Consider the following 71,903-nt stretch of genomic DNA (forward strand, 5'->3'; position numbering starts at 1 on the left):
CCCATCCGGCCAGGCGTGGTGGCTCACACCTGTAATCCCAGTACTTTGGGAGGCCGAGATGGGGGGATCATGAGGTCACGAGATCAAGACCACCCTCGCCAACGTGGTGAAACCTTGTCTCTATTAAAATTAAAAAAAAAAAAATTATCCACGCATGGTGGCAGGTGCCTGTAGTCCCAGCTACTCAGGAGGCCGAGGCAGGAGAATCTCTTGAACCCAGGAGTTGGAGGTTGCATTCCACGTGAGACTCCGTCTCAAAAAAGACAGAAATAAATTGGCGGGTGTGGTGTGGGCACTTGTAATCCCAGCGACTCGGGAGGCTGAGGCAGGAGAATCGCTTGAACCCGGGAGGCGGAGGTTGCAGTGAGCTGAGATCGCGCCATCGCACTCCAGCCTGGCCACAGAGCAAGACTCCGTGTTTTTTTTTTTTTTAAAAAAGCCTCGTTCATGAGCCAGACTTGAATCCAACACTACTCTCCTTGAATCCTCGAAGCCATGCTGGGAGCCACTGAATTTCCTACACGTGGGTGAGTTGAACCGCCACAGGCAACACGTCCCAGGCTGCCCAGGACGGACATGCAGGCATTGCTCCTGCTGGGAAACGCCGCATAGAGTTCAACAATTCATTAACCACCTGTGGTTCTTCTGCAGGGAAAGCGGACAGCAACATGTCAACCAAACCCAGAAAAAGAAGCTGTTTTTTTTTGCCTTTTTTTTTTTTTTTTTTTTTTTTTTTTGAGAAGGAGGCTTGCTCTGTCGCCAGGCTGGAGTGCAGCGGTGCAATCTCGGCTCACCGCAACCTCCGCCTCCCGGGTTCAATCGATTCTCCTGCCTCAGCCTCCGGAGTACCTGGGATGACAGGCATGCGCCACCACGCCAGGCTAATTTTTGCATTTTTAGTAGAGACGGGGTTTCATCACGTTGGTCAGGCTGGTCTCGTACTCCTGACCTCAGGTGATCCACCTGCCTCGGCTTCCCAAAGTGCTGGGATTTCAGGTCTGAGCCACTGCTCCCGGCCCAGAAAAGGAAGTTTGAAGTGACAAGCTTGTAAACTTGATGTCAACTCATGGCTAACTGCTTCCTTCTTCTTTTTTAGTGGATATATTTAACACAGAGAACGAGATGTTTTGATACCATGATAGTTACAGACACTCACCCCTTCTGCAGTCAAAAATCCAAGTATAGGCCCGGGGTGGTGGCTGATGCCTGCAATCCGAGCACTCTGGGAAGCAGAGGCGGGTGGACCGCCTGAGGTCAGGAGTTCGAGATCAGCCTGGCTAACATAGTGAAACCCCATCTCTACTAAAAATACAAAAATTACCTGGGTGTGGTGGCAGGCACCTGTCATCTCAGCTACTCTGGACACAGGCAGGAGAATCACTTGTACCTGGGGGGCAGAGGTTACAGCGAGCCAAGCGTGGTGGCTCATGCCTGTAACTCCAGCACTTTGGGAGGCTGAGGTGGGCGGATCACCTGAGATCGGGAGTTCGAGACCAGCCTGGCCAACATGGTAAAACCCCATCTCTAATAAAAACACAGAAACTAGCTGGCCATGGTTGTGAGTGCCCAGAGTCCCAGCTACTCGGGAGGCTGAGGCAGGAGAATCCATCGCTTGAACCCTGGGAGGCGGAGGTTGCGGTGAGCTGAGATCACAGCCCTGCCCTCCAGCCTGGGCGACAGAATGAGACTCTCAGACGCAGCCGCTTTCCCAGGAAGCCCGAGGGTGAGGGGCCCACCGAGCCTGTGGCCTGATGTGTTTTTGCTGGGGAGGTTGGCCAGGGAAGTCCCACATGGAGGGGAACTCGCAGGCAGTGCTCGGGTCCCGGAAAGCAGGTCTGCCTGGCTTGGGCGGTATAAGGACCACCTCGAGGCAGGAACTAGCCTCAGAGGTCCCCCCAGGACCCCCACCAGGGACGGCGTAGCTGGGAGTCCGTGACCCGTGGATATCTCAGACTGCGTGCTGACCCTTTGCTCCTGCACAGCAGACCGGCAGGATCTCTGCAGGGGAAACCAGGCACCCCCCTGACGCTGCCTCCTGGGTCCTGGCTCCTCAAACACCTCCGGCTCTGCTACGGCTCACAGGCCCCACCCCGACCCCCAGGGCAGCCAGCACTCCCTGAGCTTCAGATGCCACCCACAGGGGAACAGGGGGTGGGGATGACGGGCCGTGACTGTGCCCAATTCGTTTTTATTGTTTGAGATGGAGTCCCGCTCTGTCGCCCAGGCTGGAGTGCAGTGGCATGATCTCGGCTCACCGCAACCTCCGCCTCCCGGGTTGAATCGATTCTCCTGCCTCAGCCTCCCTAGTAGCTGGGATTACAGGCACCAGCACGCCCAGCTAATTTGGTATTTTTAGTAGAGACGGGGTTTTACCATGTTGGTCAGGCTGGTCTCGAACTCCCGACCTCAGGTGATCCACCTTAAGCTTTAGATTTTGTGCTCCGAGAGTCTGAACGCCGAAGCCACCATCTCTCGGGGTTTATTACAGGTGATGTGTTGTCGTCTCGGCTGGAGACACGGGCTATGTCTCGGTCACCAGCTCCAAGAAAGCAGCTGTCCCCAGAGATAGCCAATCCTCCCTGCCTTCGTGGGCAAATGTCCAGGTCGCTTTTCTCAACGCAAAGGAAGTCTTTTGAAAGACGTCCTCCACCGTCACCTCCTTATCTGTCCCCTGCCTGACCCAAAAGGCGTGGGTCAAGTTTTGAAATAAACATCTGTCTGATCAGGAGCGCAGCCTCTTAGGCAATGTGTCCTTTCTTCGTTGTTTTGACCCAGGATGGGGTCAGGCTGTTTCTAATCTGGGCCGGGATCTCCTGGCTGGCAGCTGTTGGCACAGCCACCGCTAACCCTAAATGTCACTGCACTGGACCATTTCAGTGTGTGAATTATCTGACATGTGACTCACCTCTCAACACATCTGCTTAACCCATTTTTTACAATGTTTATGTGTCTATGAAAATCTTTTCCTCCCCAGCAGCCTGGTGGTCTGAGGTCTGGGGAAATGGTTTTCTTTTATTTTCTTTCTTTTATTGTTTTTATTTTTTGAGACAGAGTCCCCAGGCTGGAGTGCAGTGGCGTGATCTCGGCTCACCGCAGCCTCCACCTCCCGAGTTCAAGCGATTCTCCTGCCTCAGCCTCCCGAGTAGCTGGGATGACAGGCACCCACCACCACGGCCTGCTAATTTTTGTATTTTTAATACAGACAGGGTTTCCCCATGTTGGTCAGGCTGGTCTCGAACTCCTAATGCCACGCGATCCGCCCGCCTCAGCCTCCCAAAGTGCTGGGATCACAGGCCTGAACCACCCCGCCCAGTCTCTTTTTTTCCGTCTTGAAAAGGCAGAGTGACACTCTGTCGACCAGGCTGGAGTGCAGCGGCGTGACCTCAGCTCACTGCAACCTCCACCTCCTAGAGTCAGGCAATCCTCCCATCTCAGCCTCCCCAGTAGCTGGAGCAGGAACACGCTCCCACGTCCAGCTGATTTTTGCATGTGTAGAGAGATAGGGTCTCACTATGTTGGCCAGGCTGGCCTTGAACTCCTGGCCTCAGCCTCCCAAGTGCTGGGAGAACAGGTGTGAGCCGCTGCGCCCAGCCCAGGCACCTCCGGAAGCTCCGTCTGCTTCTCGGCGCTGGTCAGGGTGTGTTGTATGGGAGCCTTAGCAGGGTCACCTGACAGTGGGGGCCACGTCCTCGGCCACAGTCCAGATGTGAACATCCCGTGACCTGCAGGCAGGGGACGTCCCTGCCCTCTAGTGGCTGAGGACATGCTCAGCTCTGCAGAAACCCCAGCAAGTAACTAGGGACGTTTCATAACAGGAATGAGTTCTTTCATTGATTATTATTTTTTATTCTGTTTTATTGTTTATTTTTATTTGTTTATAAATTTTATAATAAAATTTTATATTAATTTTATTATGAAATATTTTAAAATTTGTTTTTTTAAAATAGTCATATTTAGATTATCATGTTTTATATTTATTTTAAAATATATTTATTAAAATTTATATTTTATAAATTTATAATTATATAATTTAAAATCAAAATTTATATTTATATACAAATATATTTATTTTTATTATTTGCTTAAAATTTTATCATGAAATTTTATTACATTAATTTTATTATAAAATATAAATTTATATTTATTTAACATATTTGTTTAGATTGTCATATATATTTATAATAGTTATGTTAAAATACTTGTTTATTTTATTGTTTAAAATTTTATGAAATTTTATTAATTTTATTATAAAATATAAAATTCATGTTATTTAAAAAATTTATATTTAGATTATCATCTACATTTATAACATTTATTTTAAGATATATTTGTTTATTTTTATTTGTTTAAAATTGTATAATGAAATTTTATTTTTTAATAAAATATTAAAATTTATGTTTAAAATATTTGATATTGACATTATATATATCTGTAACATTTATTTTAAAGTATTATAAATATAAATATATTGTTTTCATTATAAAATTTTATTTTAAAGTGTATGCTAAAATTTATAAACTTTATAATAAAACTCTATTTTAAAATGTATAACAAAATTTGACTTAGAAATTCTATATTTTTAAAAAGCTTGTAATACATTTTATTTTTATTTTTATTAATTATTTATAAATCTTGTTATGACTTTTTTTTTAGATTGAGTTTCGCTGTCATTGCTCAGCCTGGAGTGCAGTGGCGCAATCTTGGCTCACTGACACCTCTGCCTCCCAGGTTCCAGCGATTCTCCTGCCTCAGCCTTCCGAGCTGTTATTACAGGCGCCCGCCACTAAGCCCAGCTAATTTCTGTATTTTTAGTAGAGACGAGGTTTTGCCGTGTTGGTCAGGCTGGTCTCAAACTCCTGACCTTAAGCAATCCCCCCGCCTTGACCTCCCAAAGTGCTGGGATGACAGACGTGATTCACCCTGCCCAGCCGGGAATTGTTTTTTTCATAGTCTTGCAGACCAGAAGGCTGAGGTTCAGGTGTCTCAGGGCTGTGTTCCTTCCAGAGGCTCCTGGGGACAAGGCTTCCTGACTCTCCCAGCTCCCGGGGGCTCCAGCATCCCTGGGCTTGCGGCCCCATCACTGCAGCCTCCACGTCCGTTCACAGGTTATTGGGTTAGAATATGAACATATGTTTTGGGAAGTGCCATCGTTCAGTCCACTTCAGTTGTATCCAGTTCCCTCTGGAGGGTCTAGGGGAGGGTCCTTCCTGCCTCTCCAGCTCCTGGGTGCTCCAGCATCCCTGGGCTTGTGGCCCCATCACTGCAGCCTCCACCTCCATTCACACGTTCTTGGGTAGAACATGAACATATCTTTTGGGAAGTGCCATCGTTCAACCCACTTTAATTGTATCCAGTTCCCTCTGGAGGGTCTAGGGGAGGGTCCTTCCTGCCTCTCCAGCTCCTGGGTGCTCCAGCATCCCTGGGCTTGTGGCCCCATCACTGCAGCCTCCACCTCCATTCACACGTTCTTGGGTAGAACATGAACATATCTTTTGGGAAGTGCCATAGTTCAACCCACTTTAATTGTATCCAGTTCCCTCTGGAGAGTCTAGAGGAGGATGCTCTTGCCTCTCCTGGCTCCTGGGGGCTCCAGCATCCCTTGGATTGTGGCCCCATCGCTCCAGCGTCTGCCTCCATCTCCACGTGGCCTCCTCCTCTGTGTCTGCACCTCCTCTGTGTGTTTTAGGAGGACACCTGGCCCAGCGTGGTGGCTCACGTCTGTCATCCCAGCACTTTGGAAGGCTGAGGCGGGTGGATCATGAGGTCAGGGGTTCGAGACCAGCCTGGCCAACATGAAAAAAAAGCCCGTCTCTACTAAAACTACAGAAATTAGCCGGGTGCGCTGTCATGCACCTGTCATCCCAGCTGTTCGGGAGACTGAGGCAGGAGAATCGCTTCACCCCAGGACGTGGAGGCTGCAGTGAGCAGAGATCAGGCCATCGCACTCCAGCCTGGGCGCCGAGAGCGAAACTCCGTCTCAAAAATGAATAAATAAATAAAAGTGCCTGCCTTGTCTCTTAGGAATCCGTCTGGTTCTTTCTGGATTTTTCAGCAAACTGTTGGCGGGGAAAGAGTCCTGCCCCCTCACCCCCGCAGGAAGGCAGAATGAGGGGAGCTGGGGAGCGTGGCGTGACTCAACAGGATGACGGACGCTGCCGAGGTCACTCGTGAGGCTGCAGGCGATGGAACACCCGGGACCCCCGTGTTCCCTCCCGCGTGGATGGGCCGGGGCTGAACGTGGATCACTGTGGGTCTTCTCCGGCCAAGCCCGTTTCCAGGACACCCCTTCCTTCTCAGCCTTGGTAGACGCCGAACACCCAACACCCAGCCTTCCCCAAAGGGACGTCCGCCCTTGGCTCTCGGCTGGAGGGCGCTGACCTCTCAGTCCTGGAATGGCCCCTGGGACTGTCTTTGCTGCCTTGGGGGCTTTGGGCTCTTCACGGTCTAACAGCGTGGTTTAAGGTGGGGGCCTTGGAGCAAGTGACATCAGTTCTGACTTCCAGGAGGGAGCCTGAGAAATAGCAGATAGACCCAATCTATCTATCTATCTATCTACCTATCTATTTATCTACCTACCTACCTACCTACCTACTATCTATCTATCATCTATCTATCTATCTACCTATTTATCTACCTACCTACCTACCTACTATCTATCATCTATCACCTATCCGATTCTACCTATTTATCTATGTACCTGCTTTGTCTGTGCATCCATCCATCCATCTATCATCTATCTGATTCTATCTACCTATCATCTATCGATCACCTATCTGATTCTACCTACCTGTCTATCTATCTATGTATCTATCTATCATCCATCCATCCATCCATGTATCTATCTATCTATCATCTATCACCTATCTGATTCTACCTGTCTGTCTGTCTGTCTGTCTGTCTGCTTGTCTGTCTCTCTATCTATCTATGTAGCTATCTGTTCATCCATCCACCCATCCATCCATTCATCCAATCTATGTATGTATGTATGTATGTATGTTATGTATCTATCTATCTATCTATCTATCTATCTATCTATCTATCTATCATCTATCTATCACCTATCTGATTCTACTGGTCTATCTATCTATCTATCTATCTATCAATCATCTATCTATCACCTATCTGATTCTACTGGTCTATCTATCTATCTATCTATCTATCTATCTATCTATCTATCCATCCATCTGTCCATCCATCTATCTACGTATCATCTATCTACCTATCATCTATCATCTGTCTGATTCTATCTATCATCTATCTATCTAATCTATCACCTATCTGATTCTACCTACCTATCTATTTATCTGTCTATCTATGTATCTAGCTAGCTACCTGTCTGTTCATCCATCCATCCATCCATCCAATCTATCTATCCATCTGTCCATCCCTCTAACTATCTATCACCTATCTACCTATCATGTATCTATCTATCATCTACCTGATTCTACCTATCTATCTATAATCTGTCTATTATGTATCTATCATCTATCTACCTATCATCTATCTATCTATGTATCTACCTAACTACCTATTTCTCTATCTACATATCTATCTATCTATCTATCTATCTATCTATCTATCTGTCTGTGTCTTCATGTATCTAAAATTCACCCATCAATGCCTCGTGAGGTGGCTCACCCCTGTAATCCCTCCACGTTGGGACAGCTGACGTGGGCGGATCCCTTGAGGTCAGGAGTTCGAGACCAGCCTGGCCAACATGGAGAAACCCCATCTCTACCAAAAACATTACGAACTGGCTGGGGTGGTGGCGGGCACCTATAATCCCAGCTGCCCTGGAGGCTAAGGCAGGACAATTGCTTGAACCCGGGAGGCGGAGGTTGCAGTGAGCTGAGATCCTGCCACGGAACTCCAGCCTGGGCCACAGAATGAGACTCCATCTCATAAAACAAACAAAATAAAATGCTAAAATAAAATAAAGTTCATCCATCGTGTATTTATCAAATATGCATCAATCACCTGTCTAACTACGTTCCATCGCCCGTATTTCTATCCTCTGTTCATCTATCATATATATTTTTCATCTGCCTTCTACCAATTATCACCTATCAATCATCCATCAGTCATCAATCAACTAGTCAATCATGTATTATGTATCCATCTGTCACTTCTTCATTTATCATTTTTCATCTGTCGCCTACCAATTATCACCTATCAATCATCCCTCAGTCATCAATCAAGTAGTCAATCACCTATAACGTATCCATCTGTCACTTCTTCATTTATCATTTTTCATCTGTCATCTACCAATAATCACCTATCAATCATCCCTCAGTCATCAATCACATGAGTCAATCATCTATGACGTATCCATCTGTCACTTCTTCACTTAATCATTTTTCATCTGTCCTCTACCAATTATCATCCATCAATCACCTATCTGTCATTCTGTCATCTACCTATATCATGTACTTTTTTTTTAAGACAGGGTTTCTCATGTTGCTCAGGCTGGTCTCGAACTCCCGACCTCAGGTGATCCGCCCGCCTCTGCCTCCCAAACTGCTGGGATGACAGGTGAGCCACCATGCCCGGCTACCATATATATATATATTTATTTAATTTATTTTTGAGATATGTTTTCACCGCACCCAGCCTCGCGATGGAATCTTTCCTGCTTCCCTCCCTTCCTCCAGCTGCACAGACCTGATCCCACACAGGGGATCCTCTAGCCCCCCGTCCCCCCAGTGCGAATCCCACCTGAAAGCATCTTATAAACCATCTTCTCCAGTTTAGGCGTGAAAAAGGAGTGAAGGTCTCTGTTATGCATCCCTTGGAGATGGTCCTTGGCTGGCAGAGGACGTAGGGGAGGCCTGACCTCCATTGCCTTCGGGGAACCTCTGTCATATTAAGGACCTGTCTCTGCGTGCCCTTTTTTTTGAGATGGAGTTTTGCTCTGTCGCCCACGCTGGAGTGCAGGGGCGTGAGCTCGATTCACTGCAACCTCCATACCTCGGGTTCAAGAGATTCTCCTGCCTCAGCCTCCTGAGTAGCTGGGATGACAGGCGCCCGCCACCACGCCTGGCTGATTTTTGTATTTTTAGGAGAGACGAGGTTTCACCGTGTTGGCCAGGCTGGTCTCGAACTCCTGACCCCAGGGGATCCACCTGCCTTGGCCTCCCAACGTGCTGGGATTGCAGGCGTGAGCCAGCATGCCTGGCCACAAGCATCTTATTTTTAAATAAAAATATATGCCGGGCGCATTGGCTCACGCCTGCATGCCAGCACTTCGGGAGGCCGAGGCGGGTGGATCCAGAAGTCAGGAGTTCGAGAGCAGCCTGGCCAACATGGTGAAACCCCGTCTCTACTAAAAATACAAAAATTAGCCAGGCGTGGTGGTGGGTGCCTGTCATCCCAGCTACTCGGGAGGCTGAGGCCGGAGAATGGCTGGAACCCGGGGGGCGGAGGTTGCGGTGGGGTGGGCTGAGATTGCGCCACTGCCCTTCAGCCTGGGGGACAGACCTCAACTCCGTCTCAAAGACAAAACAAAACAAAACCACAGAAAATGACATTAAGGTTGACAGCACCATGAACGAAAATACAGTTTCTGAATGTCTTGGGGACGGAGACGTGCTGCTCTTTCCACACCCTCTGAGCCTCATGCAACTTCTTTCACCGTCAATATCTCTTCGCGGTACACCTTCCCTTCCTCTGCCGGGAATTCCTCCCAGATGATCTGAAAAAAAAAGGAGGATCACTGCAGCCTCCACCTCCCGGGTTCAAGCGATCCTCCTGCCTCAGCCTCCCAAGTAGCTGGGATGACAGACGCCCACCACCGTACCCGGGTAACTTTCGTATTTTCAGTAGAGATGGCATTTCAGTCTGTTGGCCAGGCTGGTCTTGAACTCCTGACCTCAAGGTGATTCCCCCACCTCGGCCTCACAAAGTGCTGGGACGACAGGCGTGAGCCACAGCGCCCAGTCGTGGGGTGGTGTTTTTCCTGGGGTGAAGATCTGAGACGCATGCACCTGTGTGATCTCATGGTTGGCGATGAACAGGGTTGCCTTGGGCTAGGTGGGGGACCCCTGGGAGTCAGTGGAAAGCGGGATCCGGGGAGGAAGCTAGCGTGGGGGTGGAAGGTAACAGAATGACAGATGGCCGAGGATGCAGGTGGGCCGCATCTAATCAGCTGAAGATCCAAGGGGGAGGGTGGGCTGCATCTAATCAGCTGAAAAGCCAAGGGGGAGGGTGGGCCGCATCTAATCAGCTGAAGATCCAAGGGGGAGGGTGGGCCGCATCTAATCAGTAGAAGGGCTAAGGGATGAGGGTGGGCCGCATCTAATCAGCTGAAAGTTCTAAAGAGGAAAATGTGGGCCTCATCTAATCAGTCAAAGGTCTAAATGGTAAAAGCTGAGGTTTTCTGGAGAAGAGGTTGTTTGCTTTTGTTTTGAGACAGACTCTCACTCTGTTGCGCAGGCTGGAGTGCAGTGGCATGATCTCGGCTCACCGCAACCTCCGCCTTCTGGGTTCAAGCCATCCTCCTGCCTCAGCCTCCCGAGTAGCTGAGATTACAGGCGCCCGCCACCACGCCCAGCTAACTTTGTATTTTTAGTAGAGACGGGGTTTCACCGTGTTGGCCAGGCTGGTCTCAAACCCCTGACTTCAGGTGATCCAGCCGCCTCAGGCTCCAAAGTGCTGGGATTAGGGGCATGAGCCACCGCACCCAGACCAGTCTACCTTCTTCTCCTCCTTTTCTTGACCACCACCCGCCTCAGTTTCTCCTGATGGAGCTCACAGAGAAAACGCTGACCTCGACCTGACGACACCCTGACCCGAACCCAGGTGGAAGGTCCAGGAGCTGGATACAGATTCCAGCCACACCCCGTGGTGACGCTGAAGTCCCAGCTGGTGGAGAAGCAGGGCGGCTGACACTCAGAACCCGTGTCCCCGTGTCCGCGTTCCCTGGCTTTCCATCCCAGCTGTCCGCTCCGCCCACCCCTACCTACCTGGTCCTCCACCTGATTCTCATCGTTGAGTTTGTCTTTGATTTTTGGAACTGGGGGGAAGAGTCGTTGCATCTGGACACACCTGAGGGACAGAGAGGAAGTGTGAAGGGCGCCCCAGGCCGTCAGAGTGCCTTCCTCAGGATGCTGAGTTCAACGACCCAAAACAACGTCACTGAGAATCACCAAGGGATGAAAATCTTGGCCAGGAGTGGTGGCTCAGGCCTGTCATCCCAGCACTGTGGGAGGCCGAGGCGGGAGGATCAGCTGAGGTCGGAGATCGAGACCAGCCTCACCAACATGATGAAACGCCGTCTCTACTAAAACTACAAAAAATTAGTGGGGTGTGGTGGCGGGTGAGTGTCAACCCAGCTACTCAGGAGGCTGACGCAGGAGCTGAGAGAGCCAGGAAGCACCGTCCCCTAGAGCAGAAGACACACAGGGCATGAAGGCACCACCTCTGTGCCCACAGCTCAGCTCTGTGGGGGCCAGGGGGATCTCACGTCCCGCAAAAGCGTGGCGTCCCCAGTAAGTTCTCCGTATTCCCGGATGGGTGACGGGACCAGGAACGACCTTTGCAGGCTGTCTTTGTGTTCCTGAGAAACACAGACACACTCTGGAGAAAGTGCCGCCCCCCCCACCACGACGGCCTGTGTGCCTGGGGGGTGCCAAGGTGTTTCAGGGATTACCTTTGAAACAGGAAGCCGAGGAACAGGGCGCACACCAGGGTCCCGAGGACCAAGAGCACATAGATGTGCACGGAGCTGGTCTGTCCGTCATCAGACCCTAGAGAGACACAGGAATGCACCTGCCGTGAATCGCTGATGGACGTGGGAAAGGAAATTAACTTTCTTTTTTCTTTTTTTTTGGGGGGGGCGGGAGGGGGTGCAGTGGCTCATGCCTGTAATCCCAGCACTTTGGGAAGCCGAGGTGGGTGGATCACGAGGTCAGGAGTTCAAGACCAGCCTGGCCAACATGGAAAAACCCTGTGTCTACTAAAAATACAAAAGTTAGCTGGTTATGGTGTTCATGACAGTGCTCCTGGAATCCCAGCTACTCGGGAGGCTGAGGCAGGAGGATCGCTTGAACCCGGGAGGTGGAGGTTGCACTGAGCCGAGATCATGCCACTTCCTGGGTGACAGAGTCCATAATAAAATAAAACAAAACAAGCTTCACCATGGGCCAGGCGCGGTGGCTCACATCCAGAGCTTTGGGAGGCCGGGGCGGGCAGCTCACTTGGGGTCACGAGTTCGAGACCAGCCTGAACAACATGGAGAAATTCGGTCTCTACTAAAAATGTAAAATCAGCCGGGCATGGCGGTGGCGGACGCCTGTCATCCCAGCTACTCGGGAGGCTGAGGCAGGAGAATCGCCAGAACATGGGAGACGGAGGCTGCAGGGAGCTGAGATTTTCCCACTCTGCTCCAGCCTGGGTGGGGGACAGTCAGGAATTCCACCTCAAAAAAAAAAAAAAAAATAGGCCAGCGCAGTGGCTCACACCTGTAATCCCAGCACTTTGAGAGGCCAAGGTGGGCAGATCATCTGAGGTCAGGAGTTCGAGACCAGCCTGGCCAACATGGTGAAAGCCCGTCTCTATATAAAAGGAAATAATAAGAGGGCATGACAGTATTCCTAGCCATATTCTCTCTCTCTGTCTTTCTGACACAGAGTCTTGCTCTGTTGCCCAGGCTGGAGTGCTGTGGCATGATCTCGGGTCTCTGCAACCTCTGCCTCCCGGGTTCAAGCGGGTCTCCTGCCTCGGCCCGCCAAGTGGCTGGGATGACAGGTGCCCGCCATCACACCCGGCTAATTTTTGTGTTTTTAGTAGAGACGGGGTTTCACCTTGTGGGCTAGGCTGGTCTCCAACTCCTGATCTCATGATCCACCCGCCTCAGTCTTCCAAGGTGCTGGGGTTACAGGCGTGAGCTGCTGCGCCCAACCTTTACGGATACTCTCGATCAAATCTCAGCACCCGGGACGGGGTAGCCGATGTCTAATCTGCCTTCAAGGTGGTGACAGACGGCACAAATGTCCCCTACCTCCAGGCAGCACGCCCCAGGGCTTACCAAATTCAGTGGGCCTGCTCCAGGGACCCCAGGTCAGAATGCGGAAGTCAGCGGTTCTCATCTTCACCGTACGCTTCGCTCGGGGCTCGGAGCTTGGAAGGTTATACCTATTATCCAAGCCACCCTGAACGGTAATCTTTGGAGTAAAGAGAGAAAGGTTTGTTTTCCTTTTTTCTTTTCTTTTTTTTTTAAAGACGGGGTTTCACCATGTTGGTCAGGTTGGTCTTGAACTTCCGACCTCAGGTGATCCGCCCGCCTTGGCGTCCAAAGTGCTTGGATGACAGGCCTGAGCCACCACACCCGGCCTAAAAATACAAAAATCTTTTTCTTTTTTAAACACAGGGTTCTCTTGAAAACCTTCAAGAAACTTCAAGACAAAGTTTTTCAAGGGATGTTAAGAGAACTGTCTTCTGCATGGAGGAAAACCTTGTCTTTCTTCCATTGCTTTGTCTTTTACATTTTTTTTCTACTTTTTTTCTGTTTCTTTTTTGAGACGGAGTTTCCCTCTTGTTGCCCAGGCTGTAGTGCAGTGGTGTGATCTCTGCTCACGGCAACCTCCGCCTCCTGGGTTCAGGCAATTCTCCTGCTTCTGCCTCCTGAGTAGCTGGGACTACAGGCGCCCACCACCACGTACGGCTAATTTTTGTATTTTTACTAGACATGGGGTTTCGCTATATAGGCCAGGCTGGTCTCAAACTTCTGACCTCAGGCAATTGGACTGCCTCAACCCCCAAAGTGCTGGGATTACAGGCGGAGTCACCTCACCCAGCTTTCCAATTTTTTCTACCACTCTGAATGCACCTGGTCTGATCGGAAGCAGAGTTAAGCCTGGTTAGTATTTAGATGGGACATCCTCTGGGAAAACCTAGATGATTTCTGTTCTATCCGATTCCATTTTATTTTATATTTCATATTTTATGTTATATTTTATTTATTTTATATTTTATTATTTTATTTTATTTATTTTGTTATTTTATTTTTATTTTTATTTATTTTATATTTTTATTTTTTTTTTTTTTTGAGACGGAGTTTCACTCGTTACCCAGGCTGGAGTGCAATGGCGCGATCTCGGCTCACCGCAACCTCCGCCTCCTGGGTTCAAGCAATTCTCCTGCCTCAGCCTCCCGAGTAGCTGGGATTACAGGCACGCGCCACCATGCCCAGCTAATTTTTTGTATTTTTAGTAGAGACGGGATTTCACCATGTGGGTCCTGTGGGTGGTGTTAGGGAGTGTGGGTGATGTGGGTGGTGTTAGGTAGGGTGGGTGATGTGGGTGGTGTTAGGGAGGGTGGGTGATGTGGGTGGTGTTAGGTAGGGTGGGTCATGTGGGTGGTGTTAGGGAGGGTGGGTCATGTGGGTGGTGTTAGGGAGGGTGGGTGATGTGGGTGGTGTTAGGTAGGGTGGGTGATGTGGGTGGTGTTAGGGAGGGTGGGTGATGTGGGTGGTGTTAGGGAGGGTGGGTGATGTGGGTGGTGTTAGGGAGGGTGGGTGATGTGGGTGGTGTTAGGGAGGGTGGGTCATGTGGGTGGTGTTAGGGAGGGTGGGTGATGTGGGTGGTGTTAGGGAGGGTGGGTGATGTGGGTGGTGTTAGGGAGGGTGGGTCATGTGGGTGGTGTTAGGGAGCGTGGGTGATGTGGGTGGTGTTAGGGAGGGTGGGTGATGTGGGTGGTGTTAGGGAGGGTGGGTCATGTGGGTGGTGTTAGGGAGCGTGGGTGATGTGGGTGGTGTTAGGGAGGGTGGGTCATGTGGGTGGTGTTAGGGAGGGTGGGTGATGTGGGTGGTGTTAGGGAGCGTGGGTCATGTGGGTGGTGTTAGGGAGGGTGGGTCATGTGGGTGGTGTTAGGGAGGGTGGGTCATGTGGGTGGTGTTAGGGAGGGTGGGTGATGTGGGTGGTGTTAGGGAGGGTGGGTGATGTGGGTGGTGTTAGGGAGGGTGGGTCATGTGGGTGGTGTTAGGGAGCGTGGGTGATGTGGGTGGTGTTAGGGAGGGTGGGTCATGTGGGTGGTGTTAGGGAGGGTGGGTGATGTGGGTGGTGTTAGGGAGGGTGGGTGATGTGGGTGGTGTTAGGTAGGGTGGGTCATGTGGGTGGTGTTAGGGAGCGTGGGTGATGTGGGTGGTGTTAGGGAGCGTGGGTCATGTGGGTGGTGTTAGGGAGGGTGGGTCATGTGGGTGGTGTTAGGGAGGGTGGGTCATGTGGGTGGTGTTAGGGAGGGTGGGTGATGTGGGTGGTGTTAGGGAGGGTGGGTGATGTGGGTGGTGTTAGGGAGGGTGGGTCATGTGGGTGGTGTTAGGGAGCGTGGGTGATGTGGGTGGTGTTAGGGAGGGTGGGTCATGTGGGTGGTGTTAGGGAGGGTGGGTGATGTGGGTGGTGTTAGGGAGGGTGGGTGATGTGGGTGGTGTTAGGTAGGGTGGGTCATGTGGGTGGTGTTAGGGAGCGTGGGTGATGTGGGTGGTGTTAGGGAGGGTGGGTCATGTGGGTGGTGTTAGGGAGGGTGGGTCATGTGGGTGGTGTTAGGGAGGGTGGGTGATGTGGGTGGTGTTAGGTAGGGTGGGTCATGTGGGTGGTGTTAGGGAGCGTGGGTGATGTGGGTGGTGTTAGGGAGGGTGGGTCATGTGGGTGGTGTTAGGGAGGGTGGGTCATGTGGGTGGTGTTAGGGAGGGTGGGTGATGTGGGTGGTGTTAGGTAGGGTGGGTCATGTGGGTGGTGTTAGGGAGCGTGGGTGATGTGGGTGGTGTTAGGGAGGGTGGGTGATGTGGGTGGTGTTAGGGAGCGTGGGTCATGTGGGTGGTGTTAGGGAGGGTGGGTGATGTGGGTGGTGTTAGGGAGGGTGGGTCATGTGGGTGGTGTTAGGGAGCGTGGGTGATGTGGGTGGTGTTAGGGAGCGTGGGTGATGTGGGTGGTGTTAGGGAGCGTGGGTGATGTGGGTGGTGTTAGGGAGGGTGGGTGATGTGGGTGGTGTTAGGGAGCGTGGGTCATGTGGGTGGTGTTAGGGAGGGTGGGTGATGTGGGTGGTGTTAGGGAGGGTGGGTCATGTGGGTGGTGTTAGGGAGGGTGGGTGATGTGGGTGGTGTTATGGAGGGTGGGTGATGTGGGTGGTGTTAGGGAGGGTGGGTGATGTGGGTGGTGTTAGGGAGCGTGGGTCATGTGGGTGGTGTTAGGGAGGGTGGGTGATGTGGGTGGTGTTAGGGAGGGTGGGTGATGTGGGTGGTGTTAGGGAGGGTGGGTGATGTGGGTGGTGTTAGGGAGGGTGGGTCATGTGGGTGGTGTTAGGGAGCGTGGGTGATGTGGGTGGTGTTAGGGAGGGTGGGTGATGTGGGTGGTGTTAGGGAGCGTGGGTGATGTGGGTGGTGTTAGGGAGGGTGGGTCATGTGGGTGGTGTTAGGGAGGGTGGGTCATGTGGGTGGTGTTAGGGAGGGTGGGTCATGTGGGTGGTGTTAGGGAGGGTGGGTCATGTGGGTGGTGTTAGGGAGGGTGGGTCATGTGGGTGGTGTTAGGGAGGGTGGGTCATGTGGGTGGTGTTAGGGAGGGTGGGTCATGTGGGTGGTGTTAGGGAGGGTGGGTGATGTGGGTGGTGTTAGGGAGGGTGGGTCATGTGGGTGGTGTTAGGGAGGGTGGGTCATGTGGGTGGTGTTAGGGAGCGTGGGTCATGTGGGTGGTGTTAGGGAGGGTGGGTCATGTGGGTGGTGTTAGGGAGGGTGGGTCATGTGGGTGGTGTTAGGGAGGGTGGGTCATGTGGGTGGTGTTAGGGAGGGTGGGTCATGTGGGTGGTGTTAGGGAGGGTGGGTCATGTGGGTGGTGTTAGGGAGCGTGGGTGATGTGGGTGGTGTTAGGGAGCGTGGGTCATGTGGGTGGTGTTAGGGAGGGTGGGTCATGTGGGTGGTGTTAGGGAGGGTGGGTCATGTGGGTGGTGTTAGGGAGGGTGGGTCATGTGGGTGGTGTTAGGGAGGGTGGGTCATGTGGGTGGTGTTAGGGAGCGTGGGTCATGTGGGTGGTGTTAGGGAGCGTGGGTCATGTGGGTGGTGTTAGGGAGGGTGGGTCATGTGGGTGGTGTTAGGGAGGGTGGGTCATGTGGGTGGTGTTAGGGAGGGTGGGTCATGTGGGTGGTGTTAGGGAGGGTGGGTCATGTGGGTGGTGTTAGGGAGGGTGGGTCATGTGGGTGGTGTTAGGGAGGGTGGGTCATGTGGGTGGTGTTAGGGAGGGTGGGTCATGTGGGTGGTGTTAGGGAGCGTGGGTCATGTGGGTGGTGTTAGGGAGGGTGGGTCATGTGGGTGGTGTTAGGGAGGGTGGGTGATGTGGGTGGTGTTAGGGAGGGTGGGTCATGTGGGTGGTGTTAGGGAGGGTGGGTGATGTGGGTGGTGTTAGGGAGGGTGGGTGATGTGGGTGGTGTTAGGGAGGGTGGGTGATGTGGGTGGTGTTAGGGAGGGTGGGTGATGTGGGTGGTGTTAGGGAGGGTGGGTCATGTGGGTGGTGTTAGGGAGCGTGGGTCATGTGGGTGGTGTTAGGGAGGGTGGGTGATGTGGGTGGTGTTAGGGAGGGTGGGTCATGTGGGTGGTGTTAGGGAGGGTGGGTCATGTGGGTGGTGTTAGGGAGGGTGGGTGATGTGGGTGGTGTTAGGGAGGGTGGGTGATGTGGGTGGTGTTAGGGAGGGTGGGTCATGTGGGTGGTGTTAGGGAGGGTGGGTCATGTGGGTGGTGTTAGGGAGGGTGGGTCATGTGGGTGGTGTTAGGGAGGGTGGGTCATGTGGGTGGTGTTAGGGAGGGTGGGTCATGTGGGTGGTGTTAGGGAGGGTGGGTGATGTGGGTGGTGTTAGGGAGGGTGGGTCATGTGGGTGGTGTTAGGGAGTATACGTTGTGTGGGGTGCTGGGCAGGGACTGTGCCGTTATGCTAGCTGTGGTGACTCCAGGATTCGGGGTTGAACCGCGGGTTGTCTACAGGGGCTCTGGGGTTATGCTAGGGGTCGGGGGAATGGTCCGAGGTGTCACTCACCAGTGTGTTTTCAGTGTCAGGTTGAGAGTTCTGGAAGGAAACCACACAGAACACAAGGCTCAGTGTTCGAGGTTCTAACCCACTTCAGACGGCACGTCCCCACATCCAGCTCAACCCCATGTCCACAAAAGGAGATCCTGTCCCCTGTCCATCCACACCCAGTGTAGACAGCCCCGGTCCTGAGTGTGAAGTTTCTAACCCACTTCACACGCTGTCCCTCTGTGTGGGCACCGAATGGGTAAGTGTCCTGAGTCCCTGCAGGCTTCGCTCCCTCCACAAACCCCAAATCCACAGGACACACAGGTGAGGAGCTGCAAACACAGAATCCCGACCTGCCAGTGGTCTTCCTGTACCCACAGCTGCTGACCCACCCACGCAGGCCCTATGGCCTTGGGATAGGGTCCCCTCTTGTCTACACTGAGTGCAGGTGGAGGTGTTGCAGGGTCCCATCTGTCTACACTGGGTGCAGGTGGAGGTGGGGCAGGGTCCCATCTGTCTACACTGGATGCAGGTGGAGGTGGGGCAGGGTCCCATGTGTCTACACTGGGTGCAGGTGGAGGTGGGGCAGGGTCCCATCTGTCTACACTGGATGCAGGTAGAGGTGGGGCAGGGTCCCCTTCTGTCTACACTGGGTGCAGGTGGAGGTGGGGCAGCGTCTCCTCCTGTCTACACTGGGTGCAGGTGGAGATGGGCCAGGGTTCCTCCTGTCTACACTGGGTACAGGTGGAGGTGGGTCGGGGTCCCCTCCTATCTATGCTGGGTGCAGGTGCATGCGGGGCAGGGTCCCCTCCTGTCTACACTGGGTGCAGGTGGAGGTGGGGCAGGGTCCCATCTGTCTACACTGGGTGCAGGTGAAGGAGGGGCAGGGTCTCCTCCTGTCTACACTTGGCCCCCTCCTGTCTATACTGTGTCCCGTCCTGTCTACACTGGGCCCCGTCCTGTCTACACTGTGTCCCCTCCTGTCTACAGTGGGCCCCCTCCTGTCTACACTGGGCCCCCTCCTGTCCACACGGTGTCCCCTCCTGTCTACACTGGGCCCCCTCCTGTCTACACTGGGCCCCCTCCTGTCTACACTGGGTCCCCTCCTGTCTACAGTGGGCCCCCTCCTGTCTACACTGGGCCCCCTCCTGTCCACACTGGGTCCCCTCCTGTCTACACTGGGCCCCCTCCTGTCTACACTGTGTCCCCTCCTGTCTACACTGGGCCCCCTCCTGTCTACACTGGGCCCCCAGTGCTGGCACCCACCTGTCTGCACACGTGCAGCTGGTAGCGGAACTCCAGGAAGTGCCGGCGCTGGCGCGTCCTGGGCTGTCTCCACCGCACCACACACTGCGTCTTGTTGCAGGTCACCGTGATGTTGCCGGGCGGGTCGAAGCGTTCTGTAACGAGGGTGCCGGACTCACCCGCGAACCCGGGGCCCCCACGCCCGCCCACCCCCTCCCAGACAAAGTGGCTCACGCCTGTGATCCCGGCACTTTGGGCGGCCGAGGCGGGCGCGTCACCCGAGGTCAGGAGTTCGAGACCAGCCTGGCCAACACGGTGAAACCCCGTCTCTGCTAAAAACACAAAACGTTACCTGCTTGGGAGGCTGAGGAAGGAGAATTGCTTGAACCCCGGAGGCGCATCGATCATCAACAGCCACGGAACGGGAGGCCGTGGGAGCCGGGCAGGACGGCCAGGCAGGTGCCCGGCACAGCAGAGACGCCCACGGGAGCAGGACCCCGGGGGGGAGCTGGGGACGGGCTGGGCGAGCGTCCGGGGCCGAAAGAGGCCGGGGGTGTCCAGGGGATGAAAGAGGCCGTGGGTGGGGTGCAGCGGGCTTGGGAAGAGGACAGAGTGTGGGTGTGGGGGGCCACCCTCAACACGCCAGCCTGGAGCGGGGCCTGGGCATGGGGAAGGTGCTGGTGAGGAAGGAAGCAAGGGGGAGACGGAGGGAGGAGGAATGGAGGGAAGGAGAAGGAACGGGAGGAAGGAATGAGGGCAGACAGGGAGAGACGGAGGCGGACAGTGGGGTGATCTCGTCTCACTGCGACCTCCACCTCTCAGATTCAAGCCATTCTCCAGCCTCAGCCTCTCAGACAGGTGGGATCACAGGCGCCCGCCACCACGCCCGGATGATTTTGTGCTTTTATTACAGACTCGGTTTCTCCATGTGGCTCAGGCTGGTCTCGAACTCCCAACCTCAGGTGATCCGCCCGCCTCGGCCTCCCAAAGTGCTCCAATTACTTTGTTTTTATTTTATTTTAAATCGAATAAAACAACATTTGATTTTATTTATATTAAATTAAATTACATTAAATAATTGAATTGAAATATTTTATTTTATTGTATTTTAAAGTTACACAGATTTTAAGGCAAATTCCGTCTCACCTGTAAACAACCGGAAATCGTCTGTTTTATTCTGTCTCTTGTTTTTTGGTCAGCATTTCTGCAAACAGGTTATTCTCACCTATTTTGTTGACGTCCAAAAGTGAATCGAAGAACTGGATCCCGACTTCTCGGCTGGTCCCGGTAACCAGGAAGTAATTGCGGGAGGTTAATCCGCTCAGGTTGTTCAGGTGACACCCCACGTGGGTTCCCGCGTCCTGCGTGTAATAAGGACACGGAATCTCCCGCCTTCCCCTGAAGGATGACAGAGTGTTCAGAGAGCAGGGAGGAAAATCAAACAGACCAAAAACACAAACCCACAAAGAAACCAGAAATAAACCCACGAAATGGAAACAGAAAACAGACACAGATCAGAACAACAGGCCAGGCGTGGTGGCTCACACTTGTCACCTCCGCACTTTGAGCGGCCGACGTGGTCCAACCACGAGGTCAGGAGTTCCAGGCCAGCCTGCCCTACGTGGCGAAACTCCCGTCTCGAATAAAAATACAAAGATCAACCCGGGCGCGGTGGCTCATGCCTGTCATCCCGGTGCTTTGAGAGGCGAGGGGGACAGATCACTTGAGGTCAGGAGTTCGAGGCCAGCCCGGCCAAGATGGTGAAACCCCGTCTCTACTGAAAATATAAAAATTAGACATGTACCCCAAAACCTAAAATGCAATTAAAAAAAAAAGACCCGCCAGGTTCATCGAGCTGAAACAAAAATTTTAAAAGATGAGGGTTTACTGTGCAAACAATACTTTAGTAACAATATAGAAATGTAAAATGCAGGAAAGCGCACTGAGAATCCTCTCAAAATCTGTTTTTTGTTTCTCAGATTCCTGTTTACTCTTTGATCACATGTATTATAATTGTGCACAGCTATTATCAGCAGACATACGATTTTGTATCTCGTCTCATTAAATATTTTGAATGCTTTTCAAAAAAAAAAAAATTAGCCGGGCGTGGTGGCGGGCACCTGTCATCCCCGCTACTCGGGAGGCTGAGGCAGGAGGATCGCTTGAACCCGGGAGGCGGAGGCTGCGGTGAGCCGAGATCGCACCCCTGCACTCCGGCCCGGGCAACAGAGCGAGACTCTGTCTCAAAGAAAGAAAAAGTCGAAGAAATGAACAGCAGGACTTTCCCCCATCCCTGCCTCCCTCATAATTCCTCACACAAGGTGAACACTCACTTGGAGTCTCGTATGGACAAAGAATACTGGACATCGCAGGGGGCGGTCGGACCCCGTGCCCAGCTACAGTTCATGAAATCCGCGTTGTAGATGAAGCAGGAGAAATTCCGGGCAGCGGAACCCTCCCTACCTGGGGACAGGCAGAAACAAAACACTTTTCACTCAAGAGTTAAACGGGGTCGGGAGCGACGGCTCACGCCTGTCACCCCAGCACTTTGGGAGGCTGCGATGGACGGATCACCTGAGGTCAGGAGTTCAAGACCAGCCTGGCCAACATGGTGAAACCCCGCGTCTACTAAAAACACAAAAAATTGGCCGGGCGCAGTGGCTCACACCTGAAATCCCAGCACTTTGGGAGGCCGAGGTGGGTCGATTACCTGAGGTCGGGAGTTCAACAGCAGCCTGACCAACATGGAGAAACCCTCTGTGTACTAAAAATACAAAAATGTAGCCTGGCGTGGTGGCGGGCACCTGTAATGTTAGCTACTAGGGAGGCTGAGGCAGGAGAGTCCCTTGAACCCAGGAAGTGGAAGTTGCATTGAGCTGAGATGGTGCCATGGAACTCCAGCCTGGGTAACAAGAATGAAACTGTGTCTCAAGAATAAAAAATGAAAAATGCAAAAACTCGGCTGTGGTGGCAGGTGCCTGTCATCCCAGCTACTCCGGAGGCTGAGGCAGGAGAGTGGCTTGAACCCCGGAGGTGGAGGTTGCAGTGAGCTCAGATCACTCCACTGCTCCAGCCTTGGGGGACAGAGCCAGACTCCAGCTCAAAAAAAAAAAAAAGAGTTAAATGGGATTTAATCTGATGGTCTTGGGTGCGGCTTCGAAGGGTGAGGGATGCTGTGAAGAGATTCCTGCAGCGTCTTCCTTACCGGAATTGGGATAAGGCATTTTTTCTTGAAATTCTCCTTGGCTGGTCTGCACGTGCACCTCGAAAGTGACTCCTCCGTGGAGAGTGACCTCACGAAACGTGCAGAAACATTGTTTGTTCCTGAGCTGAGAAGTTGGAGTGCGTCAGAGCAGATGAGGAAACGGATTTGCGTCTCCTCTGCTCTCCATGGTGCTGGTTTCCAACCAGATTCAGAGACACCCACCTGCCTCCCTCCGTGAGATCATCCCCTATACCTCCTCCGAGGACTCTCAGGGGATACCCCAAATACCAGCTGGCCGGTGGAAAATGAATGTCATAATCGAGCAATGTTTATAATATCAGACTGAGGCAGGCTGGGGTGCTTCATGCCTGTCACCCCAGCACTTTGGGAGGCCGAAGCAGGCAGACCACCAGAGATCAGGAGTTCAAGACCAGCCTGGCCAACAAGCTGAAATCCCGTCTCTACCACAAATACCAAAATTAGCCGGGCGTGGTGGCACGCACCTGTACTCCCAGCTACTCCGGAGGCTGAGGCAGGAGAATCGGTGGAACCCGGGAGGCGGAGGTTGCAGTGAGCCGAGATCACACCACGGCACTCCAGCCTGGGTGACACTGTGAGACTCCATCTCAAAAAAAAAAAAAAAAATCCTCCACAGACCCAGACGCATCGCGACACAAGCCAGAAGGGCGTCCGTGGTCCCCGTGAGGTCCTGGGCATGAAATAACGCCAAATATCACACTTGGGTTTGGGTCCCTTCCCGCCCCCGCCCCCACTTCTTTGTTTGTTTTGTGTGTTTTTGTTTTTGCTTTTTGTTTTTGAAAGTGAATTTCGCTCTTGTCGCCCAGGCTGGAGTGCAGTGGCGCGATCTCGGCTCACTGCAACCTCCGCCTCCCGGGTTCAAGGGATTCTCCTGCCTCATCTTGCTGAGTAGCTGTGATTTCAGGCACCCGCCAGCACGCCCGGCTAATTGTTGTATTTTTAGTAGAGAGTTTTGCCATGTTGGCCATGCAAAAAAAAGAAAAAAAAAATTAGGCACAGCACACTGGCTCACGCCTTTAATCCAGCACTTTGGGAGGCCGAGGCGGGCGGATCACGAGGTCAGGAGTTCGAGACCAGGCTACCCAACGTGGTCAAACCCCATCTTTAAAAACAAAGACAGATGGAGTTTCAGCGTGTTGGCCAGGCTGACCCTGACCTCCTGAGCTCAGGTGACCCCCCTGCCTCGGTTTTCCAAAGTGCCGGGATCACAGGCATGAGCCGCTGTGCCCAGCCAGCTGGCCGCGTGGCTTCTAAGTCAGCGAACGCCGCGTCCGACTCACCCTGTATTCGATGGGTCCGTCCTTTTTGTGTATTAAGATGCACCTGCTGAGGCTGGTGTTGTCTTTACAGCTCCAGCTTAATATCATCGTCCTGGAGTCGAACGTGATGTTGAGGCCGGAGGCTGGGGCCACAGTTGTTCGACCTGCAGGAAACGAATTCAGAATTGCCTCTTTTCCTGTTTTTTTTTTTTTTTCTTTTCTTTTCTTCTTTTAATGAGACGGAGTTTCATTCTTGTCTCCCAGGCTGGAGTGCCGTGGCGCGATCTCGGCTCACCGCAACCTCCGCCTCCCGGGTTCAAGCGACTCTCCTGCCTCAGCCTCCTGAGTCAAGCTGGGATCACAGGCGCCCGGCACCACCACGCCCGGCTCATTTTGTTTTTAGAGACGGGGGTTTCTCCATGCGGGTCAGGCTGGTCTCGAACTCCCGACCTCAGCTGACCCACCCGCCTCGGCCTCCCAAAGTTCTGGGATGCCAGCCGCGAGGCACTGTGCCCGGCCTCTCCCGTTTTTGCTCTGCCCACCCGGCTCTGGGAGGTGAAGTTCAGGGCTGGAGACTGTTCACTTTCCTCTGTCCCCAACATGGCCCCAGGACGTCTCACGTCCTCAGAAATCTCGTCCCTTGTCCATCTTCCCTCCGGCTCCGACCTCCCTGGCTGTTTCTGGTCTTCCTGTACCCACAGCTGCTGAGCCACCCACACAGGCCCTATGGCCTTGGGACAGGATCCCCTCCTGTCTACACTGGGTGCAGGTGGATGTGGGGCAGGGTCCCCTCCTGTCTACACTGAGTGCAGGTGGAGGTGGTGCAGGGTCCCATCTGTCTACACTGGATGCAGGTGGAGGTGGGGCAGGATCCCCTCCTGTCTACACTGAGTGCAGGTGGAGGTGGTGCAGGGTCCCATCTGTCTACACTGGGTGCAGGTGGATGTGGGGCAGGGTCCCATCTGTCTACACTGGGTGCAGGTGGAGGTGGTGCAGGGTCCCATCTGTCTACACTGGGTGCAGGTGGAGGTGGGGCAGGGTCCCCTTCTGTCTACACTGGGTGCAGGTGGAGGTGGTGCAGGGTCCCATCTGTCTACACTGGGTGCAGGTGGAGGTGGGGCAGGGTCTCCTCCTGTCTACACTGGGTGCAGGTGGAGGTGGTGCAGGGTCCCATCTGTCTACACTGGGTACAGGTGGATGTGGGGCAGGGTCCCATCTGTCTACACTGGGTGCAGGTGGAGGTGGTGCAGGGTCTCCTCCTGTCTACAGTGCATGCAGGTGCATGTGGGGCAGGGTCAGGAGTTCCAGACCAGCCTGGCCAACATGGTGAAACCCCGTCTCTACTAAAAACACAAACTTAGCCGGACGTGATGGCGGGTGTCTGCAATTCCAGTTACTCAGGAGGCTGAGGCAGGAGGATTGCTTGAACCCAGAGGCGGAGTTTGCAGTGAGCCAAGACCGTGCCACTGCACCCCAGCCTGGGAGACAGAGCAAGACTCTGTCTCAAAACAAACAAACACAAAGAAAACACATGAACACTGGGGAAAGTGGCTCATGCCTCTCATCCCAGCATTTTGGGAAGCTGAGGCCAAAAGATGACTTCAACCCAGCAGGTGGAGATCAGCCTGGGCAATATAGCAAGATCCCATTTCTTAAAACAAAAACAAACAAACAAAAAAAAACACGTTTTCTTCTTTAAATTAGGTTCCTCTATCTTCCCAGCTTGCTCATTCTCCACACGGACAAGTTTACTGCAGAATTAATAAAAAACTAGCTGGGCACAGTGGCTCACACCCGTAATCCCAGCACTTTGGGAGGGTGAGGTGGGTGGATCACTTGAGGTCTGGAGTTGAAACCAGCCTGGGCAACATGGCGACACCCTGTCGCTCATAAAAATATGAAAAATTAGCCAGGCGTAGTGGCTGGTACCTGTAATCCCAGCTACTCGGGAGGCTGAGGTGGGAAGTCCTTGAACCCAGGAAGTGGAGGCTGCAGTGAGCCGAGATTGCGCCACTGCACTCCAGCCTGGGCGACAGACCAAGTTTCCGTCTAAAAATAAAAATAAAAATGAAAAACCATCTGAAGGCCAAGTGCACTGGCTGATGCCTGTAATGTCAGCACGTGGGGAGGCTGAGGCGAAAACATAACGCCGCAGGTTGAGACCAGTCAGGGCAACCCAGCAAGATCCCATCTCTACAAAACAAAAATAAAAACAAATTCAAAATGAGCTTGGCATGGTGGCGCACGTGTGTGGTCCCAGCTACGTGGGAAGCTGACGTGGGAGGGTCATTGATCCCAGAAAGTCGTGGCTGCAGTGAGCTGAGATCACGCCGCTGCACTCCAGCCTCCGTGACAGAGTGACACCCTGTCTCAAAAAGAAAAAAAAAAAAAAAGAAAGAGAGAAAGAAAAAGAAAACCATTTGAATGAGAACAGGCAAACGCGCTTTATCTGGAGTGACGGGGCTCAGAACACGTGTTCCAAATTATGGATTGTGGCTGAGGGCCGTGACTCAGGCCGGTCATCCCAGCACGTTGGGAGGCCAAGGCGGGGGAATCACCTGAGTCCCCAAAATCTTTACCCGAGGGAGAGAAGCAGAGACAGAGGAGCTGAGCTTCATGCCCTCGCAGGTCCAAGAAGTCCAGACGACATCCTCAAAGCACCCCACTGCCCCTGGGGGAAATTCTGCACGCAGAGCAGCCATCTTTGAAGGAAGCCCTCGCACCTCTCCCCTCCACGGCTCTGCTTTCCATGCACAGCTTTCCAGCCCGGCCGAGCTCGGGGATTTTCCTTGGGTCCCCCTCAGGGTGCCTGGTCTCTGCTCACTTCTGGGGTCTCTCCCACCTTTGCAGCTGGCTGAAACTCAGCCCGTGTTCAACCCATTATTAAGAAGAATCGGGAGCTTCACTGGCTCGGGCCTGCTGTCCGGCTGCGTAAGGTTAGCCTAGGAGTTCGAGGCCAGCCTGAGCAACATAGAAACTTCCCATCCAGCCAGGCGTGGTGGCTCACACCTGTAATCCCAGTACTTTGGGAGGCCGAGACAGGGGGATCATGAGGTCACGAGATCAAGACCACCCTCGCCAACGTGGTGAAACCCTGTGTCTACTACAATTAAAAAAAGAATTAGCCGGGCGTCGTGGCAGGTGCCCGTAGTCCCCGCTACTCAGGAGGCTGACGCAGGAGGCCGAGGATGAGAGAAAGAATGGAAAGAGAGAAAGAGACAGACAGGGAAGGAAGGGAGAGCAGGAAAAACACAGTGGAAGCAAAAAACAGAGGGAAGAAAAAAAGGAAAAAAGAAATAAATTCGGAGGGAGAGATGGGAGGAAGGCGGGAGGGAGGAAGAAAGCCTCTGGCTCCGTGCACAGCTGAGTCCTGATCGTGGCCCCACGACTCCCTGGATGGTCGCTGGGTGAAACCACGGAGGCCTCTGACCTTTGTTTTCTCGTCTGTAGAACGGGCGGCTGGGCATGCACACAGGCACTCAGGAAAGCAGGTGAGGCCAGGGACGCTCTCACGCCCTGGTGGGTGGGCTGCTGCCTACGGGGTCCCTGACCGACGCGACACACGAATGCAAACGCACGCAGCGATCCAGGTAGGTCTCCAGACACCGGACACCGAAGCCGCAGCCAGAGGAGCTGCAGACGGGCTTCCGCACTTACCCGAGTGCCCCGCGGTCCGCAGGACGGCAGCGCGCAGCCACGCACAGAGGAGAAGCGCTGGCACCAGGGGGACCTTCATGCTGACCAGAGAGAAGAGCTGCAGGGGGATGCAGGACAGAGAGTGTCACACGGTGAGGAGCGGGCGTCGCCAGGACACTCCGGGCAGGGGGCCCCAGGGAACTTCCCAGAGATGTCCCCGTCCTGATCCCATGTGGGAGGCAGAATAACGGCCCCAAAGATGTCCACATCCTAATCCCATGTGAGAGACAGAATCATGACCCCAAAGATGTCCCCGTCCTGATCCTCATGTGGGAGGCAGAATAACGGCCCCAAAGATGTCCCCGTCCTGATCCCATGTGGGAGGCAGAATAACGGCCCCAAAGATGTCCACGTCCTGATCCTCATGTGGGACACAGAATAACGACCCCAAAAATGTCCACGTCCTGATCCCATGTGGGAGACAGAATCATGACCCCAGAGATGTCCCCGTCCTGATCCCATGTGGGAGACAGAATAATGGCCCCAGAGATGTCCACATCCTGATCCCATGTGAGAGACAGAATCATGACCCCAAAGATGTCCCCGTCCTGATCCTCATGTGGGAGGCAGAATAACGGCCCCAAAGATGTCCCCGTCCTGATCCCATGTGGGAGACAGAATAACGGCCCCAAAGATGTCCCCGTCCTGATCCTCATGTGGGACACAGAATAATGACCCCAAAAATGTCCACGTCCTGATCCCATGTGGGAGACAGAATCATGACCCCAGAGATGTCCACGTCCTGATCCCACGTGGGAGACAGAATAATGACCCCGAAGATGTCCACGTCCTGATCCCATGTGGGAGGCAGAATAACGGCCCCAAAGATGTCCACGTCCTGATCCCACGTGGGAGACAGAATAATGACCCCAAAGATGTCCACGTCCTGATCCCATGTGGGAGACAGAATAATGGCCCCAAAGATGTCCCTGTCCTGATCTCATGTGGGAGACAGAATAACAGCCCCAGGGATGTCCCCGTCCTGATCCCATGTGGGAGGCAGAATAATGGCCCGAAAGATGTCCACATCCTGATCCCATGTGGGAGACAGAATAATGGCGAGGAGGGGGAGGGGGAGGGGGAGGAGGGGAAGGAAAACCTACTCTGGATGTTCCTACAAACGGTGAATTCACATAATTACACTGTTTTCTTTTTTGGACTTTCACTCTCGTCTGCAAGGCTGGAGTGCAGTGGTGCGATCTCGGCCCACCACAACCTCCGCCCCCCGGGTTCAAGCGAGTCTCCTGGCTCAGCCTCCCCAGTAGGTAGAATTACAGGTGTCCACCAGCATACCTGGCTAATGTTTTGTATTTTTAGGAGAGACGGGGTTTCTCCATGTTGGTCAGGCTGGTCTCAAACTCCTGACCTCAGGTGATCCGCCCGCCTAGGCCTCGCAAAGTCCTGGGAGCACTTGGCTCTTATCATTACAGTTTTCTTCAAATCCATGGAATGCACAATGAGAATTCTCATGTCAACTCTGTGACTAGCTACTCACTTTAGTTAGTAATAATGTGTCAATACGGGCTGGGCATGGTGGCCCACGCCTGTCATCCAAGCACTTTGGAGGCCAAGGCGGGCGGATCACCTGAGGTTGGGAGTTCAGGACCAGCCTGACCAACATGGTGAAACCCCGTCTTTAAAAAAATAAAGAAAGAAAGACTAATGTGTCAGTATCAGTAATAGGGTATCAATATTGGCTCACGATATCAACCTGCCTGAACCATCTCTGTGGCTCCTGCTTACGTGTGTGTAAGAGAAAAGAGCATATAGGAACGCTTTGTAATTTCTGAACCTGGTGGAAACCGCCTGCCCCCCCTAACGTTCCTGCTGCAAACCTTCACTTTCAGAGATTGCATATGGCTGGGGGCGGTGGCTCACGCCTCTCATTCCAGCCCTAAGGAGGCCAAGGCAGGTGAGTCATGAGGTCAGGAGTTCGAGACCAGCCTGCCCAACATGGTGAAACCCCCATGTCTACTAGAAATACAAAAATCAGCGAGGCGTGATGGCGCACACCTGTCATCCCAGCTACTCAGGAGCCTGAGGCAGGAGAGTTGCCTGAACCTGGGAGGCGGAGGTTGCAGTCAGCCAAGATCGCACCACAGCACTCCAGCCTGGGTGACAGAGCCGGAATCAGTTGTGTTGGCTCAAACCTGTCATCTCAGCACTTTGGGAGGCCGAGAGGTAGGCGGATCCCCTGAGGTTAGGAGTTTCAGACCACCCTGGCCAACAAGGCGAAACCCCACCCCTACTAAAAATACAAAAAAAAAAAAAAAAAAAAAAAAAAAATTCCAGGTGTGGTAGAGGGCGCTTGTAATCCCGGTTACTCCAGAGCCTACTCTGGAGGGTGAAGCAAAAGACTCTCTCTCTCTCTCTCTTTTTTTTTAAGATGGGCTTTCACCAAGATGGCAAGGCTGGTCTTGAACTCCTGACGGCAGCAGAGGCATGCTGTGTGTATCGTGGAGGGGTGTCTTATTGTTTTATGTATTTTTATTTTTATCTATTTATTCTGAGACAGAGTCTCGCTCTGTCGCCCAGGCTGGAGTGCAGGGGTGCGATCTCGGCTTACTGCAGCCTCCGCCTCCTGGGTTCAAGTGATTCTCCTGCCTCTGCCTCCCAAGTAGCTGGGATGACAGGCACCCGCCACCAAGCCCGGCTAATTTTTGCATTTCCAGTACAGTCAGGGTTTCACCAATGTGGCCAGACTGGTTTCAAACTCCTGACCTTCTGATCCACTCACAAAGTGCTGGGATGACAGGCATGTTTTTTAATATGATTTTTTTATTCTATTTTATTTTTAATAAAGATGGGGTTTCACCATGATGGCCAGGCTGGTCTTGAACTCCTGACCTCAGGTGAGCCACCCATCTCGGCCTCCCAAAGTGCTGGGATTACAGGCGTGAGCCACAGCTCCCGGTCAAGAAGACGCTCTTAAACTGGGCGGCGGAGGTTGCAGTGAGCCGAGGTCACAGCACAGCACTCCACGCTGGGTGACAGAAAGAGACACCGTCTAAAAACAAACAAACAAACAAAAACGGTCGTGTCTGTCAGAGCATTCCTCTCTAAGAGGAACCTCGCCGGGTGCAAACGGGAAGTAAAAACGGACAGACCACACCTGCGTTCCTCTTCCCCTCCACCACCTCCCACGGCCACCCGCCTGACGTGGACATGTGGCCGGCTTCCTCATGTGGACGGCTGCACTCATCTTCCCAGTGCCTGCCTCTGGGTCTTGCAACTGTCTCAGCTCTGGGCAGCCTCCCCTGAGGCACCCCAGACACCCACATTCTGAGCCGGGCGCGGTGGCTCACGCCTGTCATCCCAGCTACTCAGGAGGCTGAGGCAGGAGAATCGCTTGAACCCTGGAGGCGGAGGTGGTAGTGAGCTGAGATCTCTGTCCCCTTCCCAAAAAGAATGGTAATAATAAATAAATAAATGAATAAATAATATTTATAAATATTTAAAATATTATTTATAAATATTTAAATTTATATATAAATGTATTTATGTTTTTATACATTTATAAATATATAAATATATATACTATAATAAATATATAAATATATATACTATATATTTATATAAATGTATACACTATATATAGTGTACTATATATGGTATATATTTATAAATATCTAAATATATTTATAAAAATATCTAAATATATATACTATATATTTATAAATATCTAAATATATAAATGTATACTATATAGTATACTATATATAGTATACATTTATATATTTATAAATATATAGTATATATATTTATAAATATATGGTATATATATATTTATAAATATATAGTATATTTATATATTTATAAATATATGGTATATTTATATATTTATAAATATATGGTATATTTATATATTTATAAATATATGGTATATTTATATATTTATAAATATATGGTATATTTATATATTTATATATCTTATAAATATATTTAGATATTTATATATCTAAATATATTTATAAGATATATAAATATGGAGCGAGACTCCGTCTCAAATAATAGCAGTAAAATGTCATGGGTATTTCCTGAGGCTGTGCCCCAGCCACACGCCCTTAACGTCGGCAAAATAGACTTTCTAAATGGACTGAGACCTGGCTCAGAAAGGTCTTCCTGGTTTGCAAAACGTTTTCTACCAACAGAAAATTATGCAACGTTTTTGGGTTTTGTAGGCAGCACCTACAAATTTCCTCTTCTTCTATTCATGTTCCCAGACCGGGTTTCCCTTCCCCTTTCCACTGACTTTGGCTCATTCTAAAATAGAAGCCTCTGAGCTTCCTCCTCTGATTTAAAGCCAGGATGACGGAGAGTGCGGGAAATGAAAATATTTTACCCCAAAACAGGGCTCCGTGCTACAAGGAGTATTTCAAATTAAAAAGCCCTTTGATATTACCAAGCTCTGAAAAACATTTCCTCCGATTTCAGTAACAATAAAACTGACCTGCCCAGGAAAACAATGGTGTGGGTTTTTTTTGTTGTTGTTATTTTTTTTCCCCCGTCATCTCATTATCTGCTGCACAAAAGAAGAGGAAGACTTTATTTTATTTTATTTTATTTGAGACAGAGTCTTGCTCTGTCGCCCAGGCTGGAGTGCAGTGGCTTGATCTCAGCTCACCGCAACCTCCGCCTCCCGGGTTCAAGCGATTCTCCCGCCTCAGCCTCCTGAGTAGCTGGGATTACAGGCATCCACCATGCCCGGGTAATTTTTGTACTTTGTATTTTTAGTACAGACGGAGTTTCACTAGGTTGACCAGGCTGGTCTCGAACCCCTGACCTCACGTGATCCAGCAGCCTCAACCTCCCAAAGTGCTGGGATGACAGGCCTGAGCCACTGTGCCTGGCCTACTGAGATATCACCACACCTGAACAGACCATTTTACAAGGAAAAAGCCTGTGTCGAACAATTGAGTGAATTGAGTTCTCCAAATATGGCTGACCATGACCTGTTTCTATTTAAAAATATAAAATTAGCCGGGCCTGGTGGTGCATGCCTGTAATCCCAGCTACTCAGGAGGCCGAGGGAGGAGAGTAACTTGAACCCGGGAGACGGAGGTTGCAGTGGGCCGAGATCGCGCCATTGCACTCCAGCCTGGGCTGTAAGAGGAACTTCATCACAAATTTTTTTTAAAAAACATAAAAATATAAAACAAAATACATTGGTTTGGTCCAGACGGCTGGAATCCCACCACTTTGGGAGGCCAAGGCAGACTGATCAGGAAGTCAGCAGTTCGACACCAGTCTCGAAAACAGAGTAAAAACCTGTCTCTACTAAAAAAAAAAAAAAAAAATACATAGAAAAGGAAAATTAGCCAGGTGTGGCCGGCATCTGTAATCCCAGCTACTCTGGAGGCTGAGGCAGGAGAATCGCTTGAACCTGGAAGGCGGGTGGATCACTTGAGGTTAAGAGTTAAGGGAAAAAAAAAAATCAGAGGCTGGGTGTGGTGGCTCACACCGGTAATCCCGGCACTTTGGGAGGCCAAGGCAGGAAGAAAACTTGAGCCCAGGAGTTCAAGACCAGCCCGGGAAACACAGCGTGACTCCCGCCTGTACGAAAGTACAAATATTCACGAGAATATGTGAAATATAGTGATGAGAAAGATTAATCCTTTATCACAAACCCTTGAAGAGGAGCACATCTCCCCGTGATTTCTTTTTAATAGTCTTTTTTTTGACACAGTTTCGCTCTTGTTACCCAGGTCACCATGACCTTCACCTCCCGGGTTCAAGTGTTTCTCCTGCCTCAGCCTCCCGAGTAGCTAGGACTACAGGGGCCCACCGCTGCGCCTGGCTAATTTTTGTGTTTTTAGTAGAGGCAGGGTTTTGCCATGTTGGCCAGGCTGGTTTCGAACTCCTGACCTCACGATCCTCCTGCCTCTGCCTCCCAAAGTGCTGGGATGACAGGAGTGAACCACCATGGCTGGCCCCTTTACCTTCTTAATAATCTTGCCTACCAAGTCGCTGAGATTACAGGCACCTGGCCACACGTCCGGCTAATTATCGTGGCGTTAGCAGAGACGGGGTGTCACCGTGTTGGCCAGGCTGGTCTTGAACTCCTGACCTCATGATCCTCCTCACCTTGGCCTACCAGCGTGCTGGGATTACGGGTGAGAGCGACCGCACCCAGCCTGCATTCATCTGTGGAAACTGCTTCCCGTTGCCACAAACAGCTATGAATTCACCTAAGAATACCGCGCCAGACGCTGGAGCCAACTCCCTGCAACTTAGCTATGTACAGACAGTCATTCATCAATTGCTTTTTCCTTTCTATTTTTTTAAGATTTTTTTTTAAAGACAGGGTTTCATCACCTTGGCCAGGCTGGTCTTGAACCCCTGACCTGCAGTGATCTGCCTGCCTCGGCCTCCCAAAGTACTGAGATTACAGGCGTGAGCCACCACGTCCGGCCCAATTGTGTGTGTGTGTTTTTTTCTCTTTAAATCAGTGAGAATTCCTGGCAAACAGCTTCACAGAAGCCCAATCCCTGTCCCCCAACACCTCCCTCACCCCCACTTTTTTTTTAACCCGCTTATAACGAAGGCAGAACACAGCTTATAGCCGAGTATCGCTAGGGCTGACTTTGGCTGATGTCAACGCAAGTTTCCAATCTGATTTTGTGTTTCTGTCTCTGTTTGACACCGACAGACAGAAGCAGAAACACGGACCCCGGTGGCTCCACATGGTGAAAGGCGAGAACATGAAAGAATGCAGCTTACCCCACGGCACCCGCTTCCCCTCCCTGCTTTGCTCGTCTTCTCGGGGGGACTCCAGCCTGGGCACCTCCTTTCACTCCTAATGGCCTGGGCACCTCCTTTCACGCTCCTCTCCCTCCTAATGGGCTCCCCGCCTCCCGCCTTGGCTTCCTCATTTCACAGGGTTGGGAAACCTGTAATTGTGGGTGAGGTCATTGGCTCCTGACCTCCGCTCCAAAGAGCGGCTTGTTGGTCAGCTCAAGTGTGAGTCTTACACACATGTGCAGACAGAGACACACAGCGGCAAACACAGGTGCACACACACACACTCGTGCGCACACACCTGCACACACATCCGCACACACACCGGCTTACATATCTCTACACATGGTAGCATACAGACACACCTGCACGCACACCTGCATCCATATCTCTACATACGCCTACACACAGACACACCGGCACACACACCTGCATACACACTCCTTTGCACACACATGCATACATCTGTACACAGAGCTGCACACATCCTCCTGCATACATTTGTGCACACAGACCCTTGCACACACACCTGCACACACACACCTGTTCACACACATTCCTGCGTACACACCTACATACATATCTGTACACACATGTGCACCCACACTCCTGTACACACACCTGTACACATTCCTGCATACACAAACTCCTGCGTACACACCTACATACATAACTGTAAACACATGTGCACACATGCTCCTGCACACACACCTGTACACACACTCCTGCACACACTCCTGCACACACACACATTCCTACATACACACCGGCATACATATCTGTACACACAGCTGCACACACACTCCTATACACACACCTGCATACACACTCTTGCACACACATGTGTACACATCCCCACATGCCTGCACACAGTGTGCATGTGCACACACAGAATTATACAAGCACATCTGCCTATACACCCACACACACCTGCGCATACAACTGTACAGCGACTTGCACACACAGACTCCTGCACACACTCCCTCCTGCACACAGATGCATGTCTGCAAACACATCTGCACACACACCTGCATATACAGCCTCCTGCACACACAGCTGCACACAAAAACACCTGCACACAGATCTGCACACATCTCCACGTGCCTGAACACACAACTATATGTGCACATCTGCCTACACACCTGAACACAAATCTGTACACACACCCTCCTGCACACACATGCACACACATCCCCACACACCTGCACACAGTGCACGTGTGCACACACACAACTACACACGCACATCTGCCTGTACACTGCGCACACATCTGTACACATACAGCCCTGCACACACACCTGCACAAACACGTCCCCACATGCCTGCACACACTGCACATGTCCATACACACAACTACACACGCACACCTGCACACACACACAAATCCAGATGCCTTTTGTGCTGTGTACAAAGTCCTAAGAAGAACCAAGCAGGCCGGGCTCGGTGGCTCACTAAAAAAATAACCATACGAAAATTAGCCGGGAGCGGTGGCAGGTGCCACTCAGGAGGCTGAGGCAGGAGAATCCCTTGAACCCAGGAGGCAGAGGTTGCTGCGGGCCGAGATCACGTCCGTGCACTCACCCTGGGCAAGAATGAAACTCTCTCTCAAAAAAGAGAACCAAGGAGAGCAGAGATGTCTTCACGCAGCGGAAGACGACAGCTGGCCAGCACCACCATCGGAAGACCGCGTGTCCTGTGGCTTCTCCTCCCTGTTTCCGCAGGAGCTCCGACTTCGTGCATTCGTGTGGCTGTAAAGCAAAGCCTGACGCTGGATCCTCACTTCGGCTTGGCTCCGCGTGACGTTTCAAATCTCATTTATTTTTGTTTTTTGAGACGGAGTCTCGCTCTGTCTCCCAGGCCGGAGTGCAGTGGCGTGATCTCAGCTCACTGCAGCCTCCACCTCCCGGGTTCAAGGGATTCTCCTGCCTCAGCCCCCCGAGTACCTGAGATTCCAGGCATGGACCCCTAGGCCCAGCTACCGTTTGCATTTTTATTACAGACGGGTTTCTCCGTGTTGGCCAGGCTGGTCTTGAACTCCTGACCTCAGGTGATCCGCTCAGCTCCACCTCCCCAAGTGCTAAAACGACAGCTGTGAGCCTCTGTGCCGGGAGTGAAACTGTTCATTTTAATGCTTAGGTTTAGGCAAGTGTGGACAGCTGCGTAGAAACAGAACCGGAGGGAAGGGGACTGGTCTAATGCGATGGGCTAGTGAGGAACCCCGCCAGGCCTGTCCCTCTAGATTCTTCTCAGCCTCTGGGAGAAGCCTTGCTTTCTCTGAGTGAGGGTAGAAACGTCTCTGGAATGAGAGTCTCAGGACCTTTAGTCAAACAAGGTACGTCACCGAATTTCCTTGTGGCCAGCCATTTTTATTTCTATTTTTATTTTTGAGATGCAGTTTTGCTCCTGTTGCCCAGGCTGAAGCGCAGTGGTGTGATCTCAGCTGACTGCAACCTCCACCTCCTGGATTCAAGCGATTCTCCTGCCTCAGCCTCCCGAGTGGCTGGCACTACAGGTGCCCACCCCCACGCCCGGCTAATTTTTTTTTTGTATTTTTAGTAGAGACGGGCTTTCAGCAACTTGGCCACACTGGTCTCGAACTCCCAACCTCAGGGGATCCACCTGCCTCAGCCTCCCAAAATGCTGGGATTGCAGGTGTGAGCCGCCGTGCCAGGCTGAGATTCTGTCTCATAAATAAATGAATACACAAACAAATAAACAAAATCTGGCAGGGAGATGCTTGGGAAGCGGGGATCACGGATGGGTCAGGCTGGAGATGGAATCACAGGGGGTTAAAGTGAGTTTTTCTTACCACATTCTGTTCCTGGGAGGCTGTCACAAAACTGGTCAAATCTGGGTTGTTCAGACTCTTGGAGCTAGAGACTTCGTGGACCCTAAAAACTGTCATTCTTTCCTTTTCTTTTTCTTTTTTTTGTTTTTTTGAGATGGAGTTTCACTCTTGTTTCCCAGGCTGGAGTGCAATGGCACGATCTCAGCTCACTGTGACCTGCACCTCCTGAGTTCAAGTGATTCTCCTGCCTCAGCCTCCCCAGCAGCCCAGATGACAGGTGCCCGCCAGCACACCTGGCTAATTTTGTATTTTTAGTAGAGATGGGGTTTCTCGATGTTGATCAGGCTGGTCTTGACCTCCCGACCTCAGGGGATCCACCCACCTCGGCCTCTTAAAAGTTTAACACTGGCCGTCACAAAAGCTGTGTCTGAATCCTAAAGCCCAGAACCTTCAAATGGGACCTTATTTGGAAATAGGGTGTTTGCACCTGTGATGACTTAAAGATCCCAAAGTAAGATCGTCCTGGATGAGTGTGGGGCCTGACTCCAATGACAGGTGTCCTTCTAAAAGACTGAAGAGGACACACAGACACAGAGGAGGAGGCACAGACTGCAGTGGTGGGGCCGCAAGCCGAGATGCTGCAGCCCCCAGGAGCTGGGAGCGGCCGGCAGGAGCCTCCCCTGGAGCCTCCAGAGAGAACGCAGCTGTGAGCCACCGAGATCTCAGACTCCTGGTCTGCAGGACGGGGAGAGGATTAATCTCTTTTTTTGGAAACCTCCTAAATGAGTTGATTTATTATTGCAGACTTAACAAAGTAATACAGCAGGGTGCGGTGGCTCAGGCCTGCAATCCCAGCACTTGCAGAGACTGAGGTGGGTGGATTGCCTGAAGTCAGGACTTCAAGCCCAGCTTGGCCCATCTGCTGAGACCCCATTTCTACTAAAAATATTTTTAAAAAACATCGGGCACAGAGGCTCATGCCTGTAATCCTGGCACTTTGGGGGGCCAAGGCGGGCAGATCACTTGAGGTCAGGAGTTCAAGACCAGCCTGGCCAACATTGTGAAACCCCGTCTCTACTAAAAGTACAAAAATTAGCTGGGCCTGGTGGTGCCTGCCTGTATCCCCAGCTACTCAGGAGGCTGAGGCAGGAGAACGTCTTCAACCCAGGAGGCAGAGGTTGGAGTGAGTCAAGATGGTGCCACTGCACTCCCGCTTGGGCAACAGAGCAAGACCCCATCTCAATCTCAAAAAAAAAGAAAAAAAAAAAAAAAAAAAAAAAAAAACGTAGCCGGGAGTGGAGGTGGACACCTATAATCCCAGCTACTCAGGAGAATGGCTTGAACCAGGGAGGTGAGGGTTGCAGTGAGCTGAGATTCTTCACTGCAGCCTGAGCAACAGACTGACTTTGTCTCAAATAAGAAAAAAAAAAAAAAAAAGAAAAAGAAACTAACCCAGTTGCATTTTTCCTGGTTTTGCTTGACATTGTTTCTTTGTGTATACTTCCCTGCCTTTCCAGAAACCGTGGTTCCGTGATTCCTGCACCGGCACAGAACGTGGCCCTCCCTGAGTGACATGTTAGTAGCACTGAGCTCTGACATTCATTCCGGGACCTCTCAGCCACTTCCAGTCGGTGTCTGTCCTGGTCTGGGAACATGGGGACGGGGACATGTTTTGTCTGATGGAAACGTGCCCCAGAGAACGTCCCTGCTTAGACAGACTCAGGCTTCCCTGTGGCATCTCCTTGGCATTTCGCTTGTTGGGAATCCCCGGTTCTGTCTTTCGAATGAGGGGCGTGGGCTGAGCAGGGACTTTCTGTTTTCCTGACCTCAAGTTTCCTCTTTGCTGAAAACAACTGTGCGTCTGTTTGCTCAGGGAAAGGAATGGGAGGGAGGAGACAGGAAGATATAAAGCTCAGACGCAGAACTTACACGCAGGGCTGGATGTGGGGGCTGATGTCGGTAATCCCAGCACATTGGGAGGCCGAGGCAGGAGGATCACCTGAGGTCAGGAGTTCGAGACCAGCCTGGCCAATATGGTGAAACCCCATCTCTACTATCTATCTATCTATCTATCTATCTATCTATTCATCTATGTGTCTATCTATGTATCTATGTATCTATCTATCTATGTAACTAGGTATCTATCTATCCACGTGTCTATCTATCTATGTATCTATGTATTGATCTATCTATGTATCTATCTATGTATCTATGTATGTATCTATGTAACTATCTACGTATCTATATCTATCTATGTGTCTATCTGTGTCTATGTGTCTATGTATCTATCCATCTATGTGTCTATCTATGTATCTATGTATCTATCTATCTATCTATCTATGTATCCATATGTCTATCTATCTATGTATCTATGTACTGATCTATCTATCTATGTATCTATCTATCTATCTATCTATCTATGTAACTATGTATCTATTTGTCTATCTATGTAACTACATATCTATCTATCTGTCTGTTTATCTATGTATCTATCTATGTAACTATGTATCTATCTATCTATGTAACTATCTATGTATCTATGTATCTATGTGTCTATCAATCATTTATGTATCTGTCATCATCTGTCTATCATCTATCTATCTATCATCTATGTATCTATCATGATCACTTACTCTATCTATCTATCTTCTATTCCATCTGGTGTCTGTCTATCTCTCCATCTTTCTAATACCCACGTATCTATCATTTATCAATCACAGTGGTTCACAGGCCAGCGAGAAGTCTATCCCCACGACACACTTGGCCATGTCCGGGGACAATATCAAAAGATTCAGAGGCCGGACATGCTGGCTCAGTCCTGTCACCCCAGCACGTTGGGAGGCTAAGGCGAGTGGATCACCTGAGGTCAGGAGTTCAAGTCCAGCCTGACCGACATGGTGAAACCCCGTCTCTACCAAAAATACAAAAATTAGCCAGGCCTGGTGGCAGGTGCCTGTCATCCCAGCTACTCGGGAGGCTGAGGCAGGAGGATCGCTTGAACCCGGGAGGCGGAGGTTGCAGTGAGCCGAGATGACACCATTGCAGTCCAGCCTGGGGAATGGAGTGAGACTCCATCTCAACGGCAAAAGAGTCACAATTTATGGACATTCCTGGCGTTGTTCCTGGAAAGTGTGCTCCCGGGCCCTGGTGCGTGGGTTCGAGCACCCCGTAGCCCTGAGGCTTCGCTGTGTGGCCGCTGGCAATGTCACCCGTGCTGAGTCTGAGACGCTCCCCTTCTGTGCGGTGGAGACAGCGTCCCTTTTCTTTGTTGCGGCCGACACCGGCTCACTTTCTCCGTGGCCACGCTTTCCCCTGCACACACCCTCCCTGCAGCCACCGCAGGAAGCAGCCTGTGACCCCAGCCTCCTATCTAGGGACAGGCAGGCCTGTGGCCAGGCGGCTCCCCAGGAAGCCGGAAACCGGCCCCAGCTTTCTGGGGAGGGTGCAGGCCCGGCAGGCAGGCGGGCGCCGGGTGACACCCCTTTCCCAGATGTGGAAGTACTCGCCAGCACACGAGTGACGGTTGCTCAACTTCCTGAAAAGTCGGGGGCGCCTTCATGCTTCACGGGAAGGGCAGGGGCTGCGGTGGCCGCATGAGCCCCCCAAGGTGGGTGGCGTCTCTCACAGGCACCTGCTGTCTGGGGCAGAGGCAGAAAGGACACGCTGCTGGAAATGAATCTTTGTCATCTATCTATCTATCTATCTATCATCTATCATCGATCTATTTATCTATCTATCAATCTTATATCTATCATCTGTCATCTATCTATCATCTATCAATCAATCATACATGTATCATTTATCTATCACCTTTCTATGTATTTATCAATCATATATCTATCATCTATTTGTCTATCAATCATATATCATCTCTCTATCAATCATATATCATCTATCTATATCATCTATCATCTATTGTTTATCTATGTATCTATCTATATATCTATCACATATCTATCATCTATCTATCATATATCCAACATCTATCTATCATCTATCTATATATCTATCAATCATCTACCTATCTATATATCAATCATCTATCTATCATCTATCTATATCTCTCTCTATCACCTATCTATCAATCGTATATCTATCGTCTACCTGTGATCTATCTATCACCTATCTATATATCTATCATCTATCTATCTCTATCTGTGTATCTATCTAGCTATCTATATCTATCTATCTATCACATATCTATCATCTATCTATCATATATCCATCATCTATCATCTATCAATCATCTCTCTATATATGTATCAATCATCTATCATCTATCATCTTCTATCATCTATCATCTATCTATATATCTATGTATCATATATCTATCATCTATCAGCTATCTATGTATGTATCATCTATGTATCTATCTATCAATGTATCTATCTAAAAATAGATATAATAGACACTTCATCTAAAAATAATAATAATAAAATAATTATTTATTTGTATTTTATTGTTATTATTATTTGCACCTCAGGTTCTTACATTGAAATTCAATGTTTTATTATTATTTTTTAGATGGGGTGTTGCTCTGTGTCCCAGGCTGGAGTGCTGGTTACTGTTTTTTTTTTTTTTTTAACTGGAGCTGATGTCTCTATTAAAAAAAGAAAAAGAAAAAAGAAAACTTACAGTTTTTGTTTATATTTATTTATTTCTATTTATTCATTGATTATTTATCTCTTTTTAATTACTTATTCTTGACCCGGAGTCTTGCTCTGTTTCCCAGGATGCAGTGAAAAAAAGTCACTGTTTCTGTTTTTATTTATTTATTTATAAATAATTAATTTATTTTTGAGGTGGAGGCTCGCTCTGTCTCCCAGGCTGCATTGCAAAAGAGTCACCGTTTTTGTTTTGATTCATTCAGTTATTTTTATGTATTTATTTATAATTAATTAATTTATTTCTGAGATGGAGTCTCACTCTATCTCCCAGGCTGGACTGCAGAAATGCCACCGGTTTTTGTTTATTTATTTATAATTAATTTATTTATTTCTGAAATGGAGTCTCACTCTTTCTCCCAGGCTGGCGTGCAAGAGTTACCGTTTTTTGTATTCATTTACTCATTTATTGATGATTAATTAATTTATTTCTGGGTTGGAGCTCTCTCTCCCAGGTTGGAGCCCAAAGCAGTTACCGGTTTAGTTATATGTATTTATTATTTATTTATTTATTTTATTTTATTTTTGAGACAGAGTCTTGCTCTGTCGCCCAGGCTGGAGTGCAGTGGCTTGATCTCAGCTCACTGCAGCCTCCACCTCCCGGGTTCAAGCGATCCTCCTGCCTCAGCCTCCCGAGTAGCCGGGATTCCAGGTACCTCCACCACGCCTGGTGGATCTTAGTATTATTAATAGAGACGGGTTTCTCCATGTTGCTCAGGCTGGTTTTGAACCTGCTACCTCTTGTGATCTGACCGCCTCGGCTGAAACTCCATCACAAACAAACAAAAAGTAACCAAAAATAAAAACAGAGAAACAGGCCGGGCCCGGGGGCTCACGCCTTGACTTCCAGCGCTTTGGGAGGCAAAGCAGGATGGTCACTTGAGCTCAGGAGTTTTAAGGCCAGCCTGAGCAACACAGCAAGACCCTGTCAAAAGAGAAAGAAAAAAGGGGAGGGGGTTATAAACCACAAGCAGACAAAGCTGTTACTAATCTGAATCCACCATCACCAGAAAGAAAAAGACAAAGAAAATGACATATATTTTTACACCTGGTTCTGACATCCCAGGAGGCCAACCTGGAGCAGGTGTCGGGTGTCCTATTTATGGAGGGAACAAACCCTCGGGCTCTTTTTGTTTGTTTTCTGGACATGGAATCTCACTCTGTCACCCAGGCTAGAGTGCAGTGGCACGACCTCAGCTCACTGCAACCTCCACCCTCCAGGGTTGAAGCGATTCTCCCGCCTCAGCCTCCCACATAGCTGGGATCACAGGCACCCACCACCAGCGGGGTATTGTATTTTTCGTAGAGATGGGGTTTCACTGTGTTGGGCAGGCTGGTCTCAATCTCCTGACCTTGTGATCCGCCTGCCTCGGCCTCCCTAAGTGCTGGGATGACAGGGGTGACCCACCTCACCGGCCTGACCTAAGACTTCCAACTCAAAGGCCTGTCTCAGAGCCAGGGCTGGGGAGCTCAGGGCCCAGACCCCTTAACCCCATTCACGCCGGAGGTCGCAATCCTGTGAAAAACCAGACATTGGCCATGACCTTCAGCAGCAGGATATCCATCGCACCCAAAAGCTTAGTGTTCCAGTAACGGAACACTAGGCATACGTAGGTTACTGACGAGCCTTCCACGAAGGAAAGCCTGAAGGCTCCGGTCCCACCTCTCTGCAGCAGACGGCACAGACAGAAGACGTGACAGGTGCTGGGGCATGGGGCCCCAAAATCTATAGGTTGAGTTCCCAGCAGAGGGTCTCTGGGAATGAGACTTTTATTTGGAAATAGGGTTCTTGGAAACATGATTAGTTTCTGTAGGAATTCATTGGGGCCAGAGCTCAGTTCAGGAGGCCAAGGGAATGTGAGCCCAGTCACATCCTTGGAATTCCAGGAACGGGGGCAGGGATGCCTTTAACCCTTCCTTCTCCGGATTCCCGACTGCTGAATCAGACACCCCAGGAGAGTGAACAGCAGAAAAGGGACAGCTGTGACCTACCCTGAATCCCTTCCCTGCAGCTCCACAGAAAACTCTAGATCAGGCCGGGTGCGGAGTCTCACGCTTGTCACCCCAGCACTTTGGGGGGCTGAGGCGCGCACATCACCTGAGGTCAGGAGTTCGAGACCAGCCCGGCCCACATGGGGAAACCTGGTCTCTACTAAAAATGAAAAAATCAGCTGAGAGTGTTGGCGGTTGCCTGTGATCCCGGTTACTTGGGAGGCTGAGAAAGGAGAATGGTTTGAACCCGGGAGACAGAGTTTACAGTGAGCCGAGATCGTGCCACTGCATGCCAGCCTGGGTGACGGAGTGAGACTCTGTCTCAAATAAATAAGTGACAAAATTGATGTCAGAGTCACGGTCATATCAGAGCTGTTGTGTGAACCAGACCGACTCCTCATCTTGAACAGGGGCTGGGAACATGAGTGTCAGACCTGCTGGCCTGCGTTCCCAGATGGTTCAGGAATTCTAAGACCTCGCTGATGAAACAGCTGGATGAAACCCAGCAGGACCGAGATGGCCACCAGAGTGACCCCTGCCCGTCCTCCCTGCTACGCTTCCACCAGCACCAGGACAGTTTACAGACGCCATGGATATGCCAGGAAGTCACCCTCCATGCTCTAAAAAGGAGATTCCTGCATAATGCACCCCTCGTTTAGAATATCATCAAAAAATAACTGTAAAACCAGGTCACAGTGGCTCTCCAGGCTGCTCAGCCTGTGGAGGAGGCATTCCATTTTTTGGGGGGGAAAAATGAGTCTCGCTCTGTCTCCCAGGCTGGAGTGCAATGGCGCGATCTCGGCTCACCGCAACCTCCGCCTCCTGGGTTCAAGCAATTCTCCTGCCTCAGCCTCCTGAGTAGCTGGAATTACAGGCACCCGCCACCACACCTGGCTAATTTCGGTATTTTTAGTGCAGATGGGGCTTCAGCATGTCGTTCAGGCTGGTCTCGAACTCCTGACCTCAGATGATCCACCCGCGTCAGCCTCCCAAAGTGCTGGAATTTCAGGCGTGAGACACCACGCCCAGCTAGAATTCTTTCTTGCACAAAATCCAAAAAACCCTCCGTTGGGGTCTGCACTGGCAACCTCCTCCTTTAACAGTTCATGGCCCTGAAGGCCTGAAGGCTGTTTTATTTATTTATTTATAAATAGACATATATTTATAAATAAATTTATATTTATAAATATCAATATTTAATATATATTAAATTCATATTTATAAATATTAATATTTAATATATATTATATTAATATTTATATTTATTTATATTTATAAATAAATACATTTATTTATTATATTTATTTATGTTTATAAATAAATATATTTATGTTTATAAATAATTATATTTATTTATGTTTATAAATAAATATATTAATGTTTATAAATAATTATATTTATGTTTATAAATAAACATATTTATTTATGTTTGTAAATAAATATATTTATGTTTATAAATAAATATATTTATTTATATTTATGTGTATAAATAAATTTATTTATTTATTATGTTTATTTATGTTTATAAATAAATATATTTATTTATGTTTATAAATAAATATATTTATTTATGATATTTATTTATGTTTATAATTTTTTTTTTTTCTGACGGAGCCTAGCTCTGTCACCCAGGCTGGAGTGCAATGGTGCAATCTCTGCTCACTGCAACTGCTACCTCCTGAGTTCAAGCGATTCTCCTGCCTCAGCCCCCTGAGTAGCTGGGATGACACAGGCACCCAGCACCACCCCCAGCTAACTTTGTATTTCTGGTGGACACCGAGTTTCATCGTGTTAGCCAGGCTGGACTTGAACTCCTGACCTCAGGTGATCTGTCCAGCTCAGCCTCCCAAACTGCCGGAATTGCAAGCACGAGCGCCCACGCCCAGCTCAAATTATTTCTTCTACGTCATGTTTTCTGCATTGGGACCCCTTTCCTGTAATAGTTTCAGGCCCTGAAGTGGGGTGTAAAGAGAAGCTGTTTTTGTTTTTTTTCTTTGAGACCATTTCCGGCTAATGTTTGTATTTTTAGTAGACACAGGGGTTCACCGTGTTGGCCAGGCTGGTCTCGATCTCTCGACCTCATGACCCTCCCACCTCAGCTTCCCAAAGTCCTGGGATCCCCGGCGTGAGCCACTGTCCCAGGCAGAGAACCTGGTTGTTACTACCGTATTTACCCAAATCCCGCCACCTTAAAGCCAACCAGCCAAGCGTTTTTTCCCTCCCCGTGGACTGGACTGCCCCCTGCTGACCAATTCCTGTGACTGCAGGCGTGCGGTGCTGGGAGAATCCGGCTTTGGGTTCTCATTTCCTGGGTGGGTCGTTTTTGGGGTCAGATAGAGCAAAAGGGCCTTAAACCGGAGTCGGCCGGGCACGGTGGCTCACGCCTGTAATCCCAGCACCTCGGAGGCCTAGGTGGGCGGATCACGAGGTCAGGAGTTCAAGACCAGCCTGGCCGACCTGGTGAAACCCCATCTCTACAAAAAACACAAAAATTGGCCAGGTGTGGTGGCTCACACCCGTCATCTCAGCACTCCGGCATGATGGCAGGTGCCTGGAATCCCAGCTACTCAGCAGGCTGAGACAGGAGAGTTGCTTGAACCCGGGAGGCGGAGTTCTCAGTGAGGGGAGATCGTGCCACTGCACTCCAGCCTGAGAGAGCCATACCCCATCTCAAAAAAAAAAAAAAAAAAAGAAAAAGAAAAAGAAAAAGAAAAAATTAGCTGGGCGAGGTGGCAGGCACATGTAATCCCAGCACTTTGGGAGGCCAAGGTGGGCGGATCACGAGGTCAGGAGTTCAAGACCAGCCTGGCCAACACGGTGAAACCCTGTGTCTACTAAAAATACAAAAAAATTTAGCCGGGTCTGGTGGCGGGTGCCGGTGATCCCAGCTTCCTGGGAGGCTGAGGCAGGAGGATTGTTTGAACCCGGGAGGCGGAGGCTGCTGTGAGCAGAGATCACGCCACTGCCCTCCAGCCTGGGTTACAAAAGCAAAAATCTGTTTCAAGAAATAAATAAATAAATAATAAACCATTTATGCCTCATGCTCCATTATTGGAACGCTAAGCTTGTGGGAGTTATTTATATCTGACTGCTCAAGGTCATCGTCAAGGTCTTATTTTTCTTTTCTTTTTTTCCAGACTGAGTCTCGCTGGGTCGCCCAGGCTGGAGTGCAATGGCACAATCTCGGCTCACTGCGACCTCCGCGTCCCGGGTTCAACCGATTCTCCTGCCTCAGCCTCCTGAGTAGCTGGGACGACAGGCACCCTCCACCATACCTGGCTAATTTTTTGTATTTTTAGTAGAGACAGGGTTTCATCATGCTGGCCAGGCTGGTCTTGAACTCCCAACCTCAGGTGATCACCTGCCTCAGCCTCCTCCCAAAGTGTTGGGATTACAGGTGTGAGCCACCATGCCCAGCCAGGTCTGATTTTTCATGAAATAATTTGCAACCTGTGGCACAAATGAGTTTGTTTTAATTTTATTTATTTATTTATTTATTTTTGGAGACAGAGTCTCAGCTGGAGTCCAGTTCACTGCCACCTCCCCTCCTGGGTTCAAGCAATTCTCCTTCCTCAGCCTCCCAAGTAGCTGGGATGACAGGTGCCCGTCACCACATCCGGCTAATTTTTGCATTTTTCACAGAGATGGGATTTCACTATGTTGCCCTGGCTGGTCTCAAACTCTTAACCTCAGGTGATCCACCCGCCTCAGCCTCCCAAAGTGATGGGATTTCAGGCATGACCCACCATGTCCAGCACTAAATGGGTTTATTTTTATTTAATTTATTATTATTATTATTATTATTATTGAAACAGAGTCTCTGTCTGTCGCCTAGGCTGGAGTGCAGTGACGCAATCTCGGCTCACTGCAACCTCCGCCTCCCGGGTTCAAGCCATTTTCCTGCCTCAGCCTCCCGTGTAGCTGGGATGACAGTTGACGGAATACTTTTTGTATTTTTAGTAGAAACGGGGTTTCCCCATGTTGGCCAGGCCGGTCTCGAACTCCTGACCTCCGGTGATCCGCCCGCCCCCCTCGGCCTCCCAAAGTGGTGGGGTGACAGACTTGAGCCACGTCGCCTGGCCACGCATGGGTTAAAGTGTCTGTGCTGAAGTCCTTGAACTGTAGGACCCTGTCACCCGCCACTCCCCCAATCCCGCACCCTGCCCACCCCTGGCTCCGGGAAACACACCTTCCAGTTGGAAGTTTCAGACACTAGGGGGCAAAAGCGTCCTCTGCAAATTCAGCCCAGGGAGACTCAGCCCCTGGCACTGAAGGGGTCACGGAAGGAACTGGAAAACCCGGTCTGTGGGATTGGGGCTGGAGCCAGGGTGCCTCTCCAGCCTGAAAGGCACCCAGCAGGTGGGCTGAACCCCTCACCTGGGAGGCGCTGAGCTGTGGAAGGAATATGGGGTGACGGTACCTTCTGCAAGAGCTGCCCCTGAGGCAGAACCTGCCATCCAGAAACTCTTTTCCTGGGATCTCACTCCGTGTGGACGGAAGCCCAGGAGAGCACGTCTTGGCATTCCTGGTTTTTATTCCCTGGGAGACGCCGAGGCGGGAGGATCAGCTCCCGGCCAACACAGAGAAACCCCGTCTCAGGCCAAACGCAGTGAGTGACTCATGCCTGTCATCCCAGCACCTTGGGAGGCTGAGGCAGGTGGATCACCTGAGGTCAGGAGTTCGAGACCACCCTGGCCAACATGGAGAAACCCCGTCTTTACAAAAAATACAAGAATTAGCCCGGCCCAGTGGCGGGAGCCTGGAATCCCAGCTACTCGGGAGAGTGAGGCAGGAAAATGTCTTGAATCTGGGAAGCGGAAGTTTAGGGGCTGAAACTTTACCCAAAGCCGCTTAGGAGGAGGCTGTGGTTTCAGAAATCCAGGCTGAACTGACAAGCTGGACAGGGAACCCCTGGCCCCCTCAAACCCCAACAAGTGTTACATTGGACACCCCGTCTTGCCTCATACGCCCTGGCGGTATCTGAAGCAGCCGTAAAAATCTAGGTAGGTTACTTTTACTTCTTTTTTTTTTTTTTTTTGAGAGGGTGTTTTACTCTTGTCACCCAGGCTGCAGTGCAACGGCGCGATCTCAGCATAAAGGAGTTTATTTTAATTTCATTTTGATTTAATGTTTAACTTTTTCGTGATGGAGTCTCCGTCTGTCTCCCAGGCTGCAGTGCAATGGCTCGATCTTGGCTCATTGCAACCTCCGCCTCCTGAGTTCAAGCGATTCTCCTGCCTCAGCCTCCAGAGTACCTGGGATTACAGGCACGTGCCACCATGCCTGGCTGATTTTCGTATTTTTGGTGCAGACGGGGTTTCCCCAGGTTGGCCAGGCTGGTCTCGAACCCCTGACCTCAGGTGATCTGTCCATCTTGGCTTCCTGAAGTGGTGGAATTATGGGTGTAGGCTACCGCACCTCACCAAAATGGGCTTATTTTATTTTAATTTAATTTAATTTATGTAGTTTTTAGATGGTCTTTCGCTCTCCTTGCCCAGGCTGGAATGCAATGACGCAATCTCCATTCATTGCAACCTCCGCCTCCCGGGTTCAAACGAGTCTCCTGTCTCGGCCTCCCTAGTAGCTGGGATGACAGGCGTACACCACCATGCCTGGCTAGTTTTTGCTTTTTTTTTCTTTAGAGACAGGATTTATTTTATTTATTTATTTATTTATTTGTTTGTTTGTTTATTTATTTATTTATTTATTTATTTTTAAATTGCATTTTAGGTTTGGGGTCCACGGGAAGACCATGCAGGATGGTTGCATAGGGACACACGTGCCAGTGTGATGTGCTGCCTTCCTCCCCATCACCTGTATCTGTCATTTCTCCCCATGCTGTCTCCCCCCACCTCCCCACCCCCCGCTGTCCCTCCCCCATTTCCCCCCAACAGACCCCAGTGTGTGACGCTCCCCTCCCTGTGTCCATGTGTTCTCATTGTTCAACACCCGCCTATGAGTGAGAACATGCGGTGTTTGATTTTCTGCTCCTGTGTCCGTTTGCTGAGAATGATGGTTTCCAGGTTCATCCATGTCCCTACAAAGGACACGAACTCATCCTTTTTGATGGCTGCATAGTATTCCACGGTGTCTATGTGCCACATTTTCCCTGTCCAGTCTATCATCGATGGACGTCTGGGTTGGTTCCAGGTCTTTGCTATTGTAAACAGTGCTGCAACGAACATTCGTGTGCGTGTGTCCTTATAATAGAAGGATTTATAATCCTTTGGATATATACCCAGTCATGGGATTGCTGGGTCCAATTGTGTTTCTATTTCTAGGTCTTAGGGACAGGATTTTACCATATTGGTCCGGCTGGTCTCGAACTCCTGACCTCGTGATCCAGGCGCTTTGGCCTCCCAAGGTACTGGGATGACAGGTGTGACCCACCACACCTGGCTAGTTTTTGTAGTTTTAGTAGAAACAAGGTTGCAGGGGGCGGCGGGAGGGTTTCAGCACATTGGCCAGGCTGGTCTCGAACTCCTGACCTCAGGTGATCCCCGCACCTCGGCCTCCCAAAGTGCTGGGATGAAATGCCTGAGCCTGGAAGGTAGCTTGCTTTATTGCTTTTTGTCTGTATTTCTTGGTGGTTGCAGAATCGGCTCTTGGCGTTAAAACTCTCAGAAACGTTATCTGCTGGAACTATCACTTCTGCTGCTGCCTCGGAAACCCCCCTCCCGCCTCCAGTGCTTGGCTTCAAACAAATATTCACAAAGAGAAATCCGATGCCTTCAGGAAGGAGGCCAGCGGCAGGGATCTCTGGTGTGCTAAGTTTGGAGAAACTTCCTGGGCTGGGAGACCCGAAAACTGGGCGGCAACTCCCAAGTGCCAGGTCCTTCCTGGGTGGGGGAGTCTCCCAGTATCTTTGCTGGCAACCCCACCCCCTTCACCCCTGCTGTTTTCTCCCCAGCCCTCAGGACAGACTCCCACACCCTGAAACCAAGTACTGAGTGTGGGATGACTCAGCTGGGGAGGGGACGGGTGGCAGGGTTTTTAAAAAAATTTTTTTTCAAGACAGAGTCTCCCTGTGTCACCGAGGCTGCAGTGCAATGGTGTGATCTCGGCTCACTGCAACCTCCTCTCCCGGGTTCAAGTGACTCTCCTTCCTCAGCCTCCCAAGCAGCTGGGATCACAGGTGCCCACCACCACGCCCGGCTAATTTTGTATTTTTAGTAGAGACGGGGTTTCTCCGTGTTGGCCAGGCTGGTCTCGAACCCCTGACCTCAGGTGAGCTCCTGCCTCAACCTCCCAAAGTGCTGAAATGACAGGCGGGAACCACTGTGCCTGGCAAACTTTTTGTTTTTCTTTTGAGATGGAGTGTGGGTAACACCCCCCATGGGCACCGATGAAGGAGAACTGTCCATACCCCAGGCACAGTTAGTGCCTGAAGAGTATCTTAGTCTAGAGTGTCATTACTCAGCTATTTCCTTTATTTAATCCTTCTTATATAATCATAGATTAGTTTATAGAATTAGTGACTGAAGTAGGACTGACTTCATGTATGTAGTTTATGTAACCATACTTAATACTTACATCTACTTAGTTCTGTATCATGTTTCTATATAATCATATAGTAACTGGCTGCTCACTTTACTAGGTTATATGTATCTAACATACTTAGTTCTGTATCATGTTTCTATATAATCATATAATAACTGGCTGCTCACTTTACTAGGTTATATGTATCTAACATACTTAGTTGTAAATCATGTTTCTATATAATCATGTAATAACTGACTGCTCACTTTACTAGGTTATATATATCTAACATACTTAGTTCTGTATCATGTTTCTATATAATCATGTAATAACTGGCTGCTCACTTTACTAGGTTATATGTATCTAACATACTTAGTTGTAAATCATGTTTCTATATAATCATGTAATAACTGACTGCTCACTTTACTAGGTTATATGTAACTAATGTACTTAGTTCTGTGTCATGTTTCTATATAATCATATAATAACTGACTGCTCACTTTACTAGCTTATATGTATCTAACATACTTAGTTCTGTATCATGTTTCTATATAATCACATAATAACTGGCTGCTCACTTTACTAGGTTATATGTATCTAACATACTTAGTTCTGTATCATGTTTCTATATAATCATGTAATAACTGGTTGCTCACTTTACTAGGTTATATGTATCTAACATACTTAGTTGTAAATCATGTTTCTATATAATCATATAATAACTGACTGCTCACTTTACTAGGTTCTATGTATCAAGCATACTCAGTTCCATACAATCTTTCTTTCTTTCTTTCTTTCTTTCTTTCTTTCTTTCTTTCTTTCTTTCTCTCTTTCTTTCTTTCTTAAAGACGGGGAAGGGGGATTTCACCACGTTGGTCAGGCTGGTCTTGAACTCCCGACCTCAGGGATCCGCCCGCCTTGGCCTCCAAAGTGCTTGGATGACAGGCATGACCCACCACTCCCGGCCCCCGTAAATATCCTAAGAGAAGCCCCCACGCCTGTCAGCCCCACCGCGCTGGCTTACCGTCTCCTTTTGTTAGAAACCCTTCGAAGGCTCCAGCCCCCAGACCAGAAGTGTTGCCCAGGACACCTGCTGCACACGGCCCACCGCCTTGCTCGGTGACCTAATGCGGTGGACCCCTCTTCTGTACACGACCCTCTACTGCTGCACATGGCACGGACCCCTACTGCGCACCGCCCCCCTCTCTGCCCAGGTGACATAACGGGGTGGCCCCCTCGCTTGTGAGTCACGTGATTATGTGTCCCCTATTACTAAGCCCATAGATGATGACCTCACTCACGCCCTGCCCCCTGCCTGTACCTAATAAATACAGAGGCTTATGGGCATTTGGGGGCTCTCACAAATCTCCACTCGTAGGTAGTGTGGCCCCCCCGACTCCAAATGTCTTTCCCCAGTTCTTCAGTGTCCTGTCTCTTGAGTTCTCGAACCCTGAACCTCAGCACAGCATAAGGGACACCCCACCACCCTGTGGGGGCCAACAGCAGTGCAATGGAGTCTCGCCCAGGCTTGAGCAAGGGGTGCAATCACCCCTCTCCTCCCCTCCCCTCCCCAGCCCTCCCCTCCCCCACTCTTCTGCCAAGTTAATCATTTCCCTTCCCTCCCCTCCCCTCCCCTCCCTCTCCTCACCTCCACTCCCTCCCCATTTAATTCTTTCCCTCCCTTCCCCTCCCTCCCCTCCCCTCCCCTCCCCTCCCCTCCCCTCCCCTTCCCTCCCCTCCCCTCCCATCCCCTCCCCTCCCTCCACAGTTAATACTTTCCCTTCCCGGCTTCTCGGGAGGCTGAGGCAGGAGAATCTTCTGAACCTGGGACGTGAAGGTTGTCGTGAGCCAAGATGGTGCCACTGAACTCCAGCCTGGGTGACTGGAGGGTGAAACACCGTCTCAAAAAACAAACCACCAAAAAATAAATTAATATAAATAAAATAAATAAAAAATAACGCATGTATGCCTAGTGTTCCATTATTGGAACGCTAAGCTTGTGGGAGTTATTTACATGTGACTGCTCGAAGTCATTGTCAAGGTCTCATTTTTATTTTATTTTATTTTATTTTATTTTATTTTATTTTATTTTATTTTATTTTTTGAGATGGAGTTTCGCTCTGTCTGCAGGCTGGAGTGCAGTGTTGTGATCTCAGCTCACCGCAACCTCCGGCCTCCCAGGTTCAAGTGAGTCTCCTGCCTCAGTCTCCCGAGTAGCTGGGATGACAGGTGCCCGCCACCAAGCCCAGCTCATTTTTGCAATTTTAGTAGAGACGAGGTTTCTCCGTGTTGGCCAGGCTGGTCTCGAACTCCTGACCTCAGGTGATCCGCCCTCCTCGGCCTCCTAAAGTGCTGGGGTGACAGGCCTGAGTCGCTGTGTCCAGCTGGAGTTTGACCCTTTTTCTGGACAGGCCCCAGGAACGGAGTGTCGTGGGTGGTGGGGAGCATTCCTACCTGATCCTCACACCACCTCGGAAGGCCACAAAGCCGTGAGCCCGTGACGTGGACACGCGTGGACAGACCCCTCAAAGGCCGCGTGCCAGGCGACCCCAGGCCACGTTCCGAGTCCCCCAAAGCCCGCCCCTGCCCCAGACCCGCCCCTGCCCCAGACCCGCCCCACACGTGGGGAAGTGGAACAGGGAAGCCGTGGACAGAAACCGCAGCTTCATGGGGCCGAAGTGCCTCATTCTGGCCGATGGACAGAGCCCCTGATTCTCTGAGGTCACAGCCAGGCCCTTCCCAGACCCAAGAGGAGCCGGGTCCTGCGTCATTCACCGTCTCTGATGTGGGTGGGCTTTTCTGTGGGGTGAGTGGGTTTTTCACTGCTGTGTGGACACGGGAAACCTGACACAGCTCTCAGTGATCCCTCCCCTCCCCTGCCCTCCCCTCCCTCCCCCTTCTCTTCTTTTATTCCTTATGTGTTTTTCTTTCTTTGTTTTAGTTGTTTATTTGTTTGTTCGTTTTCATCGTGATGGAGTCTCTCTCTGTCACCCAGGCTGCAGTTCTATGGTGCTCACGGCAACAACCACCCACCCGGTTCAAGCCATTCTCCTGCCTCAGCGTCCCGAGTACCTGACATGACAGGTGGCTGCCACCATGCCTGCTGTTATTATTATTATTATTATTATTTTGTATTTTTAGTAGAGACAGGGTTTTGCCACGTTGGCCAGGCTGGTCTTGAACTCCTGACTTCAGGTGATCCGCCCACCTCGGCCTCCCGAAGTGCTGGGATCACAGGCGTGAGCCACTGCCCCCAGGTGCAAATGTTTTAAGTGCTTCCTGTGCCTTGTGATGTCAGCATTCAGCACAGGCCACACGTCATTGCAGGGTCTCCACTGACCTGTCCTGACAGAGAGGGGTGGACAGGCATAGCTGCATGTGGGAAGCAGAAAAGTCCCTTTCTAAAGTGTCCTTCCTTGTTGAAGAATAACTGTGCTGATCACTGTGTGTGGCCCCGTCCTCTGCAGCTGTGAGACCCGCCGTGCTCACAGGCACGTGGAACATTCCGTGTCCCTGGACTGTCCCCGAGACACCTGCGCCGGACGTGCTCACAGGCGTGTCCCCGCTCTCCGTGGCCGTCACCTGTTCAGAAACGTTTTCAGGTGCCGGCCGGTCGGGTGTGAGTTTAGATGCTGAGGTCTGGCTGCGGCCCACGGAGCTCAGACACGGCAGGAAGGACGACCCCACACGCGTCAGGGATCCGTGTGCGTGTTTTCCTTGGTTCATTGCGCTCTCGGGGCTCGATGGCCATTGAGGGTCCCCTCCCTGCAGCCCAGGAGGTAACAATGGCGTTGCTGAGGGATCCTCCGTCTCAGGCCTGATGTTTCTTTGTAGCACTGAGCGTCTCTTTCCAACATACGTTCCCGACACCATATAGATAAGCGACCGTGGACAAGGTGCGTGCCAGGCGCCCCTCTCCCCGGCACGGACAGCCCCCCGGCATCCTCAGGGTGTGTGTGAAGCCGACTCTCTCTGCACCCTGAAAGATTCCAGATCAGAACCAAATCTTCACTCACACACATGAAATCACAACAGACTCCTCACATTATTCTGTACTATAAAAAAAAAACACGGTTGTGGGCCGGGCGCGGTGGCTCACGCCTGCAATCCTAGCACTTTGGGAGGCCGAGGTGGGCAGATCACCTGAGATCAGGAGTTCAAGACCAGCCTGGCCATCACGGTGAAAACCCATCTTTATATTAAAAAAATATATATTATTAAAAAAACAGGCCTGTTCACCCAGCACTTTGGGAGGCCGAAGTGAGTGGATCACAAGGTCAGGACTTCAAAACCAGTCTGGCCACATTGGTGAAACCCCGACTGTACTGGAAATACAAAAATTGGCCTGGCACTGTGGTGGGCACCTGTAATCCAAGCTACTCGGGAGGCTGAGGCAGGAGAATCACTTGAATCCGGGAGGCGGAGGCTGCAGTGAGCTGAGATCTCATCATCGCACTCCAGCCTGGGCGACAGAGCGAGACTCTGTCTCAAAATAAATAAACAAATAAATCTCAAAATAAAAATTAGCCGGGCGCCGTGGCTTAAACCTGTCATGCCCACATTTTGGGAGCCTGAAGCGGGTAGATCATCAGGTCAGGAGTTCGAGACCAACCTGCCCAGCGTGCTGAAACCCTGCGTCTTCTAAAAATACAAAAGTTAGCCAGGCTTGCTGGTGGGTGCCTGTCATATCAGCTACTCGGGAGTCTGAGGCAGGAGGATCACTTAAACCCAGGAGATGGAGGCCGCAGTGAGCCGAGATCGCGCCACTGCACTCCAGCCTGGATGACAGAGCCAGACTGTCTCATAATAAATAAACAAATATAGAAATAAAAATAAGCTGGCTGTGGTGGCTCACGCCTGCAATCCCAGCACTTTGGGAAGCCAAGGCGTGTGGATCATGAAGTCACGAGTTCAAGACCAGCCTGGCCAGCTTGGTGAAACCCCGTCTCTTCTAAAAATGAAAGACTTAACTGGCCTTGCTGACGGGTGCCTGTAATATCAGCTACTCGGGAGGCTGAGGCAGGAGAATCGCTTGAACCTGGAAGGTGGAGGTTGCAGCGAGCCCAGATCACGCCAATGCACTCCAGCCTGGGTAACAGAGCGAGGCTGTGTCTCAAAATAGATAAATAAATCTCAAAATAAAAATAAACCAGGCACCATGGCTCAATCCCGTCATCCCAGCACTTTGAGAGGCCAAGGCGGGTGGATCACAACGTCAGGAGTTCAAGACCAGCCTGGCCAAGATGGTGAACCCCTCTCTTTACTAAAAATAGCAAAAATTAGCAAGACTTGATGGCGGGCGCCTGTAATCCCAGCTACTTGGGAGGCAGAGGCAGGAGAATCACTTGAACCCGGGAGGTGGAGGCTGCAGTGAGCCGAGATCACACCACCGCACTCCAGCCTGGGTGACACGGCGAGACTCTGTCTCAAAATAAATAGATAAAAACAAAAATACATAAAACGATAAGACAGCCCTCCATGATACACACATCATGCCTCTGCTGGGGTGGGGAAAACTCTTTTGTTATGTAACGCTTCTGACAGGTCAGGAGTCTTTTGCTCAGCAATTGATCTGATAGCAGACCGCAGGGCTGACGGCAGCGAGCTCTTCTTTCTTTAGACGATGAGATCCCGCTGGTTTGGCAGATTTTTGAAATAGAAACAGCGAGACTAGAGATAAGAGATCACCTCAGCCTGTACACGCTGCGTTGGGGAAATTCAGAAGAACCCTAACATTTCAGGCACAGGCACTGGGCTTGCAGTGACCACACCTAAACTTCAGTTAATGCTAGCAGCTAAGCGTTCTTGTTCTGTTTGAGGTAACACTAGACTTTATTTCGCTTTGTTTTATTTTTTAAGACAGGGTTTCACCATGTTGGTCAGGCTGGTCTTGAACTCCCGGCCTCAGGTGATCCGCCCCCCCCCCCCTTGGCCTCCAAAGTGCTGGGATTACAGGCGTGAGCCGCTGTGCCTGGCCAACACTAGACTTTATTAAAAGGAGATACGTATTGTGCAGAAATACGGCTGGGTGTAAATGCTTTGCAGAGCCCGTTGCTCAACCCCCAGGAGCGCTGGAGGACATGCTGCCACCCACTGAGTCTGGGGTACCCCGTGATTTGCTTTACCAATGGAATGCAGTAGAAATGGGCCGGGCACCCTGGCTCACAGCTGTCATCCCAGCACTTTGGGAGGTCGAGGCAGGCAGATCGCCTGAGTTTGGGAGATTGAGACCAGCCTGGCCAACACGGTGAAACCCCGTCTCTATTAAAAATACAACGATCAGCCGGGCGTGGTGGTGGGCGCCTGTCATCCCAGCTACTCGGGAGGCTGAGGCAGGAGGATCGGTTGAACCTGGGAGGTGGAGGCTGCAGTGAGCCGAGATCGCACCGTTGCATCCAGCCGGGGCCACAGGAGCAAAACTCCGTCTCAAAAGAAACAAACAAACACATAAATAAAATTGTTATTAAAAAAATAAAATAAGCCAGGGCTACAGATGAGTGTCCTCCCTGCCGGCTGGAGCCCGGCGGCTCTGGGTCAGGCTCCCAGGTCTGCATGGCCCGGGGTCCCTCCTGGAAACGCCTCTGCCAGCTACGCATTCACTGCCTTCTCCTGTCTCTGTACCTGCCCTGTGGGTATCCGCTCACACTGCACGGGAACTAGCACATCAATGAACCCAAAGGACGTCGGACGTCCAGCCCGTGGACAATGACATCGTCCCGCCTCAGTTTCCCCTTCAGCGCCGTAAGCCTATAAAAGGGGAGAGAAGCTGCTTCCCGGGGAGCTGGGGCATGAGGCTGCAGCCCCTGCAGCTCCTGGCGGAATAAAAAGCCCCTTCCTCCCTCCGTTCAGTGTTGGAGACGTTTGTGACTCGCCCCTCCTGCTTCAAGAGATCCCCCAATTTAATCGACCCGAGTAGCCGTAAGAATCCACTTTCAGGAAACACACGTTTCTGACTCCATAGAAGACCGGTGTCTCCAGGTGACCGTGCCTGAGTCTCAGAAGAGCCAAGGGGAAGCCGGCCTGTCTGGTTCAACCAAGGCCTAGCTCGTGTCTCCTGGCCATCAGCCTGCGATTCTGTCCCCTTCGTGGGTCCCATTCATGAAATGACAGCTCTCAGGAGGGCACTGGAGGGCATCCGGGAGCCCCAGTTACCCTGAGGCCCTGCGGACACTGGGGGCTTGGGAGGGGAGAGGAAAGGGGGACTCTCTCTCTTTCTCTCTCTCTCTCTCTCTCTCTCTCTCTCTCTCTCTTTCAACTTTCCAGGAACATTTGGAGAAGGATGGAGACATGTCTGCTTGCCGTGACTTGCTGCAGGGGCACTGCTGACAGTTCTCGGGGACAGTCGAGAGATTTATGTCACTTCCCCAGTGCAGGGTACAGCCTCACAGCAGACAACGGTGCGGGTACAAACACCTGAGGAAAATAGCTGCAAGGTTGAGAATCCCTGAATTGGCACGATACATCCTCCGTCTTCTTCCTCTCAGTATCTCTACCTACGTTTTATGTGTGTATGATGCATGTATGTGTCTATCTGTGTCTCTTTCCATGTATCCATTCAACTATTTATTCAACCATTCTTCTATCTATCTTTTTCTTTTCTTTTATTTATTTATTTATTTTTTTTTAAAGATGGGGTTTTACCATGTTGGTCAGGCTGGTCTTGAACTCCCGACCTCAGGTGATCCACCCACCTTGGCCTCCAAAGTGCTTGGATGACAGGCGTGAGCCACCGCCCCCGGCCTCTTCTATCTTTCTATGTATCTATGAGTCTCATCTATCTGTTCATCTAATCATGCATTCTCCCACCTTGCTATCTATCTATGTATCTATCATCTATCATGTATCCATCTATTCATCTATCTATCATCCTGTCTGTTATCTATCTATGGATCTATCTATCATCTATCTGCTCATTCACTTACCTATGTATTTGTCTATGTATCTATCTATCATGTATCTATGTATCTATTATCTAACTATTTACGCATCTATTCTTCTATCATCCATCCATCTATCTATCATCTATCTGCCCATTCATCTATCCATGTATTTATCTATGAATCTATCATGTATCTATATATGTATCTATTATCTATCTAACCACTCATCCATCTATTTAAATATCTATCTATCTATCTGTCTATCCATGTGTCTATCCACCTGTGTGTCTATGTATGTATCCATCTATCTATTTCCATGTATCCATTCAACTACCTATTTATTCAACCATTCTTCTACCATTCTATGTATCTGTTAGGATCATCTATCTGTCCATTTATCTGTCTATTCATCCACTCTTCTACCTTTCTAACTATGTATCTATCATCTATCTAACCACGTATCCATCTATTCATCTATCACTCTATCTATCTATCTATCTATCTACCTACCTACCTACCTGTCATCTATGCATTTATCTAAGTATCTATCATCTATCCATATATGTGTCTATTATCTGTCTAAAGACTTATCCATCTATTCCTCTGTCACTCACTCTATCTGTCTATCCATGTATCTATCATCTATCTAACCACTTATCCATCTATTAATCTATCATCCTATCTGTCTATCTACCTACCTACCTACCTACCTGTCATCTGCCCATTCATCTATGCATTTATCTAAGTATCTATCCATATATATATCTATTATCTAAGCACCATGGATTCAGCTATGTATCTACCAATCCATTCTATTATCTATGTATCTATCAATGAACTATCTACCCATTCATGCATCCATATATTTATCATCTATCTATCCATTCATCTATTTATCAGTCATCTATCTATCCATGCATGCCTCTACATATCCATTTATTTATCTATTCACATTCACTCATTTACCTATCTACCCATCCATTGTTTTATCTTTCTATCTATGTATCTAATAATATTATCTATCTGTCCATTAACCTATGGATTCATCTATCTATCTATCTATCTATCTATCTATCTATCTATCTATCATCTATCCATTTGTCTGTGTGTCTATGTATCTGTCATCTATCCATCTATTTATCTAATCCATCCATCATCTCTCTATCCATCTATCTATCCATCATCTATGTATCTATTATCTATCCATTCATTTATCCATGTATCTATGTATCTATCCATCATCTATGTATTATCTATCCATTCACTTATCCATGTATCTACGTATCTATCCATCAACTATCTACTTATCTATTATCTATCCATTCATTTATCCACATATCTATGTATCTATCCATCATCTATCTATTATCTATCCATTCACTTATCCATGTGTCTACATATCTATCCATCATCTAACTATCTATCTATCTATCTATGTATTATCTATCCATTCATTTATTCATGTATCTATCTATCCATTATCTATTATCTATCTAACCATTCATTCATCCACGTACCTGTGTATCTATCCATCATCTATCTATCCATCTATCTATCCATCATCTATCTATCCATTCATTTATCCATGTATCTATGTATCTAACCATCATCTATGTATTCATCTATCTGTCCATCATCTATTATCTATCTATCCATTCATTTATCCATGTATCTACGTATCTATCCATCAACTATCTATCTATTATCTATCCATTCATTTATCCACGTATCTATGTATCTATCCATCTATTATCTATCTATCCATTCATTTATCCATGTATCTACGTATCTATCTATCCATCTATCTATTATCTATCCATTCATTTATTCGCGTATCTATGTATCCATCCATCATCTATCTATCCATCTATCTATCTGTTATCTATCCATTCATTTATTCATGTATCTATCTATCCATCATCTATTATCTATCTATCCCTTCATTTATCCACGTATCTATGTATCTATCCATCATCTATCTATCCATCATGTATCTATCTATCTATGTAAGGCAGTGGTGGACAATCAGGGGTGATTCCACCCCCCAGGGAACTCTTGGCCACGTCAGTGGAATTTTTGGTTGTCACAGCTGAGAGGGAGGAGGTTGCAGCTGACCTTTAGTGGGTGGAGGTCATGGGTCCCGCCCAACACCCTGTGATAGACCACGCAGCTCAAACATCACCAGGGCAGAGGCCATGGCATCTTCCTTTACGTCGGAAGCTCCCCCATCCAAAAACCTTCCTGACCACAGAAATGGGCACTTCTGCCTCTGCCCTCCCTCCCTCTCCACTTCCCCTTTCCCCGGCGCTCACCATGACCATGTGCAGGGCACACGTGTGTATTCATGATTCATCTCCTCCTACAGAACATATATATATATATTAATTTTTTCAGACGGAGTTTCCCTCTCGTCACCCAGGTCGGAGTGCAATGGCATGATCTCAGCTCACTGCAACCTCCGCCTTCAGGGTTCAAGGGATTCTCAAGAGTAGCTGGGTTGACAGGTGCCTGCCTCCACATCTGGCTAATTTTTGTGTTTTATTTATTTATCTTTTTGAGATGGAGTTTCGCTCTTGTTGCCCAGGCTGGAGTGCAGTGGCATGATCTCAGCTCGCCACAACCTCTACCTCTCGGGTTCAAGCGATTCTCCTGCCTCAGTCTCCCATGTAGCTAGGAGCCCAGGTGCCCACCACCACACCTGGCTACTTTTTTGTATTTTTGGTGGAGACGGGGTTTCTCCGTGTTGGCCAGGCTGGTCTCGGACTCCCGACCTCAGGTGATCCACCTGCCTCAGCCTCCCAGAGTGTTGGGATTACAGGTGTGAGTCACCACGTCCAGCTAATTTTTGCATTTTTAGTAGAAACGGGGTTTCTGGATGTTGGCAAGGCTGGTCTCGAACTCCCACTCTGACTTGATCCGCCTGCCTCGACCTCTCAAAGGGCTGAGGTTTATAGGCGTGAGTCACCACGTCCAGGAAATTGTTGTATTTTTAGTAGAGATGGGGTTTTGCCATCTTGGCCGGGCTGGGCTTGAACTCCCGACCTCAGGTGATCCACCTGCGTCAGCCTCCTAGAGTGCTGGTTTACAGGCATAAACCACCGTGTCTAGCTAATTTTGGGATGTTTAGTAGAGACGGGGTTTCGCCATGTTGGTCAGGCTGGTCTTGAACTCCTGACGTCAGGTGATCCCGGCCCTTACGGCCTTAAACTGGGAGGCCATCTATCCAGAGTGTTACCATCAAAGTGTTTGTGGTGTCACGAGGAGAATGCCCACCAGCTGGGCCCCTTGGTCTGGGCAGCTGGTCCGCGGTGACGGTGAACTCCGCGTGTGGCTGGAGGTAGAGGACCTGTCAACTCTGGATGTCCAGCCCAGCTTGAGTGCGGAAAACGTCACACACTGCACACCACACAGTCGCACACTCATGCCGGGTGGTCAGCGTTTAGCAGAGAACGTGATTCCCAGGCTTAGACAGTTAGCCTGTGGGCCGGGTCAGGGGGCTCCCATCTGTCACCCCAGCACTCTGGGAGGCCGAGGCAGGTGGATCGCCTGAGGTCAGGAGTTCGAGACCAGCGTGGCCAAGATGACAAAACCCCATCTCTACTAAAAATACAAAAATTAGCCGGGCGTGGTGGGGGGGGCGCCTGGGATCCCAGCTACTCGGGAGGCTGAGGCTGCAGAATCGCTTGAACCCGGGAGGCGGAGGTTGCGGTGAGCCGAGATCGCGCCATCGCACTCCAGCCCGGGCAAGGGCAGAGAAACTCTGTCTCAAAAAAAAAAAAAAAGTTAGCATGCAATATGCTATTTTTTTTTTTTTTCTTGTCTTTTTTGAGAAAGAGTCTGGCTCTGTCGCCCAGGCTGGAGTGCAACGGCGCGATCTCGGGTCACCGCAACGTCCGCCTCCCGGGTTCAAACGATTCTCCTGACTCGACCTCCCGAGTAGCTGGGATGACAGGCACGCACCGCCACAGCTGGCTAATTTTTGTATGTTTTTAAAAAATACAGATGGGGTTTCACCATGTTGGCCAGGCTGGCGTGTGATACGCTTTCACGAAAAGCTCAGGCCAGGTGCAGTGACTCAAACCTGTCACCCCAGTGCTTTGGGAGGCTGAGGTGTGAGGATCACTTGAGTCCAGGAGTTCGAGTCCAGCCTGGCCAACATGGAGAAACCCCGTCTCTACTAAAAATCCAAAAACTAGTCGGGCGTGGAGGCAGGCGCCTGTGATCCCAGCTACTGGGGAGGCTGAGGCAGGAGGATCGCTTGAACCCGGGAGGCGGAGGCTGCAGTGAGCTGAGATCACACCACGGCAGTCCAGCCTGGGGGACAGTGAGACTCTGTGTCGAGAAAGGAAACATGGGGCAGAGAAATGAAAACAAAAGCAAAGACAGGAGAAAAGGGAAGGAGAGGAGGGGAGGGGGAGGGGGAGGGAGGGAGGGGAGGGAGGGGGGAGGGAGGGGAGGGAGGGGAGGGAGGGGGGAGGGAGGGGGGGAGGGAGGGGAGGGAGGGAGGGGAGGGAGGGGAGGGAGGGGAGGGCTCAGCAGCACGTGTGTACATCCTCATCCTGGATTGTGTGTCTGCGTCTGTGTGTTTGTGTGTGTCTGTGTGTCTGTGTGTGTGTGTGTGTCTGTGTGTGTCTGTCTGTGTCTGTCTGTGTGTTTGTCTGTGTGTCTGTGTCTGCGTCTGTGTGTGTGTCTGTGTGTCTGTGTGTGCCTGTGTGCCTGTGTGTGTCTGTGTGTGTGCCTGTGTGTCTGTGTGTGTGTTTCTGTGTGTGTCTGTGTGTTTGTGTGTCTGTGTGTGTGTCCGTCCATGTATCTGTGTGTCTGTGTCTGCGTCTATGTGTGTGTCTGTGTGTGTGCCTGTGTGTCTGTGTGTGTGTGTCTCTGTGTGTGTCTCTGTGTGTGTCTGTGTGTGTGTTTCTGTGTGTGTCTGTGTTTGTGTGTCTGTGTGTGTGTCCGTCCATGTGTCTGTGTGTCTGTGTCTGCGTCTATGTGTGTGTCTGTGTGTGTGCCTGTGTGTCTGTGTGTGTGTGTCTGTGTGTGTGTCTCTGTCTGTGTGTGTGTCTGTGTGTGTGTTTCTGTGTGTGTCTGTGTGTTTGTGTGTCTGTGTGTGTGTCTGTCCGTGTGTCTGTGTGTGTGTGTCTGCGTCTATGTGTGTGTCTGTGTGTGTGTCTGTGTGTCTGTGTGTGTGTCTGTCTGTGTGTCTGTGTGTGTGTGTCTATGTATGTGTGTCTGTGTGTGTGTTTCTGTGTGTGTCTGTGTGTTTGTGTGTCTGTGTGTGTCTGTCCGTGTGTCTGTGTGTCTGTGTCTGCGTCTGTGTGTGTGTCTGTGTGTGTCTCTGTCTGCGTGTGTCTGCGTGTGTGCTCTTGACAAGCGTATCTTTGCCAACGAAGCGTCACTCTGTTTCCTGCGTGTTATCGAATCCGTGGCTTCCTTTCTGCCTTTTTAAAAAGGGAGTGACCTGTGCCGGTGAGTCACGGCGGCCTCCTCCCCGTGGGTGCCCGCGGCCTCACTCCTCCTCCCCGTGGGTGCCCGCGGCCTCACTCCTCCTCCCCGTGGGTGCCCACGGGCCTCACTTCTCCTCCCGGTGGGTGCCCGCGGCCTCACTCCTCCTCCCCGTGGGTGCCCACGGGCCTCACTTCTCCTCCCCGTGGGTGCCCGCGGGCCTCACTCCTGCGCCCGTTCCAGGCATGAGGACGCTCCTTCTGCTGTGCGGAGCTGCCGCCGTCCTGGAGGGAGGCCGGGTGACTTCGGGGCAAGATGCCACAGGTAAGACACAGCCGCTCCCCCGCCTCCAACGTCCTTTATTCAAACACCCTCTTCTCGCAGTTGGGGTTTCGGGTTTCCTTTGCAACCAGGCGCTTCTTTCAGACTCAACAGTGAGTCTGCAGCCTTCACTCATTCATTTCTTTTTGTTAGTTATGAGACGGTGTCTCGCTCGGTCGCCCAGGCTGGAGGGCCCTGGCGTGATCTTGTCTCACTGCAACCTCCCCCTCCCGGGTTCAAGCAATTTTCCTGCCTCAACTTGCCAAGTAGCTGCGGTGAGACACATGCCCTCTTGGTAGCCAGAACTACACTAGGAATTCTGTGTGTGTGTGTGGCTGTGTGTGTGTGTGTGGCTGTGTGTCTGAGTGTTTATCTCTTGATGGATTGATGGGTAGATATATTAATTTTTAAACTATCCATCAATTGATCTCATCTGACTTTTCCCATTCGTCTTCTATCCATCCATCCACCACTCATTCATCTATTTTCCATCCATCCATCCACCATCCATCCACCCCCTCATCGAAGCCTCCGTCCACCCAGGCATTTACCCACCCATAAACCCACCCACCCATCCACCCATCCACCCACCCATCCATCCACTCACCCTTTCACACACGTCCATCTATCCGCTTGTCCATCTATCGAACCATCCACCTACCATCCACCCATCTATGAGCCATCCATCCATCCATCCACCAATACATCCCCGCACCCACCCATCAAACCATCCATCCACCCATGCATTTACCCGCACTTTTATCCATGCATCCATCCATCCGTCCATCCATCCATCCATCCATCCATCCATCCATCAATCCACCAATACATCCATGCACCCACCCATTCTGTCATCCACTTATCCATCCATCCATCCATCCATCCGTCCATCCATCCATCATCCATCCATCCATCCATCCATCCATCCATCCATCCATCAATCCACCAATACATCCATGCACCCACCCATTCTGTCATCCACTTATCCATCCATCCATCCATCCATCCATCCATCCATCCATCCATCATCCATCCATCCATCCATCCATCCATCCATCCATCCATCAATCCACCAATACATCCATGCACCCACTCATTCTGTCATCCATTATCCATCCATCTATCCATCCATCCGTCCATCCATCCATCCATACATCAATACATCCATGCACCCACCCATTCTGTCATCCACTTATCCATCCATCCATCCATCCATCCGTCCATGCATCCATCCATCCATCCGTCCATCCATCCATCAATCCATCCATCAATCCACCAATACATCCACGCACCCACCCATTCTGTCATCCACTTATCCATCCATCCATCCATCCATCCATCCATCCATCCATCCATCCACTAGTACGCCCATGCACCCATCCATTCTGTCATGCACTTATCCATCCATCCATCCACCCATTAATCCTTTATCCACCCATCTACTATACATCCGTCCATCCCTCCATCCACCAATACATCCATCCACACACCCATTCATGTACACATCTCCATATCCACCCACCCATCAACCCATCCATCCACCCATCAATCTGTCATCCAACCATCTACTATCCATCCTTCCATCCAGCCATCCATCCATCCATCCACTAATACATCTGTGCACCCACCCATCCACGTACACATCTCCATATCCATCCACGCATTCACCCAGCCATCCACCTATCTGTTCATCCATTTAAGCATGCATCCACTCGCGCATCCACCCATCCATCCACTTACCTTCCGTCTGTACACCCACCTGTCCATCTATTCATCCATCCACCCAGGCATCCTTATGTGTCTGTTTCTGTCTATTTCTATCATCCTCTATACAACTCTATCTAGTATTACTATCTATCCACCCCACAGATACGTCCACTTAGACTCCAGCATGGCGAGTTTCACTCTAGCCTGTATTCCAAACCTGTAACTGACTTCTCTGACAGTGACAGACGTGGCTCCCATCGTCCAAAATATCACCACATATTTGCTGTATCTTAAAAGATCCCCATTGACCACTTTCTGAATTGCAAACCAGGACATCTTGAAACCTCAAACTTAGTGAAGTCTAAGTAATGTTTCAAGCAAAGATGGAAGGACTTATTTCTTTTTCTGTTGTTTTCTTTCTTTGTTTCTTTCTTTCTTTCTTTTTTTTTTTTTTTTTTTTTGCACCTGGGACTACAGGTGCCCTCCACCACATCTGGCTAATTTTTGTATTTTTAGGAGAGACGGGGTTTCACCATGTTGGCCAGGTTGGTCTCGGACTCCCGACCTCAGCTGATCCACCCTCCTCGGCCGCCCAAAGTGCTGGGGTGACAGCTGTGGCCAGTCCTCTGTCGTTTGTAAATGAGCGTCTCATTGTTAGGATGAAAGTGCTGGCTTCTTTTCGTTACGTTTCTACCTGTGTCTCTCTGTGTGCAGGAGAAAGAATACAAGTTCAGATCATCTACTTCAATTTAGAAGTCGTGCAAATCACTTGGAACGCCAGCGAATACTCTGGGACCAGCTTGACGTTCTGTTACAGGTGAATGCTGTCAGAAAGCGAATCCTGACGTGGGGGTGGCGCCCAGGTGGCTCTTCTGAGCCGTCTGCAATTCGGGAATGACAGAAATCGAAGGTGTGAAGCTTCAGACTCTGAAAGTCTCAATGTTTGTTCTGCGTCACCCTCAGCCCTCACCAAAACCACAAGCCCGTTTCCCCAACCTTCTTGCTGAGGGATAGGTGAGTCAGGAAGATCACCTACATTATTCATTTTCTTTCTTTTTTTTTTGGAGATGGAGTGTTGCTCTCTTGCCCAAACTGGAGTGCAGTGGCGCGATCTCGGCTCACCGCAACCTCCGCCTCCCAGGTTCAAGCTATTCTCCTGCCTCCGCCTCTGGAGTAGCTGGGGTTACTGGGGCGTGCCTCCACATCCAGCTAATTTTTGTATTTTTAGTAGAGACGGAGTTTCACCATGTTGGCCAGGCTGGTCTCGAACTCCTGACCTGAGGTGATTCACCTGTCCCGGCCTCCCAAAGTGCTGAAGTTACAGGTGTGAGTCACCACACCCAGCCTGTATTTATTGATTTATCTATTTTAGTTTTATTTAATTTTTGGAGTCTCGCTCTATCGCCCGGGTTGGAGTGCAGTGCTGTGATCTCAGCTCACTGCGACCTCCGCCTCCCCGGTTCAAGCGATCCTCCTGCCTCAGCCTCCCCTGTGGCTGGGATTGCCGGCACCTATCACCACGCCTGGGTAATATTCCATATTTTTAGTAGAGACAGGGTTTCACCATGTTGGCCAGGCTGCTCTCGAACTCCTGACCTCAGGTGATCCACCTGCCTCAGATTTCGAAAGTGCTGGGATTTGAACTTGGGGAGGCCGAGGCAGGTGGATCACAAGGTCAGGAGTTCAAGACCAGCCTGGCCAACATGATGAAACCCATCTCTACTAAAAGTACCAAAAAAAAAAAAAAAAATAGCTGGGCATGCTGGCGGCCGCCTATCATCAATCCCAGCTACTCGGGAGGCTGAGGCAGGAGATTTGCCTGAACCCGGCCCGCCTCGGCCTCCCAAAGTGCTGGGATTCCAGGGGTGAGCGACCGTGTCCGGCCATAAAAATATTCTAATGGGATTGCGGGCTCACAGTCACCCAGGATGCTTTTATTTCAGTCCTGACCTAATCGTATCTGCAAAGACCCTGTTTGTGGGTAAGATTCTGTTCCCAGGTTCTGGGACTGGGGACGTCACAGAGCGTGAATTCTGCAAGGTTACAGTGCGGCCCCGTACAGGAAGCCTTCGAGGGGTTCAAGCACTTGTGAGAGAGGACGGTTTTCTCCTTGCACAGGTCTGGCTTAGTTGGCTGTCAGGAAGGGTCACTGAAGTCAGTGACGAGAGATCCTAGCTGGGGACCAGGTGACAATGTGCAGTGAGAAACGGCCGCTGTGTGGGTTACATGCTATTAAAAAAAAAAAACAAAAAAACAGTTGAACTCGGAAGGCAGCCGGGGCAACAGAGCGAGTCTTCTTCTGAAATAAATGAATAAATACGGGAATGAATCAGAGATGCCCTGCGGTACCCTTGCCTACACACACACACACACACACACACACACACACACAGAGATACAGATACAGACACATAGATAAACACACACAGATACACACAGACACACAGACAGATACAGACACAGACACAGATACACACAGACACACAGACATCGAGACACACACAGAGACACAGACACACACACACAGACACAGAGACACACAGACAGACACAGAGACACACAGACACACACAGAGACACACACAGAGTCACAGACACAGATACACACACAGATACACACAGACACACAGACACACACACAGACACAGATACACAGAGACACACACAGACACAGATACACACACAGACACAAACACACAAATACACAGATACAGACACAAACACAGACACACACACAGACACAGAGACGCACAGACACACACAGAGACACACACAGAGTCACAGACACAGATACACACACACAGATACACACAGACACACACACACAGACACAGATACACAGAGACACACAGACACAGATACACACACAGACACACACACAAATACACAGATACAGAGACACACACAGACACACACACACAAATACACAGATACAGACACACACACAGACACACACACACAGACACACACACAGAGACACACATACACACACAGACGTAGACAGACACACACACAGACACACACACAGACACACACAGACAGACACACACAGACACAAGCACACAGGACGTGGTGGCTCATGCCCCGTCATCCCAGCACTTTGGGAGGCCACGGCGGGTGGATCCCCTGAAGTCACGAGTTCAAGACCAGCCCGGTCCACATGGTCAAACCCCATGTCTACTAAAAATGGAAACATTATCTCAGGAGGCTGAGCCCGGACAATCGCTGGAGCCCCGGAGGCGGAGGCTGCGGGGGGCCGACATGGCAGGGGGTGGGGGGGACAGAGCCAGACGGAAAAAAGGCAGAAGGAGGGAGGGAAGGAGGGAATATTGGTGACTGGTGTCATTTTCCACCCCAGATTCCACTCCGATGAGGCCTATCACCAGTGCCCCAAGTACATCGTCCACCAGGGTCACACTTCGGGGTGCCTCCTACACGCACAGCAGAAAGACGACATTCTCAGTTTCTCCATCCGGAACGGGACGCACCCCGTTTTCAGCGCCAGTCGCTGGATCTATGAGTACCGTAAGTATCCTAAAGCGAGCCCACCGTGCGTCTCAGTATTTCCTTCAGCTCATTCCCGTAAGTACTGGAAAGCGAGCTCATGCCGGTCGCCGGATCCATAATTACCACAACTATCCTAAAGCGAGCCCACTATAGTTTTCAGTATTTCCTTCAGCTCATTCCCGTAAGTACTGGAAAGCAAGCTCATGACGGTAGCCTGATCAATAATTACCACAACTATCCTAAAGCGAGCCCACCATAGTTTTCAGTATTTCCTTCAGCTCATTCCCGTAAGTACTGGAAAGCGAGCTCATGACGGTAGCCTGATCAATAATTACCACAACTATCCTAAAGCGAGCCCACTATAGTTTTCAGTATTTCCTTCAGCTCATTCCCGTAAGTACTGGAAAGCAAGCTCATGCCGGTCGCCGGATCGATGATTACCCTAACTATCCTAAAGCGAGCCCACCATGCTTTTCAGTGTTTCCGTCAGCTCATTCCCGTAAGTACTGGAAAGCGAGCTCATGCCGGTCGCCGGATCGATGATTACCATAACGATTCTAAAGGAAGCCCACTATGCTTTTCAGTATTTCCTTCAGCTCATTGCTGTAAGTACTGGAAAGCGAGCTCAAGCCAGTCCCCGGATCAATGATTACCACAACTATTCTAAAGCACGCCTACCATAGTTTTCAGTATTTCCTTCAGCTCATTCCCGTAAGTACTGGAAAGCAAGCTCATGCCGTTAGCCGGATCAATGATTACCATAACTATTATAAAGCAGGCCCACCATACTTCTCAGTATTTTCATCAGCTCCGTCAAGTAAGTACTGGAAAGCAAGCTCATGCCAATCACCGGATCAATGATTACCATAACGATTCTAAAGGAAGCCCACTATGCTTTTCAATAGTTCCTTCAGCTCATTGCCGTAAGTACTGGAAAGCGAGTTCAGGCCAGTCCCCGGATCAATGATTACCACAACTATTCTAAAGCACGGCCACCATAGTTTTCAGTATTTCCTTCTGCTCAGTCCCGTCACTACTGCAAAGCAAGCTCATGCTGGTCGCAGGATCAATGATTACCACAACTATAGTAAAGCAGCCCCGTCACACTTTTCAGTACTTTCTTCAGCTCATTCCCGTAAGTACTGAAAAGCAAGCTCATAGCAGTCGCCGGATCAATGGATTACTGTAGCGATTGAAAATCAAGCTCACCTCCCCTTCTCTACTAAAAAATACAAAGAAATTAGCCAGGCGTGGTGGTTGCACGCGTGTGTAATCCCAGCTAGTGGGGAGGCTGAGGCAGGAGAATCGCTTGAACACGGAAGGCAGAGATTCCAGTGAGCCGAGATCACACCACTGCACTCCAGCCTGGGCAACACAGTGAGACTCCATCTCAAATAAATAAATAAATAAATAGGGGAATGAATCAGAGATGCCCTGTGGTGCCCTTGCCCACACACACACACACACACACACACACACACACACACAGAGGCACGCAAACATAGAGACACATATACACAGAGAGACATACATATACACACAGACACAGACACACAGACACACAAACACACAGAACACACATACATAGAGACACAGACACACATATAAACACACCCACACAGACACACATATACACAAAAAGACACACACAGACAGACAGATGCAGATACACACACAGAGACAGACACAGACACACATACAGACACATACACACACAGACACAGATGCACAGACATACACAGACACACAGACACACATAGACACACAGACACACACAGACACACAGACACATATACACACAGACACACACAGTTACACAAACACAGAGACGTATACACATAGAGACACACTTACACACACAGGCACAGACATACATACAAACACAGACACACAGACAGACAACATAGACACACAAACATACAGACACAGACACACATATACACACAGACACAGAC

At 50.2% G+C, this 71,903-nt stretch overlaps 2 protein-coding genes across 2 annotated transcripts in view; one reads left to right on the forward strand and one right to left on the reverse strand.

The window, feature by feature from the left end:
• Positions 1–9,529: 9,529 nt before the first annotated feature.
• Positions 9,530–34,261, reverse strand: CSF2RA (colony stimulating factor 2 receptor subunit alpha). Its single transcript, XM_039463501.2, has 12 exons — positions 34,155–34,261; positions 27,396–27,492; positions 23,760–23,902; positions 22,441–22,564; positions 21,569–21,698; positions 20,461–20,633; positions 19,257–19,390; positions 18,012–18,041; positions 13,025–13,160; positions 11,648–11,744; positions 10,962–11,043; positions 9,530–9,691 (listed from the first exon to the last, which is right to left on the reverse strand). Exons 2-12 carry the CDS (start codon positions 27,472–27,474, stop codon positions 9,614–9,616), a joined length of 1,206 nt encoding a protein of 401 aa, XP_039319435.1. The 5' UTR covers positions 27,475–27,492; positions 34,155–34,261; the 3' UTR covers positions 9,530–9,613.
• A 30,398-nt stretch (positions 34,262–64,659) lies between these two features.
• The window catches only part of CRLF2 (cytokine receptor like factor 2), a 19,527-nt gene continuing 12,283 nt past the window's right edge, over positions 64,660–71,903 (forward strand). Inside the window, exons 1-3 of the mRNA XM_039463498.2 lie at positions 64,660–64,738; positions 67,157–67,259; positions 69,800–69,966. Of these exons, the coding sequence (XP_039319432.1) occupies positions 64,660–64,738; positions 67,157–67,259; positions 69,800–69,966 (349 nt within the window). The remainder of the gene's footprint in view (positions 64,739–67,156; positions 67,260–69,799; positions 69,967–71,903) is intronic.

The sequence above is a fragment of the Saimiri boliviensis genome, chromosome Y (assembly GCF_048565385.1).
Source record: "Saimiri boliviensis isolate mSaiBol1 chromosome Y, mSaiBol1.pri, whole genome shotgun sequence".
In the NCBI taxonomy this organism is placed as follows: Eukaryota; Metazoa; Chordata; class Mammalia; order Primates; family Cebidae; genus Saimiri; species Saimiri boliviensis.

Bases quoted from the DNA above. Each gene is read 5' to 3' on its own strand.
- CSF2RA (XM_039463501.2), bottom strand. From the start codon at position 27,474: ATGAAGGTCCCCCTGGTGCCAGCGCTTCTCCTCTGTGCGTGGCTGCGC. The intron at 19,391-20,460 runs GTGAGAATAACC...CCCTCGTTACAG, and splicing joins TTTGGACGTCAACAAAATAG to AACGCTTCGACCCGCCCGGC. The intron at 13,161-18,011 runs GTGAGTGACACC...TTTACTCCAAAG, and splicing joins CTGACACTGAAAACACACTG to ATTACCGTTCAGGGTGGCTT.